Source organism: Peromyscus californicus, unplaced genomic scaffold (genome assembly GCF_007827085.1).
Source record: "Peromyscus californicus insignis strain IS unplaced genomic scaffold, ASM782708v3 Scaffold_5__1_contigs__length_169319896, whole genome shotgun sequence".
NCBI classification, from domain to species: domain Eukaryota; kingdom Metazoa; phylum Chordata; class Mammalia; order Rodentia; family Cricetidae; genus Peromyscus; species Peromyscus californicus.
In genome coordinates this window covers 119,368,542-119,440,630 of record NW_026294573.1, presented here as the reverse complement: position 1 = coordinate 119,440,630, position 72,089 = coordinate 119,368,542, and positions in this window count along the sequence as shown.

Genomic DNA, 72,089 nt, shown 5'->3' with positions numbered 1-72,089 from the left:
TCTAATTTTAATTCTTGTTTCTTGAATTTAAAGAATTTCATGCAAGCTGCTATGCTAACATATTGTACTTAAATCATTAATTTAATCAAGCCTTATTTATAGGTCTACATTCCTGTATCTTATTTTTCCATAGCTTATGACAAATAAAATCAAGTGTGAATTCATTTCCTCGAATAAACTTTTCATATTACATATACAATATATTTGGTGAGATACAACTTTTTGTGATAAAATTTATTGAGGAATTAGATACTCAAGCAAAGAAGAGAACTTTCACCCAAATTTAAAGATTTAGCTTCTCTGTAATTAAAAAAAAAACAATTGAGCATTAAGAATATGTATGTTATATTGGAAATCAAAGCAAATATGAGGAACCCCCATATCTATAACATTATCACAATGAACAAACTGTAACAAAGCTTCAGACTTTTAACTTGCAGGTTATATTCCCAGGTGCCAGTAATAAGTTGTAGTAGTGATATCATCATTAGAGACACAAAACATCAAAATAGGTTTTAAAGCTCTAAGTACGGCCGGTCTTTGATTTACTAATCCTCCTCTTGAGAATCTATCATATTTAAAAGTCTTCAATTTAAGGATGTTTAGAAAAGTTAATGTAGAATTATCTGTTTCATCAGAAAACTTAAAAGCACCCCAAATAACCCTTAAATGATAGATGGCCATGCACTGACATTGCCATAATGAACAGGAATGAATGGATGGTTTAAACATCATTCTACAAAATGTTCTTCCACCCTGTCACCTGATATGCATACATTTGTACAGAATGAGAAGGTCAATGTCAAAATGTTGGTCAATTTTTTTGCCATGGGAAGCTTTTTTTCTGCTCTTGCAAATGGCTGCATTCATACTGTATTTGTCATGAAAAGCTGAGAGTAAGTACAAGATAATGTTCAACAAGGAGAGCACACCATGAACAGGTTCACTGGTGTATTTTATTGATAGGATACTAAATCTAAGGGATAGAGCTCTGCTCTTACAAGTTCACTTGACCCTCAGCCACCAGACAAATCCTGCTGCTAAGTAAATTCTCATTGAGACTCAAGGTCTGTATTAGTCAGGGTTCTCTCAAGAAACAGGACAGATAGAACACCCCCACACACACACACAGACACACACATCATTTATTAGAGTAGGTTAAAGGCTGAGGTCTGACTAGTACAGCAATGGCCGTCACCCAAAGAAAGTCAAAGAATCCAGTAGCTGTTCAGTCAAGGAAGCTGGCTTTCTCAGGTGGTCTTCAGTATATGTCAGAATCCTGAAGAAGTAGGCTCTAGTACCAGGCTGGGGGAGGAAAAGGATGCGGAAAATTGATGTAATTCTATTTCAATGAAAAACATGAAAAAAATAAAAATGAAAAAGTAGGAAATTTATTTAAAATTTTTTCACATGAAGGTTTTGAAAGATACAATTAAAAGTTCTCAAGCTTATCATTCAGTTATGTTACTTAGGTTGTATTATTTGTAGATTAAAACACAATAATCTGATTATGAAACCACTGTCATTTTGACAAAAATACATAAATAGACAACATTTTCTTATGAGGAAATTTATATACTCTGACCTCAAATCTTATACAACTACCAGTTCTAGGAAGATTAAGGATGTAATATAAATCACAAATTCACAAACTGAAAAAATAATCCTCCTCATGTTAAGGTAAGGAAGAGTATCTTAATTAGAGATATTACATAAAATGTAAGGGGAAGGCTTAATACTTTATTGCACATTAAGATATGTCTACTATTTTTAAACTCATAACTTTACAAGAATTAAAAAGAAAAACTGTACTTGCAATACACACTGAGTATTTTTAAGACAAAAGAGAAAGGGAAATTGGGGAGGCCCAAAGGAAGTACAAGGAGTCTAAATATTTAGTGTATTAGCACTCTCTGCTTCCTGCCCATCATGGAATAGTAACCAATGGCACAGGTTCTTACTTTCTTGATGCTTTTCTTCACCACAGACACAGAATTACCAAAGCAAACACTGGTCCTCTGAAAATGTAAGCCCAACTGTCCTCTCTTTGAGTGTTTTTCAAAAGTAGTTGCCACAACACAGAAAACCTAAGAACCACAATTTTATATTATCCATATTTTAGCTCCTTTATTTAATCTCCAAAGTAACTGCAGTTGGACAATACTGAAATGGTTAGGATACAACATTACTTCAAACTTTACTATCCTGTTGCTTCAATATATGGAACTTCACGACATGTTTCTATATTTACTGTAATCAGACACATTTCTGCATCAATCTTATTAAGTACAAGTGTTATAGTTTTTACCTGAAGGAATGAGATACTGAAAACAAGAAACATTTAATAACAGTTTGGATATTTTTCACAGGAAAAACCTTATATACCTTATGTGCACATCTGTCTTCTGACTTGTGTGTCCTCGGCAATCATTACATTTCTATGGATCATAAACACTCAGAAAATGAGAGGAAATCATGCTTTAAATGGAGTGACTTGAACTCATATGCCAAATACTTCCCCTGAAACCATGCAAAAAGAAACAAAACAAAACACAAGACATATTGTAGCCATTGGAACGGGAGCATGGACTGCTCAATGCAATCAGGGCCTTCCACTGGCTTCTAAATTTGCTACTTCAGCATTTTAGGTACCATTGTACACTACAGACTCATTTTTGTACTGGAATTTGATCTTTCTCTTGTTATTTGGCAGTCCCACTGTCTCCAGAAGCATTACTTCATCTTCTACCAACCCTAAGATCAATGTTGTCTCAGTCCTGGGACTTTATCATCCGTGGAAATCACAGTAGCTGTTTGAATCCTTCGCAATAATACACTAAAACTGACTGCTGTGTTGGACATTAAAGGACACTATTTTTAACTTTAAAAGACATATGTGCTTTCTTAAATATTTAGTCTCTACAGTGAAAATAGTTTTAAAAATTAATTACTATTTACTTGATATTTTAACTAGAAAATATATATTTTTAACTAAAAAAAGATGCAAAAGCTTTAAAAATTCACAAGCAAAAGCACTTCCTTTTATTATTATTTTATGTATCTTATTTCTATTTCCATGGAAACAGAATAGAAGTTGCAGCTAGAGGCCAGAAGTAGATTAGAAATCTTTCTTCTGACTTTGTTCGCTGTCTCCTGAGGTGATAGACTTTGCTAGTATTTTATGAGTGGAAGGGAAAAGACCTCCACAATTCAATGCTGTTTGTCATATTCTCAATAAATGAACAAGTGCAAAGATTTATTCCATTCTAGCAGAGATGTTTGAATATGTGGGTATGTTTTCACATGAAATGAAGATAGTACATAGAAATAACTTTTAATTTAACTGTTGGACTTTACATTTAATTGATATTAAATATGAACAAGTTCAAGATATACAGAAAATAAGAAAAAAGACAAACAGTTAATCCTAGACTTGTGACCTTCTTGCTTCCCAATATCAGCATGAATATATGCAGAAAACTAAATGTAATGTTGCAAGTGTGTCTTCTGAGATAATACACACAGTCTTTAAATTCAAGCTCAGAATTTAGCCTCAGTGATGACCTCACATCTTGTCCATAACATTATGATGTCACAGTTCTCTTGTAAGTGTAATGAAATCATTCAAGGATGGCCTCAGTGTATCATTAGTTCTCGTATTAACTGAATTAGACATCTGACACTCAATATTGAAACTAAAAATTTCAATTTATTTCAATAATCTGTGATTTAATAGCAAAAATAAGTATATTAGAATAGAGTCAATTTTTACTATTCGTGGGAATAACAGTTCACTTGAATATGCTTAATATTTTTCATATCTCACTATATAACAATGAATTTATTCCTAATGAAAATTCTCCATACAAACAATATTAACTATCTTATTCTTTTTGAATTGCATTCTAAGAATATGCTAAAGTTACAACATGATACTCTGGAATGCTTTTAGAATTGTGAGAAACAACTTTTTTTTTTTTCGGTTTTTTGAGACAGAGTTTCTCTGTGTAGTTTTGGTACCTGTCCTGGATCTCGCTCTGTAGACCAGGCTGGCCTCAAACTCAGAGATCTGCTTGGCTCTGCCTTTCAAGTGCTGGGATTAAAGATGTGTGCCACCGGTTGGTGTGAGAAACAATTTTAACTTGATTTTAAATTATGGAAATAATTCTGGTACTGGTATTTAGTTTATGCAATAGACGTTTGGATACAGGTCTTCAGATACTGATGTGGCAAACTAGAAATGTGTCTAATGGAGCATGGAGATATATATATATATATTTGTTAGCTCTACAAATCTTCAATTTTTGCTTCAAGCTACTTTATTCCAATACATTCATCCTTCAAGTTTCATGTTTTGATTTTAACCATGTTGGACTCGTACAATTAATATTATATAACTACCTAGTGCATTAGTTTAATAATACAAATGTTCTCAGTCAAAACAAGAAAAGGAGCAGGAAGAGAGGGATTATTTGAGATTTACCTCCGTGATGTATGTGTGTGTGTGTGTGTGTGTGTGTGTGTGTGTGTGTGTGTGTGTGAGAGAGAGAGAGAGAGAGAGAGAGAGAGAGAGAGAGAGTTGCAATGCTATGAAACTTAATTTGAGCAGAGACTTAAAGCAGTAACCATTAGGAGCCCCTGCATATCGTAAAGAACAGCCCACAGAATGTGAAGTCAAATTAAAAGTTGTGAAGGAGAGGAGAGCTGAGTTTCTGTTTGAGAAACACAGATTCAGGTTAGCATGGAAAATGCAGCAAAAGTTAGTGCTGCTTCAGGAAAGGTGCCCTGTGGCCAGATTGGGCTAGAAAGTTGTATTAAGAATGTAGTGACATTCTAATTGATTAGTAGCCCTTTGTGGGTATTAAGCACCATTGGTTCCCATGAGGTATTAATTTCTATTTTAAATGGACACTCTTGTAAAATGAACTCTGTTTGGGCATGAAGTCATTATCAGGAAATTTTTTTTTTTTTTTTTTTTTTTTTGGTTTTTTGAGACAGGGTTTCTCTGTGTAGCCACTAACTACAGCCTGGCCTAATTATCAGTAAAAATTTTAAATCTACAAAGAATTAAAGGATAAAATCCTGGTAGAATTATGATCTTATATGGTAGAAATAGTGAAAAGTAAACTGAGTCTAACAATACCATTGATGGTGTATAGTTGTTTTTTTGTTTTGATTTTTAATCTTTACTCTTTGGGGGACCACCAACAAACTCCCAAATAAATACACAGAGACTTATTCTTACCTAGAAATGCTCAGCTTTATCTTGGCTTGTTTCTAGCCAGCTTTTCTTACGTTAAATTATCCCCTTTACCTTTTGCCTCTGGTATAGAATACTTTTCTCTATTCTATATGTCTTTCTTTACTTATTACTCTGTTGCTGGCTGTGTGGCTGGCCCTGACATTCTCCTCTCCTTCTCATTTTCTCCTCCTCTCTCTTCTATTTATTCTCTCTGCCTACCAGCTCCTCCTGTTTCTCTCTTCTGCCTAGCTCTTTATCAGACTGATCAGATGTTTTAGACAGTCAAAGTACCACAGACTTACAGGGTTAAACAAATGGAACAAAAAAGAACGCAGCACATCTTTGCATCATTAAACAAACATTCCACAGCATAAACGAATGTTACACATATTCAACTAATATTCCTCAACAAAGGTGGATATACTTACAAGGAAGATATAAATTAAAGAAGAAAACAAAATATTAGGGTTAAGAAAAAGTATATAAATTATCCTGGAATTGGTGGTTTAGGCCTTTAATCCCAGCACCCAAGATTCAGAGGCAGGTAGATCTCTGTGAATGAGTGTGAGGCCAGTCTGGTATACCAAGCAATTTCCCAGACAGCCAGAGCTACAATGAGAAACCCTGTTTTGAAAAACCAAAAACCCAAAGGATGTAATTTTGTTGCACTAAGGGAGAAGGGAGACCAAGATTAATGTGTGGAAGAGAGATTAGGACAGTAATAAAAGTACTACAGTGAAGAAAATTGAGTAATTATTTATGTCTTCTGTGGATGCCTAAAAGATAAATGTTTCTAATACACAGACACACATGCACACACACACACACATATACACACACAGTAGTTGGGCAAGGAAGTAAACACAGAGTTCTCAACAGATGATATAGAAATGTATGAGAAAAAAATTCAAAAATTCAACATAATTAGCCATCAGGGAAATGGAAACTAAAATTACTTTGAGATTTCATCATAGAAAAGTCAAAATGATTAATATTAGATTAATAAAATGATAACAAGAGTTAGTGTGAATTCAGGAAAAGAAGAAAACTTTATTCATTGCTAGTAGTTGTGCAAACTGCAAAACCCTCTAGAGTTGCTTCAAAAAGCTAAAAATAGAATTATTGCAAAACCAGCTGTACACTTTCAATCATTGTGGTAGTCTGAATGAGAGTGCCACCTCAGTGGTTTAATCCATGTCCCTCAGTTAATGGAACAATTTGGGAAGTAGTAGGAGGTTTGGTCAGAGTTTCAGTCACCATGAGCACACCAACTCTTACTAGAAAAGCATTTAATTGGGTCTTGCTTACACTTTCAGAGGCTTAGTTCATTATCATCATAAAGGAAAGCATCACAGTGGTTTTCTAGTGAGATCTGAACTTGTTTTTCACAGCAGGGCTGCATTAGGGGATGGCTTGACCACTTGCATGGTCACCAGGGGTCTTGGATAGTCTGCACTTGGCTGTGCTAGGGGGAGGTCTTTTGCTGCACCCCTTGGCATTCCTTTAAAAGCCCTTTACTAGAGACCGAAGGGGCTAGTGGGTTTTGACCCAGGCCCTCCCTAGGCTCTCTTGTGTTTTCTAACTGTCTCTCTCTTCTATATTTCTATCTATATATTCCTTATTTCTTTCTGCTCAAGAGTACCCTGGGGGATGGGGGAAGAGAGAGTTGCTCTCCTGTAGCTGGAGAGCTTTTCTCTATGGGTCCCACCAAGTCCTGCCATCCTGGAGCCCACTTACAAAATAAACACACAGATGCTTACATTATTTAAACTTCTTGGCCATTAGCTCAGGCCTAGCATTGTCTAGCTCTTACTCTTATATTTAGCCCATTTCTATTAATCTTTACTTTGCCACGTGGCTCATGGCTTATTGGTACTTTACATCTTCCTTGTCCTGGCGGAGGCTCCAGGCAGTGTTTCCCCTTCCTTCTTCCTGTTCCCTCAATTCTCCTCTCTCCTTGTCCTGCCTATACTTCCTGCCTGGTCACTGGCCAATCAGTGTTTTATTTATATAGAGCGATATCCACAGCACTTCTCCTTTTCTTCTTTTTTTTAAAAAGGAAGGTTATAACTTTAATATAGTAAAATTACATATAACAAAACAATTATTGAGCAAGAATTACAGTTACAATATTAAAGAAGATATCCTATCTATCTTATATTTGTGAGTTTAAGGTTTTATATCTAACTTATCTTTTATCATAACTGAGGAAATTGCAACTATCTAGTCTTTAACCACATCAAAGACCTCAGAAGGATATAATATTACCTGAGAAATCGGAGAAGGATGTAAGCAACTTTCGGGAGTCTTGCAGGGTAGACAGAGACAGCTGACAGCCTGGACAGTCACCTAATGTTCCTTTGTAAAGAATTTGTCTTCAGGTCACAGGGCTATAGTCTCTCCATCATTTTTTTTTTTTTTTTTGGTGTCCTGTAGAATGTCTGGCAGTTTTCTCTGCAAAGCAGGAATTTGAAGGACCATCTTGTCAAGCAAAGTTCAGTGGTCATCCTTCCATGGGTCTTCGCATGTCCAGTTGATCAAGCAGTCTAGACAAGAACAGTTTCTTGCCTGAATGGCTATTTTTGCCAAGGTGAAGATAAACTCCATACAGAGTGTCTTCGATGCCCATCCTCCTCTCCAAAGTAAATCCGGTGCTGCCAGGAATAGACATGTCTCACTGTCCAGAACGTCTAAATTTTTAAAACATTTTAAATGCCATATTCTGTAGGTCTTTGAAATGTTTGAAGACTACCTATCTATCTGAAATATATCTATGTATACCTAGAAGACTTAACTAACATGTCTACAAATGTGATTATCATAGATGACTAATTATTAATCTATTTTTTAATTATCCATTACAATTTTAAATGAGTTACATAAACATAATACCTCAAACAAGAATAGAAATATACACACAGTATAACAAAATCAACGTTAAGTTTGTATCAATAAACTAAAATTTATACCAATGTAAAACATTTTAAGCATAAACTAAAATCTATACCAATGTAAAACATTTTAAACAAGTTGTTGTTCTTTAAAAGCAGGTTCATTAACCTACCCTTTAATCCTATCATCTCTATATCCTATATATCTATAGCATATCCCCTTTTCTTTTTTTAGAAACAGATCGCATTTATAATCAACCTGTTTTAAATAAAAATATTGGTTTTTCTCTGTCCCACACCAGAGGGCTCTTCTGATTTGGGAAACAAGAATCTCTTAACCTTTTTTTTTTTAGCAATATGTCTGGGTTTAGAGAGAGAGAGTGAGCCAGTTCCATCTTCAAAGCCAGCTTGGTATATTTGGGAATTTGGGCGTAGCTTCTCTTACTACTTCCTGCTGGAAGAGGATGCTGTATCTTATGGGGACACAAGAAGATTTTAGGATTATGGAGTAGTCCATGAGGGTGAATCGTCTGAGCTAGTTGCCTGAAACCGTTCTGGATGTTGGATCATCTGGTCCACGGTGTCATTGGAGACCTTTCAGGGGGTCTTGGCTGGTCAAACCTGAAATATCTTAATCTGAAACAAATCCATAGCCTCTGGCTTTCTGTGGAAACAAAAGCAGAGACTCTTTTCCAAAGCAACATATCCTTATATCCAAATTTTGAAGTCAAGGTACCTTTAAAATATACATTTTGGCATAACTCAACAGCTTTTACAATCAAATATTTTTCTTCAGTTATGAATATCAAAGACAACATAATCCAGAGTCTCTGTGTGATAGCCATCTTTATGTGGCTTATTACCTTTATTGTTTCTTTAAAGACTTTATTTTTAAAAACTATCTATTTGTTTATATAGCTGTATATATTCCTTCTTTTCTCTCTTTTAAGCCTACGTACATTTTTACATACATTGTAAGTTATTCCATCTGAATCAGTCTTATTGTGAATCTATTGCTTTAAACTGCAGCATTCTAAGATTGCTGTGGCTGCTGGCTCTGCCCACTTCAGCTTCCCAAATGGCAGTAGTACATTTTCTGCCTGCTCTGGGAGCCATGAAGTCTCAGAAACTGTGGGTCTCTCTATGCTTTTATCAAAGTAGCATGTAGCCCAGAAACCTCTTTTGGTTTTGTACTAACAAAGGCTAAATCCACCACACAGCAGCAGCGTAATGTGCCGCTTGTAGATGTCTCATTCCCACCATACTGCAGGTCAAGCGCAAACGCCAGGAACCTGCCAGTAGCACAAACCCGCATTTTGCAGCGTCTAGCTGCCTATATGAGACATGAAGCTGGAACCTGGTTTTAGCTCTGTTTAGAATTGGTTATTAAAGCCTTCCCCGTGGACTGAGATCAACCTGGTAGACTCAGTCCAAGTAGGTCCAGTCCACTCCTCCCAGGCCGAGGCAAGCGACCCTGCATAGGCCCCAGGTTTCAAACAGCCAACTCATGCAATGAGCACAGAACCCGGTCCCACTGCCTGGATGCCTCCCAAACAGATCAAGTCAATCAACTGTCTCATCCATTCAGAGGGCCTGATCCAGTTGGTGACCCCTCAGCCATTGGTTCATAGTTCATGTGTTTCCATTCATTTGGCTATTTGTCCCTGTGCTTTATCCAACCTTGGTCTCAACTATTCTCGTTCATATAAACCCTCCTCATTCTCGATAAATGGACTCCCAGAGATCCACCCGGGGCCTAGTCATGGATCTCTGCATCCAGATCCCTCAGTAGTTGGATGGGGTTTCTAGCACGACAATTAGGGTGTTTGGCCATCCCATCACCAGAGTAGGTCAGGTCGGGGTGTATCTCGACCATTGCCAGCAGTCTGTTGTGGGGGTATCTTTGTGGATTTCTGTGGGCCTTTCTAGCACTTTGCTTCTTCCTACTCTCATGTGGTCTTCATTTACCATGGTCTCCTATTCCTTGTTCTCCCTCTCTGTTGTTGATCCAGCTGGGATCTCCCACTCCCCCAAGCTCTCTTTCCCTCAACCCTTGCCCTTCACTACCCCCACTCATGTCCAGGCTGTTCATGTAGATCTCATTCCATTTCTCTGTCATTGGGCGATCCCCGTGTCTTTCTTGGGGTCCTGTTTTCCAGGTAGCCTCCCTGGTGATGTGAGTAGCAGACAAGTCATCCTTGTTTCATGTCTAGTATCCTGCTATGAGTGAGTACATACCATGTTTGTCTTTCTGAGTCTGGGTTACCTTACTCAGGATGATTTTTTCTAGATCCATCCATTTGTCTGCAAACCTCATGATGCCATTGTTTTTCTCTGCTGAGTAGTATTCCATTGCGTATATGTACCACATTTTGTTTATCCATTCTTCCCTGGAGGAGGTGGGAATGGGGGGTGGACTGGGGGGAAGGTGAGGAGGGTGGGAGGGGCGAGAACAAGGGAATCCATGGCTGATATGTAGAACTGAATTGTATTGCAAAATTTAAAAAAAAAGATGTACAACAAATGAAAAAAAAATAAAAAAGAAGAAAAAAGAAAAAAAAAGAATTGATTATTAAATATTCTCAGGTTTAAGGTGGAAACTCGAGCTGTTGGGCACCATTTGTAGCTGGAGAGCTTTTCTCTCCAGGTCCCACCAAGTCCTGCCATCCTGGAGCCCACTTATAAAATAAACACACAGATGCTTACATTATTTAAACTTCTTGGCCATTAGCTCAGGCCTAGCATTGTCTAGCTCTAACTCTTTTTTTTTTTTTTTTTTTTTTTTTTTTTAATTTATTTTAATTTATTTTGCAATACAATTCAGTTCTACATATCGGTCACGGATTCCCTTGTTCTCCCCCCTCCCGTCCCCCTCACCTTCCCCCCAACGCCCCCCCCCATTCCCATCTCCTCCAGGGCAAAGCCTTCCCCACAGACTGAGGTCAACCTGGTAGACTCAGTTCAGGTAGGTCTAGTCCCCTCCTCCCAGGCCAAGCCAAACAATCCTGCATAGGCCCCAGGTTTCAAACAGCCAACTCATGCAATGAGCACAAGATCTGGTCCCACTGCCTGGATGCCGCCCAAAAAGATCAAGCCAATCAACTGTCTCACCCATTCGGAGGGCCTGATCCAGTGTGGACCCCTCAGCCATTGGTTCATAGTTCATGTGTTTCCATTCATTTGGCTATTTGTCCCTGTGCTTTATCCAACCTTGGTCTCAACAATTCTCACTCATATAAATAGCTCTAACTCTTACATTTAGCCCATTTCTATTAATCTTTACTTTGCCACGTGGCTCGTGCCTTACTGGTACTTAACATCTTCCTTGTCCTGGCGGAGGCTCCAGGCAGTGTCTCCCCCTCCTTCTTCCTATTCCCTCAATTCTCCCCTCTCCTTGTCCTGCCTATACTTCCTGCCTGGTCACTGGCCAATCAGTGTTTTATTTATATAGAGCAATATCCACAGCACTCTCCCTCTACCACAGAAGGCAAGGTAGTCATGGTGCCTGAGAAGTAGTTGAGAGCTTCTTTGTGATCCACAGAAGAGAAAAAGACATAGGGCTTGGCATGGGCTTCTGAAGCCTCAAAATCCACCCACAGTGACACACTTCCTCCAGCAAGAACTCACATCCTAATCCTTCTAATCATTTCAAATAATTCCAGTCCCTGGTCACTAAGCATCCAAGTGTATGAGCATATGGGGACCACTCTTATTCAAACCCCCACAGCCAATTTGGAATAGGTATGAGCTCTTATCCATTTCTCCAGAACCAAGCCTACCTGTCTACTGCCACACCCACCACTGTGATGATAATGGACTAATGCTCTAAAACTATAAACAAGCCCCATATTAAATGTTTTACCTTGTAAGTTCTGTTGGCCATGATATCTCTTTGAAGGAAGAGAGTGGTGACTAAGAAATGAAAATACATGAATGAATATATACACTGCAGCTCTATTCACAATAAAAAGCAAATTGACTTGACCTAGATGTCTACATACTGATGGTTGCAAAAAAAATAAGGTATTTTTATAAAATTAAATATTGAACCATTAAGAAATGAATTTATGAAATCACAGATAAGTTGGTGGAGCTGACCACAGTCACACTGTGTGAGATAACTGAGACCCCAGAAAAGCAAGCACTTATATTTTCTTTCATTTGTGGATGTAAGCTGAGCATTTGGATGTGGATGTTTGAATCTTCAGACATGTGTATTTCATATGATATACAGACAGATGTCAAGAACTTAGTATGGGGTTAAGGAGGGAAATTTCAAGAAATAGAATGAAATGGTACACAGGCTTAAAGGAGAACATTTGGAGAAGAAAGGTTCAATGCTGAAGGGATAGGTAGACCAGGGTAGAGTAATGAATACAAGGAGGGTTAATTAACACTAAGCATCTTTCAAAAATGTCATGCGGAAACCTAGTATTGTGGAAGAATATAATATAATATTTTATATATATATGACAATAGAAACAAAAATTACATTGATACATAGATATACATAGGTACATATATGCCATGCTATTTCCTGCCTTCCAGAACTTGGTGATAAGACCCTAAGATAACACACTATAACTTCACATATGTAATCAATAATAGAACTTAGAAAATCAAACTGGTATTGACCTAGAATCATCACACTTGCTAGCTAGTTTTCTATAGTTCTGGAAAATTCTATGCGTACTACCATAAAAGAAAAGTAATCGTCAATATTACTCAACTATAGTAATAGCAACCTACAATAATAACTAGACAGGCAAGACATGCTCACTGGTCCAATACTGGAATGACTATCATGTGAGTGACCAATCTTCTTCTGCCTTTTTTTAAATTTTACACCACAAAATGAAGCATCATTATTTGCCTGAAAATTTGTGCTGGAGAAGTCTTATGCCTTATGGGAAAACCTAATGCTATTATATTGATATAGTATTAAATAAATGCTATTGACTTATTGTTTGTTCCATAGTTGCACCTCTAACAACTGTTATCAAAGTAACTCTTATTTTAAGAAGATGATAAACAACACAAAATCTCATAAAAGATCAAAGTGAAAAAATATAAGATGCTGTGTAAGCTCAGCCCTAAGTGAGACATCTATATTACAATCTCCCTTTCTAAGGCTCAAGCATCACTATTTAAGGTAGAGTGCATGGGCTAGAGGTAGTGGATGACTACAAAGTAACAATGTCCTCTGGATAAAACAGGGATATATATATATATATATATATATATATATATATATATATATATATATATATATAACAGTGGTTATAAAACTATGTACAAGTTCTGTACAAGCTGACTTTACATAAATCCCAAAATGGAGAGAAAAAGTGGTTATAAAGTTCCATGCCTAGCTGAGGAGCTTTGCTAAGTGACAGCTGGCACACTGACAGTCATGCTCCAGAAAAGAGAACACATTAAAAACTATATAGGCAGCACAAATTGGACTTATATGAGCATTTAAAAAGGACACATAATTGCTTGTGTAGGAAAGGGGCTGGATCTTGGAGGAGATGGATGTTAAATATCAAAACAGATTTTACAAAATTTTCAAAAAATATTAAAACAAAATAAAACAAACAAAGAAACCAAAAGATCTCCAAAAAGATAAATAAATAAAAAAGAAAAAGGCCAGATTTTCGTATGTTGAACCATCCCTGCATCTCTAAAATTAAGCCTACTTGATCATGATGGATGATCTTTTTGATGTATTCTTTGATTCAATTTGCATGTTTTTTGTTGAGTGTTTTTGTATCAGCATTCAGGAGGAAAGTTGGTCTGTAATACTCTTTCTTTGTTGAATCTTTGTGTGGTTTGGATATCAGAATGACCGTGGCCTCATAAAATGAATTTGGGAATGTTCCTTCTGCTTCTGTTTTGTGGAATAATTTGAGGAGTATTAATATTAGCTCTTCTTTGAGTGTATAATAGAATTCTATGCTAAAACTGTATGGCTTTGGACTTTTTTTTTGCTTGAAGAATTTTAATGACTGCCTCTATTTACTTAGAGATTAAAGGTCTATATAAATTGTTTATCTCATCATGATTTAAATTTGGTTAGTGGTATCTTGCAAGAATATTGTCCATTTCTTTTAGGTATTCCAATTTTATTGAGGACAGGTTTTTTTTAAAGCATGACCCAATGATTCTTTGAATTTCCTTGGTGTCTCTTAGTGAAATTTACCATATAAATAAACTGAAAAAAAAACTCATGATCATATCATTAGGTGTTGAATAATCATTTGACAAAATTCACACTCCTTCAAGAAAAAAGTCTTGGAGATATCAGGAATAAAAAGAACATATCTAAACATTAGGAAGACAATTTACAGCAAGACTATATCCAACATCAAATTAAATGGAGAGAAAGTCAAAACAATTCCACCAAATCAGGAACAAGCCTCAAGGCTGTGCAAGGTGTCCCATCATAGGCAATGAACTCAAAAAAGTCTGAGATATCATCTTATACCTGTCAGAATGGCTAAGATCAAAAACACTGAAGACAGTTTATGTTGGAGAGGATGTAGAGCAAGGGGAACACTCCTCCACTTTTGGAGGGAGTATAAACTGATACAGGCACTTCAGAAATCAGTATGGCAGTTCCTCAGAAAATTGGGAATCAGTCTTCCTCAAGACTCAGCTATATCACTCTTGGGCATATACCCAAGGAATGCTCAATCATACCACAAGGACACATGCTCAACTATGTTCATAGCAGCATTATTTGCAATAGCTAGAACCTGGAAACAACCTAGATACCCCTCAACTGAAGAATGGATAAAGAAAATGTTGTACATATACACAATAGAGTACTACTCAGCAGTAAAAAGCAATGACATCATGAGGTTTGCAGGCAAATGGATGGAACTAGAAAATATCATTCTGAGTGAGGTAACCCAGACTCAGGAGGATAAACTTGGTATGTACTCACTCATAAGTGGATACTAGATGTAAAGCAAAAGATAGCCAAGCTACAACCCACAGCTCCAGAGAAGTTAGCTAACAAACAGGACCCAAAGAAGGATGCATGGATCACCCTGGGAAGAGGAAATAGATGAGATTCCCCATGAGTAAACTAGGGATAAGGGGTGGGCAATGGAGGGTAGGGAATGAGGGATGAGAACATGAGGGAATGGGATGGTTGAGTTGGAAAACCTTCTATAAGTCAAAGTACCCTGTCAATATGATAAAAAAAAAGCAGCCTGCATAATGGGAAAGACCTTCACCAATTTCACTTCTGACAGAGGGTTAATATCCAAATTATTTTAAGAACTCAAGAAACTAGATATCAACAAACCAAATAATCCAATTAAAAATAGGGTATAGATCCAAACAGAGAATTGTCTGTAGAGGACTCTCAAATGACTAAAAAACACAAAGAAATGTATTTAGTCATTAAAGAAATGCAAACCAAAATGACTCCAAGATTCCATTTTATACCTGTAGGAATGGCTAAGATTTTTTAAAATAAAAGTATGACAGCTCGTGCTGGCAAGGGGAGCACTCCTCCCTCTCTGCTGGGAGTACAGACTTATACAGCCTCTATTGAAATCAATAGGATGGTTTCTCAGCAAATTAGAATCAATCTACCTCAAGACCCAGTTATACAAATCTTGGGCACATACCCGGAGGATGTTGAATCATACCACAAGGACACTTGGATAATAAATAAAGCTGTTCTGTTCTATGACAAGAAAACTTACATCAAGGCAAGAAATTCAAACAGGGATACAGAGAAGAGGGGCAGAATCAGGAGAGACGCTAGCGGCAAGGAGCAACAAATGCCAGTAGACCAGTAATGCCATGGCCACATGGTAACATAGAGATTAATAGGAATGAGTACATTTAAGATGAATTAGCTAGCCAGAAGCTGAAGCCATAGACCATGCAGTTTGCAATTAATGTAAGCCTCTGAGTGAGTATTTTATAAATGGCTGCGGGACCACAGGGCTTGGTGGAACTGAGAAACTTCCAGATACAAAATATCACAATAGTAGTTTTAACAATACTGAATAGAAAAAAAAAAATCTTTCCCTGAGTGTGGTGACAAATGTGTAGAATCCTAGCATTTATGAGGGTGAAGAAGGAGGATAACAACTGTGGTGTTAGCCTGGGCTACACAGTGTAATTCTCTGTAAAAAGAGACAATGAAACTAAAGTGGAAAAAATAACAAATACATGCTTTTTAAAAATTACCTTTGTACCATAATCTCAATTGCACTTGCATGTAGAATAACTTTGTAAAAGGTATATGATTTTACTAATGTCCTTTTAGGATAATATTAATGCTTATTTTTATTTTTTTCTATTTTATACACATTCTATGCTATTAATCTCAACTACCTCAATGTGTTATAGAATTTTAAAACTAGATATAAAATATTAAATAAGGATAATAATTCTAAGAGTGATAATTTATATTTTCTTTGTAGTATCAATTGAATAGATACTGATAATACAAGAAGCTGTGCTAAAAAACAAATAATACTAAATTCAGTTGGTATAGCCTCCACTGAAAAGTAGCTGCAGAGTTTTTCCTTCTGGCTCTTTGAAGGAGACAGAAACACATTGCTTTGTTGTATAAAATGGTGCTTGCAGGTTACTGAGAAGTTATCAGTATCAAGCGATATATGCAAAATGTTGATATGCATGGAAACTTCCTAATTCATTAAATATTCCTTCTGATTCTCTACATGGGAATGAATTCTTTGCATTTTTCTCAAGCTATCAGGGATCCCCATGCTTTCATGCATGGAACATGCTTGAGAAACATCAGAGTACAGGATGAAGTTGTGGAGATTAGAATACCTCAGTAGGTTGCAGTGGTTGGTGAAGACCAGATGAATCTGCCATGAGTCAGAATTGAAAATCATTAATTAACAAGTCTAGACATAATAAATTATATCTTAGATTTGTAATTCACATTTTAGACATTTATATATAAATATTTATTTTCATGTTTCTAAATATAAATATATAAATATTAATATAAATATATTTTTGAAATGGTTAAGAAGCACATTATCTAAAATAAGGAGTATCTACAGCTACTCCAGACAATTCCAAAATGATATTTTTATTTGGGAAACAAGAATTTGGTCAATATTTACTTCTATGTCAATGAATCCTTGTATCTGCTTGACAGAAGGGGACAATGGCCCCCACAGTTGCCCTCTGACCTTCACATACATACAATAGTATTCATGTGCCCATCATGCAACAAAGTAAAAATAAAGTTTAAATTAAAAGCTGCCATCCTCTGTAGCCTTGCCCCCATCCTATTTGTCACAGTTAATTGAAACTCTTATCATTATGTCTAGTCATCAGCAGTCTTTTGAAAAATAATTATTTTGAATGATACATAAAAGGATGAAATGATAGGGTGACATTTTGTGATGTATGTGAATGTTGGATACCATTAAAATTATGATTCTACTTCTGTTATTTAAATATTTTTGTTTTGTTACAATGACATGTTCCAAAATCTCTTTGTCTAGATATTCAAGTTGTAAATTGTTATTTGTAATTATATGATGCTAATACCAAAATTTCTTATTCCTATATGAATATAATACAGAATTCACTCATCAAACTTTCAATACTCCAATACCTACTTCTGATAGTCCAAGCTTTTAGTATTCCACCAATTAGTAAGAGCAGTTGGTATTTTTTTTTGTTTATACTTGGTTTGTTCTGCTTAATTTAATGATCTATATTTCCATTGATAATGCCACAAACAACAGAATTTTATTACTTTTTACAAGTTATTAATAGCAACTTAGGTCCAGAGTATGTGTACTTATGATCTATATGCATCCAACTACTTGCTTTGTTTTATTGGTTACTATGAGTATTGGTGCCATGAACAAAGGAACACTGTCCTCTCTCTTACAGACTATTTACTTCACATACACAGTAGTTAAATTGTTAGACATACAGCTTTTTTTTTTGATTTTGAGAAATTCCACAATGATTTCTGCAATGTTTGAAATGCCTTTTATTGCCATCAGCAGTGTTCAAAGGTTTACTATTCTCTGTCTTTGACAGCACTTATTATCTCAAATCTCATGTATTATATCTATTTTTACTGGGGTGAGATAATGTATTATCATGGATTTGAATTGCATTTGTGTGACAATTAGAGATATGGAATATCTTTTCATACCTTTGCCATTCGCATGTATTAATTTGAGAAATCTCTAATTAGGTTTATTGTCCACTTCCAATTTGATTTACTTGAATTTTCTTTGATACTGAAACTTTTGTTTCTGTAATAGCCTAGGCATTAACCCTTTGTCCTATATGTAGTTTCTCAGTATTTCTTTAATTCTTAGGCTGTCTTTCACTCTAGGTTGATGAGAGAAAGAAACAATAGCTAAGTGTAAAATAAATGCTCTAAGAAAAGGAGTCTAGTTTGTCAACTTGACAGAGACTAGAGCCACCTTACAAGAGATAACTGAGCTCCATCAATTGAGGAATTGCATTCATCAGATTGGCTATGGGCATTTTCTTGACTCATGATTGATGTAGAAGGGCATACTCCTGAAAACATGGTTCTGGGTTGTATAAGAAAGCCATGCTGAGCAAGTCAATAAAAAGTTTTGCTCCATGAAGCCTGCTTCAGTTCCTGCCTCTGGGTTCCTCCTTGATTCCTTTCTCTTCTTGATTAGCTATAACCTACAAACTGAAATTATCCATTTCTTTTCCCATGTTGCCTTTGGTCAAGATGTTCATTCAAGCAACAGTGATGCAAACTAGGGCATGATGCCAGGAACCCATAGTAGAGACAATTTTCTTTCATCTTGGCTCAAATCGTAGGGGTTAGGCTGAAATTACCCACTTTAAGAACATAGTTTCTTAAATTGATTAATAATTTGGTTGCTATATCTTGTTCAGTATTTCTAATTATTTTTCTCATAGGAAGTCTTAAAGTATGTTTTTTTCAATCTTTCAGTACTTCAGGTATCTGTGCTTATGACCTTCCTTCTTCTGTGCATAAGATTTAGTTCCTTAGGCATCATCTTTTCTTAGTGTGACATTGCCACACACTTTTGGTATTGGTGGTCTTAGCATCATGCTTCCTTTCTCCCTTTAATTATTAATCCATTTTGGCATGTTTTATGAAATTAACTGTAATCTTTTTCTGTTAATTCATTGTGATGCACTATCTTCTAGGTGATGAAACTCTGAAATGTAAATAACCATGTTTACCACTTCAGGTAAAAGAAGAAAAGCTATAAAAACAGCCACACTCTTCTTCAATAATGAATTTTATGTTTCCCTAAATCCCACCCTGTGCTTCTCATATTTTGCCTGTCTTCTGAGCATAAAATCAATATGAATTAACATTCCATATTAGATTTGAGGAACTCTTTTTTTAAAGATCATAGTTTCCTACTTCTCATTTTAAAATAAGTTTGTGGTAGTACTGGGTCAAAATTAATTCCCCAGGATGCATGAGTTGTTTAGTATATTTTATCCCTGTTTCCTGAAATGCTAGACCATGCATTCTTTGGAAGGAGAGTGGGTGAAGAATTGGACATGAAAACATTAAGCAATGCTAAACATTGAATGTTTTAAGATTATAGCTCAAATTTCTGGTTCTTGGTGTGGGGTAGGTATTGAGAACCAGGCACTGAGTTTATCATTGCTCTAAGTAAGAGGTCTTCAGGTATTGCCTTTACCATTGCTATAAGTGGAAGGCCTTGTTCCTGTTGATACTAGGACAAGTGTTATGGTCATATTCCAGGGAGTTATGTTCCTACTTGCACAGCCCCATGGGACTAAGAAAATGTTGAGGGATTAGAGTCAGTATTGGTGTTAGTGGGGCAGATTTGTAATAAAACTGCTGTCATTGAAGTGAACAGAAAAATATCTTTTAGAGTTAAAGTAAATGAATCAAAATGCTGAGAAATTTATACAGCGATATTTATGTACAAGTTTAAATGTGCCATCATTTTTATTTTACAGTTATATGACCAAGTTGCCCTGGGCAAGACAAGCCATTTGACTTTCTAAGAGTGAAGATAAATTGGGTAAATTCCTCATTTTCTTACACTGACTCTCTTTTACCCACATGGCACCATAAATAAGATTTACTGGCTCTTCTTGTTGCAATGATGTTGGCAGCAAACTGAAAGAAACTTGAAATGAAGAAAACTGTGGCTTAATGAGTGAATCCTTAGAAAAAAATTAATGAGTAGGTGTCCAATTAGTCCACAAAACAGGAGTAAATCCCCCAAGAATGCCCACTGAACCACTTTGGAAATTATCTGTGACTAAAGTATAAGTGAGGCTCTGGAAGAGAGGAAGACCACCATTGAAGTGACACAGATTCATTTGTTTGCTTTTTTTTTTTTTTTAACAAGACACAGGTAATATTCTGCTTTATTTGTAGTACTACTGTATCAGCTATAAACACTAGATGTTGAATACACATGACTAGTTTATTGTTAAGTAGAATGTATGCTGGCTTTTGAAATGATATGGAGAGATATAAGCACCAGCTTCTTTCAGTTATTATTAGGTATTTCACTCTTGTGATGAACCATTCTTGTGAGAAAGAAACCCAGAAGATAGGAGGAAATGGTTTAAATGATCAAGGGCAGACTTTCAAGAGTGCCCTGCAAAAGGGCAAGAAGGAAGTTTCTGACTAAAGAGGGTTAGGAGATAGGTGGAAACTCTTTCAAATAAGAGTATATTTTAAATGATTTTTCATAAGCAACATGCTTGAGTTAAGCTTAAATATAAATAAATTCATTTCTTTCATGAATTCCCAAAGACTTCTAAATAGATGCATAAAATACAAATGACTTCCATTTGTATAAATCACTATATTTTCACAATATCATCTGGCAGTCTTAGTGAAATAAAAAAAAATGTAGTCTACAACCTAATGGAAATTGTTGCCATGTTTTCCTCATAAACAATGCTTTCATAAGGAGAAACAGGGAAATAAAAAAGAATTGCATCAGGGTGGTGGTGACACACATCTTTAATCCCACAACTTGGGAGCCAAAGGCAGGTGGATCTCTGAGTTCTAGGCCAGCCTGCTCTACAGAGTGAGTTCCAGGTCAGCTAGAGCTACACAGAGAAACCCTATCTTGAAAAACCCACCAAAAAAAAAAAAAAGAAAAAAGAAAAAGAAAAGAGTTTCAAATTGAAAATATCTGTAAAAAGCAAAATGTACTAAGATCTTGGGCCAGTAGGGATTAACATCAGAGACATCTAAGAGGATCCTAGTAGCTACATGAATGGCTTTAGGGAAGAGAAAATCCTGACTGCCAGAGGCTAAGACAGCTGGCATCTGGGGAGAAAGGGTAGGAGAGACACAGAGACAATCAAAAGACAGCCACATGAATAGTCTTTGGCTTCAACAAATTTGAATGTAGCCAAAAAGTCAAGGAACAGGGAGGCTTTGTTTTGTGTGGAGTATGTGCACATGCCGTCTGCCGAAGAGCAGTGTTACAAGTGTTACTCACTCCACTTCCCAGTCTCAAATCAAGGTAACAAATAAGCAACTAAATCCCATACATTTTCCTTGAATAGAAGATGCTTGAAAATGATCACCAGCAAGTAGGCATGTCCCAGCAGAATTTTTTAAATGCAAATCAACCTCAAGGTGTTATAATGATTAACCTGCTAAGAACATTAAGAGCTTTTCAGAAGTCCTATTTTAGACATTTTGTACTGAATCACATGGATTTTATCTATGGATACCTTGAAGATGTCAAAATGAGACTCTTGTCAGAGCCATGGATTCAGCCTAGAGTAAAGCAGAATTGTACAAGGTAGATATAAAGAGTTACTATAAACACATAGACATGATAAGATAAAAAGGTAGATTATTAAATCTACTTTTAAAAAGCAACTACTAGTTTTAAATATTTTACATTGAATTGGATTTTTGTTTTATACAAATTTTGTATATTGACACAAATTTGAGATTAATTTTGTTAGAACATACTGTACATACACTTCTTTTTTAAATAATAATATATTTTTATTTCTAATTTTGTACAAAAAGCACTGTTTTATAATAAGAAAGAACTTCAGGAAAATCTGTTTTTTTAATATTAACATCACATTTATTTTAATTTTTTTTTTTTTCTTACAAACTGTATGGCCATACCAGGCTTCTTGCTAACTGTTCTTATATCTTTTTTTTTAATTTGTACTTTTATTTTGCAATACAATTCAGTTCTACATATCAGCCACGGATTCCCTTGTTCTCCCCCCCTCCTGCCCCTCTCCCCTTCCCCCCAGCCCACCCTCCATTCCCACCTCCTCCAGGGCAAAGCCTCCCCCGTGGACTGAGATCAACCTGGTAGACTCAGTCCAGGTAGGTCCAGTCCCCTCCTCCCAGGCCGAGCCAAGTGATCCTGCATAGGCCCCAGGTTTCAAACAGCCAACTCATGCAATGAGCACAGAACCTGGTCCCACTGCCTGGATGCCTCCCAAACAGATCAAGCCAATCACCTGTTTCACCCATTCAGAGACCAAGGTTGGATAAAGCACAGGGACAAATAGCCAAACAAATGGAAACACATGAACTATGAAACAACAGCTGAGGGGTCACCAACTGTACATATACTTCTAATCTTGTTCAAGATATTGAGCCTATACAGCTCATTTAACAATGTAATGCAAATTACTAGTCCTCAAAAGTTATTATTACCAACTAATTAGGATAAAGTAATGCAAGTTAGTAGTTAATCATTACAATCAAATTTATAACTCATATTAGATATGTTTTCAAGGTCAAACAGATGTATTTTAGATAGGCAAGTCATTTTTAACACTTCAGAGATCTACAGAATATGATATTTAAGATGCTTTAATAACATAGATTCTTATTTTTTTAATGACTTTGAGACATGTCTCCTCTTGGCAGTACCAATCTACTTCAGAAAAGATGATGGGCATTGAAGAGTCTCCATATGGAGTTTACTTTATTTGTGACAAAGGTTACCAGGGGGCAAGAAAATGCCCTTGCCTCCACTGCTGACAATATGCTGTCCAAATGCGACAAGCAGGGCACGAAAGAAAGGACTGCCAAACTTTGCCAAGACAAAGTAGGACAACACTTCAGAATATGCTGCTTCACGGATGAGTCTGTCAGATATGCTAAGCCTATAGACCAAAGGTGGATGCCCCAACATTGCAGAGGAACTTTAGGTGATTGTTCAGGCAGCCAGCTGTTTCTGTCATTCCTCACATTTTTTGGATGTCACTTGTTCTCACTTCCTGCTTACTCAGTAAATGTTGTTTTCTTCTCAGGTCTCTGAGGGAGTTGAAGATTAGATAGTTATAGTTACACTTTTTGTTGTTAACAAACTCAGAAAATAAACTCACTAAAGAGGTGTAAAGTGTATAAGTTTGAAGGATCATTTTAACACTCAAGCTACAATAAAAACCATTTGCTGAACTTGTTTTCTATAATATTAATATTGAATGAAGGAGGAAACAAATGACTGCTGTATGTTATTAAATTTTTCTCTGATAGCTCAATAAGAAAACCAGAGGAAATATAGAAATATTTTATAAAATTAAAATAAACTATTATAACTGCAAATGACAGATGTGTTTCAAAAACGAGAAGAAGGAATAGGTGGACAAATTTTCTCTCTCTGTGCTTTCCATTATAATATTTCAATACTATGTGTACGATCATACCAAAGAACTCAGTGATAATTCACAGTGTATTGTCAACTTACACTTTATGAAACACAAACATTTATGACAAAAAGAAAATTATCAGATTAGTATGTCATTGCTAATGTTCATCATCATTTCCTTATCTGAAAACTGATGAAAATTATAGGAGACTGAGAAAACATCAGTATTTGTGTGTCAGTATATAGGCAGTCTTGTCTGTACACACACACACACACACACACACACACACACGCACACGCATGCATGCACACACACACACACACACACACTTCATATATTATACATTGTGTATATGTTTTGTGAGTGTGTGTGTGTGTGTGTGTGTGTGTGTGTGTGTGTGAGTGTGTGTGTGTGTGTGTGTGTGTGTGTATGTGTGTGTGTGTGTGTTTGTGTGTGTATGTGTGGGTAACCAATATAGGCCTTATGGCTACAACATAAATCCTCATAATGAAGGAAAAAATCCATATTGTAAAATAATTTGATCATACTGACAAATGTACTGAAAACTATTTGTTAGCTAAAGTAATATTTTTTAAACAAGAAGAGGCCTAGTGTTATGGTAGAGTATTTAAAAATATTTTATTACATCTAGTTACTGCATTATTAATGTGAGCATTTAGGGTGACACCAACTTTTCAACTTTTCACGCAATTAAGAAATACTTCATTGGTCATTTCAAGATATTAACATATTTAGGACAAAAAGATAATATTAAAATGATGTTTAAGAATATGATAAATTGTCCAGTCAGAGAAGCTGAGCCAACTGCAGCTCTTCACTTCTCCCTCCTCTCCTACATTTCCAATCATAAGTCTCATGCCTAGTTCTGTAGCAGGCTACCTGTTGTATCTCTCTTCACTTTCTGCCCCAATTCCAAGGGGACTAAGCATATATTGGTGGAAAACCAGCTTTTCTTCTTCTCTCTCTATTTCAAAGCGTCAGCTTCCTGTATGTAGAAACAATTTCTATCCAGAATCCCCAACTAACTGTATGCTAAAAGAATTTCCTACTAGACAACACATAAACACCACACTCTCGAAAAGTCTAGAAAAGGTACAGAAGCAAGGTACAAAACACCTACCCAGCAAACATAGACCAGCTGTCAGCACTTAGAATTACAATCATCCTAAACCTAAATGACTAGATGCTAGTGGAAAAACACAATCAATAACACCAGGACAATGTGTCTCCACTAGAAACCCTAATACAGTAGGACCTGAGAAATGCAACATAGATGAAATGACAGGGGCCTTCAAATAACTTTTTATGAATATAATAGTGATCCCTAAAAGAAAATGAGTGAGTTCCTTACAGTAACCTATGAAAATACAAACAAGTTGTAGAATGAAATGAATACAACACTTCAAAATCTCATAGTGGAAACAATCAATAAAGAAAACCCAAACTGAAGGATATCTGGAAATGAAAGATTTAGGAACACAAACAGGAACCTCAGGCCCAACACTCACCAAGAGTATACAAAAATGGAAGAGAGGATGTCAGATATTTGGAACAAGATAGAAGAAATAGATAACTCAATCAATGAAAATGTTAAATCTCCTAGAACAAAACATTCAGGAAATATGGGACACTAGGAAAAGAATAGTAAGAATAAAAGGAGAAGAAACCTACGTAAAAGGCACAGAAAGCATGTTCAATAAAACTATATAAAAATTTTCATGACCTAAAGCAGGTGATACCTATCAAAGAGGTGTGAAGAGCATAGAGAAGAGCAAATAGACTGGACCAGATAATAAATTCCCCTTGGCACATAATGATCTAAACACCAAATGTGCAGAACAAAGAAAGAATATTAAAAGCTAAAATGGAAAAGGATAAAGTAACATATAAAGGCAGATCTATTAGGATAAGACCTGTCTTCTCAGTGGAGATTATAAAAGCCAGAATGGCCTAGACAGATGTTCTACAAAATCTAAGAGACAAAGGATGCCAGCACAGACAACTATACCCAATAAAACTTTCAATTACAGTAGATGGAGAAAAAAAAAGATATTCAATATTAAAACCAAATTTAAGCATTATCTACCTACAAAATTAGACCTACAAAGTCAATAGAAGGGAAACTTCACCTGAAGAAGTTACTCACACCCCAAAAAATGGGGAATAAATAACACCAGACTAGCAAATCAAAAGAGGGCAAAAAAGAAAAACACATAATAACATGCATTAACAAACACTGCTCATTAAAAAACTGTCAACAACAATGGTTTCAACTCACAATAAAAAAGACACAGAATAATAGAATGATGAGAAAACAGGATACATCCTCTGTTGCAACCAAAATGACAACATAACACCAAGGATAGACAACACCTTGGGTAAAATGTTGAAAAAATAATCCAACTAAATGGATATATATAACAAACTAATGTAATCATTTTAATACCTGACAAAATAGACTCCAAACCAAAACCAATCATAAGATATAGGGAAGGACACAACAAACTCATCAAAGAAAGGTCCAGTAAGAGGGCATTGCAAATCTTAACATCTGTCCTCCAAACAGGAGAGCACCCTAGTTCATAAAAGACACACAACTAAAGCTTAAAATACATATCGACTTCTACATATCTACCCACCTCCTATACTCTCCTCTGAAAAAGCAAGGTCTCCATGGGGAGTCAGCAGGGCCCCATACACTCAGCTGAAGCAGGTCCAAGGTCCTGTCCCTGCATCAAGGCTGTGCAAGTTATCCCACCATAGATAATGGGCTCCAAAAAGCTAGCTCATACATCAAGAATGAATCCTGATCCCACTACCATGAGGGTCCCCAAGCAGATCAATCCACATAACTGTCTCACTCATGCAGATTTCCCAGTCCAGTCCCATGGAAGCCCCACAGCTGATGGTCCAAAGTTTGTGAGTTTCCACTAGCCCTGTCTGACTGTCTCCATAGGTTTTCTCATCATAACCTTGATGCCCCTTGCTCATGGAATACCTCCTCGCTCTCTTCGACTGGGCTCCAGGAGCTCAGCCCAGTATTTGGCTGTGGATCTCTTCACTTGCCTATTAGCTACTGGATGAAGGTGCTATGAGGACAGCCAGGGCACTCACCAATCTGATCACCGGGGTAGGCCAGCTCAGGCACCCTCTCCACAATTGCCAGTAGTCTAAGCTGGAGTCATCCTTGTGAATTTCTGGGAATTTCCCTCACACCAGGTTTCTCCCTATCCCCATGTCTCCCTCTATCATGGTATCCCTTTCCTTGATCTCCCACACTGTCCGTATTCCAGCTCAACCGTCCCATTCCCTTATAGTCTCATCTCCCATCCACTACTCTCTATTGCCTCCCTCACCCTCAGTTTACTCATAGAGATCTCTATTTCCTCTTCCCAGGGTGATTCATGCATCCCTCTTAGAGTCCTCCTTGTTACCTAGCATCTCTGGAGCTGTGGGTTGTAGTCTGACTATCCTTTGCTTTACATCTAGTATCCACTTATGAGTGAGGACATACCATGTTTGTCTTTCTGAGTCTGGGTCACCTCACTCAGGATGATATTTTCTAGTTCCATCCATTTGCCTGCAAATTTCATGCTGTCATTGTTTTTCAGTGCTGAGTAGTACTTCACTGTGTATATGCACCACATTTTCTTAATCCATTCTTCAGTTGAGGGGCATCTAGGTTGCTTCCAGGTTCTGGCTATTATGAATAATGCTGCTATGAGTATAATTGAGCAAGTATCCTTGTGGTATGATTGAGCATTCTTTGGGTATATGCCCAAGAGTGGTATCATTGGGTCTTGAGGTAGACTGTGACTCATACTTTATTGAAATCAACAGGAGAAAACTATGAAGTTGTGTAGCCAGAAGTTTTCTCTGGTGTTGTCCTGCCCTATGGTCCCTTAGTCACTTATAAAATAATCACTCAGAGGCTTATATTAATTATAACTTCTCAGCCATTCACTCAAGCTTATTATTGACTAGCTCTTGTACCCAAATTAACCCATAATTCTTATCTATATTTATTCACATGGCTTAGTACCTTTTCTCAGTTCTGCCTTGTCATCTTGCTTCCTCTGTGTCTGGCTGGCGACTCCTCACTCTGCCCTTCCTCTTCCCAGCATTCTCTTAGTCTGCTTGCCCTGCTTATACCTCCTGCCTGGCTAATGGACAATCAGCATTTTATTAAACCAGCATACAAGACCATTATCCCACAGCAAAGTTGTTTACAAATTAGATTTAATTGCAATATTGGAGATTAAGCACATAATTATTAATAAATACATACATAGTATTCATTTTTATTAACCATAAATAAGAATAATGATATAAATAGCCATATTATATATACATATAATGTCTCCATATTCTTTTATGGACATTGTTGGAAATTCAATAAAGATTCAAAGAAATAACTATAATATAGTATATACAAAAAAATTCCTAGAGGTAACTTAATTAGTAAACTTTCCAAGTCAAATTGAAATAAATTGTATTGAAAAATGGTCCAACCCACTGTAAAAAAAAGTATTCATTTTACATTTTACAAATACATAGAGAACTTAATTGTTACATTGTGATATGGTAAAATGAAAAAAAAGAATTATAAAATAAATGATACACAAATGAATCTCCATATATCAAATAATATGTAAATGATATGAGGCTAGTCATGCCATCAAAACTTAAACCACATTAAATCAAATAAAGCCTGACAAAACTCATAACAATATGTAGGCATTAATCCCTTAGCAATCCCAGAAAAGGCAAACTCCTGGTGTAAATTGTGCAATCCCAACACCTCTGGCACTTTGGCATGAAATTCTCTGTTTGTTTTAGACAGGCTGACTGGAGACAAGGCAAGCATTATCACTCCTCTGAGCTGAGGGAGGGAAAATAGATTATAAAACACCTGAAGTGCTGGCATAGAAGATCTATGATGTCAATGCCCAGACAGAGGGAGTGAAGAAACAATTAGACTGTGATCAATTTAGTTCTGAGTCTTTAACTGAAAGCTGGTCTGCACATGTTCCAATAGAAACTAAAATAGTGTGTGTTGAAAAGGGAAGAGAAATGTTTGGGCCATGTAAGAAATCTGAGAGTTCTGACCCAGTGAGAGTAGAAACTGATGTCATAGACTTTCGGCTAAGATAGCAAGAACATTATGTATTGAAGGAAGGGGCACTTCTTACAGTAAGGTTTACCTTAAATAGCAATGAAAAATTAATAATTAAGAAAATACATAAATACATAAAATAAGATTCAGAGAGGAGGCAGATATGGAAAGGGATCCTATAAAGTCAGAGGAATTTAATAACCACTTTATGGTTTCAGCAGCTCCATCTTCTCTGTGAAAAATAAACCCAAATAAGATTAAAATGATTAACCAATAATAATTACCTCTGTGGAAATGGATTCAATACATTTTTTTAAAAAATAGAATAATTATGATATTTACAACAGAGATTTGCAATGTGAAGCATACTGCCAAAATTCCTACAGCACCAATAAGTAAATAAAATAAACTACATGACATGTGCATAAGGTGAACAAAAGAAAACAGTCTCTGAGGGGAGCAAAATTTAAAACTAGCAAATTTCCCAGCAACCAGCAAAATACATAAAGAAGTAAATATGTTGAAAATTCAATGAGATATGAAAACAATTAGAAAATATGTCAATTTATCAAATATGTATAACTAACAAAAATACCCCAGTAAAAATTTTTCATAATTGATAAAAAATATTCACTAGATAAATTGAAAACTAGAATAGGTGTGGTAGATCAGTGAACTTACAAAGACTAGCAGAGTTACTTCACTTGCAAGAAACAGAAACTCTTAAGCACAAAATGAAATTAATTGAGGGACTAGAAGGACACTATTAAACAGTTGGAAGTATGCGTAATTAAAATCTTCCTGAGGAGAAAGTAGTAACGGTACAAAAAATATGGTTGAAAATGAACAAAATGCTTTCTAAACTTGATGAAGAATTTTAATTTACTTACTCAAGATATTGAATGAACTCAAAAGTCAGAAACTTCTAATAAATCACATAGAAGCATCACATTTTCCTGTTAAAAATGTAAGAAATGTTAAAGCACATGAAACACAAAAAGTATGTCATGGTAACACAACATATAATGGACACAGTAGAAGATAAAAGGAATGTATTTTTAAAAATAATGAAAATGTATACATTATTAAACTTGCTTATAATGTGTGTTTATAGTAAAATACTCAAGAATTGGTCATATGATGGGGTGAATATAAGGTGAGTTTTGCACTCAATGTGGAGCACCTTGGGTCAGCTTACTTCTGTTATAGTTCACAGGGCCACACTAAACAATGGGAAGGAAAGTTCCAATAGCTCACATGCCCAGCCTCACAACATTAGAAACAACAACGTTTGTATGGTACATTTACTGAGCATAATAAAATTCAATTAAAAGGCAACCTAAATTTTGGTGAGTAATTGATATCTGCATATGTCAAGTAAAAAATAGCAAAGGAACCAGATTAATTAAAATAAGGCAAACAAAAGTAAAAAAATTCCTATTTGTTGAATATTCCCACAGTAGTAGTTTCATTGAAATTATTGACATTATCCAATTATATTGGGTAGTATAAAAGGGCTAAATAATTATGATTATTCTATAATCTAAAAGACTTGAAGAAAATGAATTCAAAATGTATTTAAATGTAAAATATAGAAAAGAAAAAACACAATGCACAACTTTGAGGTAAGGCCAGAATTACAGAAAATATTAAGAATATGTTCTATCTACAAGATATGCTAGTGCAATGGTAGTACAGAAATTGTGGTATTATCCAAACAAGCCAGAGACAGAAACTTTGGAACAAAAAACTTCTAAATGGGATGTCTCCATAAACCTCCTTTCCCTCCAATCAAAGCTCATGGTACCCTGCAGAAGAGGAGGCAGAAAGAGTGTAAGATCCAGAGGGGATGAGGACACCACCTGAACACGGCCCTCTGAATCAACTAGTCAAGGCTCACATAAACTCATAAAGATGGAAGCAGCAAGAACAGAGTCTACATGGGTCTATACCAGATCTTCTGTATATACATTATAGTTTTCAGATTAATGTTTTGAAGGGACTTGTGGGTGTATGAACTAGTCAGTTTCTGATTCTTGTGACTACTCTTGGGTCTTTTTTCACTCTGTTGAGCTGCCTTGTCTACCATTGATATAATAGTTTTATCGTACTATATTTTATTTTGCCATGATTAGTTGTTATCTTCTGGAAAACCTGCTCTTTGCAAATGAGACAAAAAAGGAGTAGATCCGGAGGGAAAGGAGGTTGAGGGGGTGGGAAGATACTGGGAGTACTAGAGGGCTGGGAAACTGTAATTAAGGTATATTGTATGAGAAAAGAGTCTATTTCCGATAAATAGAAAAAAATATTAAATAAGAATATGATAACAAAATTTGGTAAACTTTTCTCCCAAGTATTTAGACCTTTGATTATTCAGAAAAAATTTATAAGATGTTGGGAAGTTATATATAAACACATGAATATAATCCCAATAGCCTTATATCCCAGAGAACAGATATCTAACTTGAAGAGATAATATCACCATTCCCACCACTAGAAGACAAAGCAAAGAAAAAAACAGGCACGTTGAAGCATGTCATGCAGAGGATGAAGCAGTTTCCTCTGGAACAAGATGGAGCTCCTCTTCACTGTTGCCCTGACCTTTTGAAAGAGGCCCCCACTGGCTCACCAGAACTTTTCACTGGACCTAAGGCTGGGAAGTGTGGAGTGCTCCAGTGGATAGTCCTCTAATAGGTCGAGTAAGTCTTCTTCATTCCATGCTCCATCAGACAGCCACTCAGTTTCAGCTACCTACTTCTCTTTCCCCACACTACTTCTCTTTCCCCACACTACTTCTCTTTCTCCACACTACTTCTCTTTCTCCACACTACTGGCTGTACTAACACCCCGCCTATAATCAGTGCTCTTTCTCTACTCTCTTTAGGGTATTTTTTTTCTGTCTTCATTATGTCACATGGAGACAATTTTTAATATACCATCTTACATGGAATTCCTCTGGCTGCTCCTTTATTTACCCAAGATAATTTGGGGCATTCCTATGATAAGTTACTTTCTACATGAGACACTTCACTCATAACTATACAGTGTGCATAAATATGTGCAATATAAATGCATATATATTATATATATAAAATGATTTAAGTATACATCAAATATAATTATGCATATATGTCAAGTTGAGTTTTTAATCAAATGCTTATTCACTTGTATTATATACTAAATATTTTATATTATATACATATGCTCTATATTTTATATAGTATTATTTATTTGTATATATTATATAGTATATAAAAACTGTAAATTCAGCAATGTTAACAAATTTACCCAAGGCTGAAAATGTGTTGACTCCAAGGTACAACTTTAAAATTTAGATTTATGTTGTGATATTTTGTTTGTGTTCTGACAAATAAAGCTTACCTGAAGTTTAGAGGGTGTAGCTAGTCATTAGTTAACCATAGAGGTCTGGAGGTCTGTACAGACAGACAGGAAGTGATATGGCTGGGCAGAGAGAGGAAGTGATAAGGTGGGTCTGAGACAAGAGCTTGGCCCCCTTTTGGGTCTGAGAAATCATGGAGGTAAGAGGTGACTATGGCTCCTTTACTTCTCTGATCTTCAGCATTTACCCTGATATCGGACTCCAGGTTTTTATTATTTAGACCAATGATAATGTGTGCTACAGTTTACTTAATATGTCATGAACAAAGAATTAATCTGGTGATAGACAGAAAACATGTAAGAAAGTAGATACAACCCAGATAGTCTATGCTTGTTGAATTTACACCAGGTATGGAAGCAACGTGTAAACCGTCAAATGCTTGGGAAGAATTTAGGAGAATTTTGTGATTAATGAGAAGCTTAGGCTTCATATATACAGCACCTGACTCTACCACCAATGCTGTATCCCTAGTACACTTACATGTATGCACATCCACACACAGAATATGTCATATTTATCACAGAGTGATTCAATTAGAAGAATGGGAAAATAACAGGAGGACAGGTGTTATTTTTAAAAATTCAGAGATAATCTTTTCCCATTTGGATACAAAGTCAAACTCTGAGACTGAACAAAAATTTTTTGCCCATGTTTATCATATAAAACAGTTGCTTTATAGGTGTTTCACTAAAAGTGGGAGAATGTTTTTATTGTTCTTATGTATCTGAACTTTAAAAGATATGCCAACAAATGTAGGCATTGTACTAAGCTACTATACAGAATGAAATGTTTTCTGTGTGAAACATAACATTCCTAAAATAAAAGAGATTTCTTTAATTGAAATTAATGTGCTGGTCAGGACTAGGGAATTCCACCCAGTGACTTGGAAGTGACACTTAAAAGGTCAGAGAAGTTTTGAGACACAAAGACAAAGTGCAGTCTAAGAAAATGATGCTGATAATGAGTAGAAGAGAATGGAAGCTGTAGTGATTATGATCTATGCTGTATTCTAAACTCTTTGTATCAGTTAACACAGTATCTTTAATTCCTAATAAATGAGAAGACATAATCTCCAACAATGTCAGGACTGGTTTGGGAGCTTGGGTTGTTAACCAGTGTGAATGTAGCATAATGAAATTTTACCTCTAGAAAGGCATACTGGTAGAATAAACAACTGTAAGGAATATGGAACTTTCAAATGTCCAAAAGGTATTGAATATAAAAATTGTGGTATTATTGGAAGAGTTTGCTACATGTATATAGTATAAATATGTTATAATTAAATTGCATATATTTTTAAGTAGTTTGTAGATGGAGTTTTCTCCAGTCTTGCCTGGCTCACAGTCAAGACAAATATTTCTCATCCGTCAGTCCTGCAGTGGCTCAGACCCAACCGAGTAAACACACAGAGACTTATATTGCTTACAAACTGTATGGCTGTGGCAGGTTTCTTGTGATCTAGTTCTTCTATCTTAAATTAACCCATTTCTATTAGTCTATAAGTTGTCATGTGGCTCGTGGCTTACCGGTACCTTTCATCTCACTTGTCATGGCGGCAGCTGGCAGCATCTCTCTGCCTCAGCCTTCCACTCCCCAGAATTCTCTTCTCTGCTTGTCCTGCCTATCCTTCCTGCCTGGCTACTGGCCAATCAGCATTTTATTTATACAGAGCGATATCCACAGCACTTCCCCTTTTCTTTTTTTTTAAAGGAAGGTTTTCACTTTTACTTAGTAAAATTACGGATAACAAAACAATTATCAAGCAGGAATTACAGTTACAATATCTAGTCTATTTATAATAACTAGTCTATTTGTATTTGGCAAAATTAAAGAAGATATCCTATCTATCCTATATTTGTGAGTCTAAGGTTTCATATCTAACTTATCTTTTATCAAAACTGAGGAAATTATAACAATCTAGTCTTCAACTATGTCAAAGATCTCAGAAGGATATAATACTACCTGAGAAATGCAAAAAGGATGCAAGCAACTTTCGGGAGTCTTGCAAGAGTAGACAGAGACAGCTGGCAGCCTGGACAGTCATCCAAAGTTCTTTTGTAAAGTTAGTGCATCTGTCTTCAGTCCACAGGCCTAGAGTCTCTTGGTCACTTCTCTCTGTATCCTGTAGAATGTCTGGCAGTTTCCTCTGTGAAGTAGGAACCTGAAGGACCATTTATGTCAAGCAAAGTTTAGTGGTCACCTTCCTATGGGTCCTGCATATCCAGTTGATCAAGCAGTCGAGGCAAGAACAGTTTCTTGCCCAAATGTCTATTTTTGTCAAGAAGATAAAGTCCATATAGAGTGTCTTCAATGCCCATCCTCCTCTCTGAAGTAAATTGGTGCTGTCAGGAGCAGATATGTCTCACTGTCCAGAAAGTCTAAATTTTTAAAACATTTTAAATACCATATTCTGTAGGTCTTTGAAGTGTTTGAAGATTACTTACCTAATTGAATTATATCTATGTATACCTAGAAAACTTAACTAACATGGCTGCAAGTTTGACTATCATAGAAGACTAATTATTAATCTATATTTTTAACTATCCATTACAATTTAAATGAGTTACATAAACATAATACCTCAAACAAGAGTAGAAATATATATACAGCATAACAAAATTAAGTTTAAACTTATATCAATAAACTAAAATCTATAGCAATGTAAAACATTTTAAACAAGTTGTTCTTTAAAAGCAGATTCAATAATCTACCCTTTTATCCTATCATATCTATATCAGTAGTTATATATTTGGTGGTACCCAACTTTGCACAAAAGGACTGTAGATTTTCTATAAAGGAATTAAGAGAGAAGATGTGGCAAGAATACCAGGTGGTCTGCCCCCAGACCTTCTCCACTCTCTCTGTTCCCCTACACTTAACACCTCAGTCACATCCCTAGAGTTGGAACAAAGCACCAGGTGCAGCCTCCCTTCCCTCCCTATCCACATCTCCTATGGATTCCACACACCACACCCTCCTGAACTCCCTACTCCATTCATTTCTGTATCGCAGTCCCCAACTAAAACAAGTTCCCTCTGCTCAACCACAGGTCATGCCTGACAGAAAAACAGATGAGCTGCCTGCAGACTTTCTTGACTATCACTGTTCCCATAGACTTAATCGCTCAGTCTCTTCTTTAGCACTGCAACAGATCATCACCTACAGCTTCCCTTCCCCACTGCCCAGGTCTCCTGTGGATCTCATAGACCATTTCCTCATGACCTTCCTCCCCCAACTCACCCCTGCATCCCAGCCTTCAACACCAGCAGCAATTTCCTGCAAACACACCAGCCAAGAATGTCAATAAAGCGGGCAACATTTGGTCATCATACTCTTTAAAAACTCAGAGAGGAAACACACCAAGGAACAGAACACCTACCCAACAACAACAAACAAAACCACAGAAATCAACACCTAGGCCTATAATCATCTCAAGCTCAGATGCCTTTATACTCCAGCATAAGAACACAATCGGTTACAGACAATATATCTCTCTGACATCTTTATTCCTCAGGGTCTGTTGGCCACCAGTCCAGGAGGACAAAGGGTCAGAAGCAGTGACAGAAAGCTTTGTACAAGGGCTATGAACAAGGCAGCGATAGCTCTCTGGGAGACAGCTTCAGTGAGTCAGCTTAACTTTATTCCAGAGTATAGGGAATATATAGGTTTGGGTGGTGGCTGGGGTAAACCCTAATTTGCATTAAGTGGCCTGCTCCTATCATATAGCTTGATTAATGGCAGCACTGCCCTACATAGCTAGAGCATGTCATTTAATTACTATGTTACCATGTGGGCAGTAGGGGAACAGCATTTGCAAGGAACTGTGTCAAGGGTCATCCTTGAGATAAGTGAGGCATCTAGCCAAGAGACTTCTTCCAGATAAGGCTAAATAGAGAGCAAGAACACCCCACTGGGGCAGGGAAGGAAGTCCTCCATATTGTTCCAAGACTGGTAAAAGCTGCTAAGCTACAGTAGAGTGCAACCTCTGACTAATGTGGTTTCCCAACACCTCCCTCTGTTTTATTTTGTAATGGAAAGGTGTCATTGTGAACTTTGACAAGCCTGTAGTCTGTGCTGACATCAAAAACAGACAATATGTCTCCACTAGAGCATAGCTATCCTACCAGAGCAGGCCCTGAGTATTCCAACATAGCAAAAGCACAATAAAAAGATTTTAAAACTAACTATATGGAGATGATAGAGGTACAGAAAGTTCACTGGAATTTGGGAGCATTGTAGGGGCAGTGTGGAAGTATAATGCACTGAAAACCTCCTGGATTCTGTGAGGGTGGTCATAGTGAGGACTTCTAGCAATGGGGGATGTGGAGTCTTAACTGGCCATCTCTTATATCCAGGCAAAGTTTCCAGTGGTGGTACTGGGTTACATTCATTTGAGTTGTTCAAAGAGGCTATCCTGTGGGGATTCCCAAACAACTCAAGCTGATGCTATGATAGAAGGTTTCTCTTCATAAAGTTACAGTTAGGGCCCCATTGTCAAGCTCATTAAATAGGGAAAAGTTGAGCTGGTATCTTCACTGACCCTTCAACCCTACATTCTTGTACTCTCTGGCTACCAAAGAGACCATAGAAAGAAACACAACCACAAAACCTTTGACCAAAAATTAGTCAGGCCTACAAGGTGACCTGGGACAATGGTGGCACAGAAATTATGGAAATTACCAACCAATATTAGATTTAACTTGAGAACCACTCCATGAGAGGAAATCCATGCTCAACATTACTTGGATGGTCAGGAACCAGAGACTAGATAGCCCAGAAGCCTAGGTTAGAACCAAACATGACTGGTCTTTAAAAAAAAAAAGCCAATGAAATGAATCCTAATGATATTCTGCTTTACTCATACATCAATGTCTTATCTAGTCATCATTAGATAGGTTTCCTATGACAATAGAAGGGAGCAAATGCAGAGAACCACAGCCAGACATTATTCTGAAAGAGTCTAAATTGAAGGTCTCCATCAGGTCCCTCCCCATGGTGCTTGGGGAATCCTGTAAAGAAGGATGGTAGAAAGATTGGCAGAATCAGAGGGGATGGAGGTCACCACGAGTACATAAGTAACTGAATCAACTAATAAGGGTGTAGGTGGACTTACAGAGACCGAAAAGGTAAGCACAGAATTTGCATGGGTCTGTGCCAAGTCCTCTACATATAAGTTGTGGCTATTAGCTTGGTGATTTTCTGGGATTTCTATCTGTGAGAGCAAGTCTTTCTCTGACTCCTTTGCCTGCTCTGGGACTCTTTCCTTCTAGTGGGTTACCTGGTCCAGCTTCAATGAAGACTTTTGCCTTGTCTTATTTTAATTTGGGGGGAGGGGTGTCCTGTTTAGTTTCTGTGTCTTGGCAGCCTACTCTCTTCTGATGGGAGACAAGGGTGGAGTAAATGCAGGGGAAATGGAAGCTGGAGGGAGAGCTGGAAGGTTTGGAGGGAGGGAAAACCATGGTATGAATGTATTGCATGAGAAGAACCTATTTTCAATAAACAAATAAATAAAAATATTGTGGAATAATTTTTTTATACCATGTAAAGATTTGTTACTCTGATTGGTTTAATAAAAAGCTGAGCAGCCAATAGCTAGGTAGGATTTGGGAGACAGAGAAACCACTGAAAAGAAGAAGGGCCAAGCCACAAGGAGTTGCTTGCAAGACACAGAGGAAAAAGGAAAGCAGCATGGGCAGAATAAAGGTAATAAAGCCACAAGGCAGAAAGTAAATTATTAGAAATGGATTAATTTAAGTTATAAGAGCTAGTTAAACACAAGCCTAAGATATCAACCATGCTTTCAAAATTAATAAGAAGTCTCCATGTCATGATTTGGGAGCTGGCAGGAGGGACAGACAGAAAAATCTGCATACACAAATGAATTTTAAACTATTCTTTTTTTTTTTTTTTCTTTTTTTGGTTGTTCGAGACAGGGTTTCTCTGTGTAGCTTTGCGCCTTTCCTGGAACTCACTTTGTAGAACAGGCTAGCCTCGAACTCACAGAGATCCGCCTGCCTCTGCCTCCCAAGTGTTGGGATTAAAGGCATACGCTGCCCCCACCTGGCTTAAACTATACATTTTTGTGTTTTTTTGGGTTTTTTTGTTTGTTTGTTTTTGTTTTTTCGAGACAGGGTTTCTCTGTGTAGTTTTGCGCCTTTCCTGGGACTCACTTGGTAGCCCAGGCTGGCCTCGAACTCACAGAGATCCGCCTGGCTCTGCCTCCCGAGTGCTGGGATTAAAGGCGTGCGCCACCACCGCCCGGCTAAACATTTTTGAGCAACACTTTTCCCAGCTGCAGAGTCCTGTCTCTAGGATCTAGGCCCTGGGGCACAATCCATGCTGCCACCACTCCATTGCTGCCCCAGTTGCAGGCCAGCAGGGAAAACACTTGTAGGCAGGCCTCCCCACAAACACCCCCATCAGACCCTTCAATTTATAAAACGCACTCTCTTTCACAAACCCACCCATCCCCCCGCAACACCAGGTGCAACCTGAGACAGAATTTGCCAGCTCTGATTGAACCAAGAGCTCTGATTGGACCAAGAGTGCTGATTGAACCAAGAGTGCTGATTGGATCAAGAGAGGCCCACTGAAACACAAACACAGCAAACATAGATTGGAACAAGAGCAGCTTCCTCAGACACAGACACCTCTTGCACCAATTGGAGGAAGAGATGGGTAGATGCAAGTGCAAGAATGCACACAACAACATAAAGAGCAATATGGCACCACCAGAACCTAGTGGTTCTACAACAGCAAGACCTGAACATCACAACGCAGAAGAAATCAACCTCAAAAATAACTTTATGAATATGATAGAGGACTTTAAAGAGGAAATGAAAAATTCCCTTAAAGAAATTGAGGAAAAGACAAGCAAAAAATTGGGAGAAATCTATAAATCCCATAAAGAAAACAAAGAAAACCAAGAAAAAGCAACCAAATAGGTGAAGGAAATAGTTCAAGACCTGAAAATTGGTATTGAAGCAATGAAGAAGACGAAAAACCAAGAAAATGCTGGAAATGAAAAATACAGGAACTACAAATGCAAGCATATCCAACAGAATACAAGAGATGGAAGAGAGAATCTCTGGCATAGAGGATATGATAGAGGAAATAGATTCAACATTCAAAGAAAACACTAAGGCTAAAAAAGTCATAATAGAAAAACATCCAGAAAATCTGGGACACAATGAAAAAGCCAAACTTAAGAATAATAGGGATAGATGAAAGAGAAGAATATCAGCTCAAAGGCACAGAAAATATACTCAACAAAATCAAAGAAAACTTTCCCAATCTAAAGAAAGAAATGCCTATGAAGATACAAGAAATTTACAGATCACTAAATAGACTAGACCCACCGCAAAAAAAGTATACTCTCTGCATAGTAATCAAATAACTAAACATAGAGAATAAAGAAAGAATATTAAGATCTGCAGAGGAAAACAGCCAAGAGACTTATAAAGGTAGACCCATCAGAATAACACCTGACTTCTCAATGGAGACTCTGAAAGCCAGAAGGTCCTGGACAAACGTTATGCAGACACTAAGGGACCATGACTACTATACCCAGCAAAACTTTCAATCAACAAAGACAGAGTACACAAGATATTCTAAGACAAAACCAGATTTAAACAATACCTATCCACAAATCCAGGCCTATAGAAAGCACTAGAAGGAAAACTCCAACCTAAGGAGGTTAGATGCACCCACGAAAACACAGGCAATAGATAATTCCAAAGCAGTAAATACCAAAGAAGAGAAATATACACACACTACCACCAAAATATAACAGGAATTAAAAACACTGTTCATCAATATCCCTTACTATCAATGGACTCAATTTGCCTATAAAAAGACACAGGCTAACAGAATGGAGATGAAAACCAGGTCCACCCTTCTGCAGCACATAAGAAACACACCTCAACTTCAAAGATAGTACTACCTCAGAGTAAAAGGTTGGGAAAAGACTTTCCAATAAAATATACTTAAGAAGCAAGCTGGTATAGCTATCCTAATATCTAACAAAATAGACTTCAATCTAAAATCAATCAAAAGAGATCAGGAAGGACATTATACATTCATCACAGGAAATATCCATCAAGATGAAGTCTCAATTCTGAACAGTTATACCCCAAATGCAAGGGCACACACAAATGTAAAAGAAACATTACTAAAGCTTAAATTGCAATCAAACCCCACACACTAATAGAAGGCAACTTTAAAACCCCACTTTTACCAATGAAAATGTCTGCCAGACAGAAACTTAACAGAGAAATAAGGAATCTAACAAATATTATGACTCAATTGGACTTAATACAAGTCTACAGAACATTCCACCCTAACACAAAAGAATATACCTTTTTCTCGGCATCCAATGGAACATTCTCTAAAATTGACCACATACTCAATCACAAAGCAAAGAGAATAACCTCCTATATTTTATCAGACCATCATTTGCTTAAAGTTAGAATTAAAGAACAACATAAATTACAGAAAGCCTATAAACTCATGGAAGCTGAATAATGCTCAATTGAACCATCAATGGGTCAAGGAAGAAATAAAGAAAGAAATTAAAGACTTTTTAGAATTCAATGAAAATGAATGGACAACAGATCCAAGCTTGTGGGACACTATGAAAGCTATGTGAAGAAAAAAGTTCATAGCATTAAATGCCTGCATAAAAAGTTGGAGAAATCTCTTACAAATGACTTAATCACACATGTGAAAGCTCTAGAACAAAAAGAAGCAAACTCACTCAGGAAGAATAGATGTGAGAAAATAATCAAATTGTAGGCTGAAATCAATAAATTAGAAACAAATAGAAGAATACAAAGAATCGATGAAACAAAGAGTTGATTCTTTGAGAAAATCAACAATATAGGCAAACCTTTATCCAAACTAACCATGAGTCAGGAAGAGAATAAATATCCAAATAAAAAAATATGAAATGAAAAGGGAGACTTAACAACAGACAACAAGGAAATCCAGAGAATCATCAGATCATACTTCAAAAACCTGTACTCAACAAAATTGGCAAATCTAAAGGAAATGGACAATTTTCTGGATAGGTATCACATACCAAAATTAAATCAAGATCAGATAAATAATTTAAACAAACCTATAACCCCTAAGGAAATAGAAACTGCTATGGGATGTTGTTCTGTATGGTGTGAATATATGTTGCACTGATTGGTTGATAAATAAAACACTGATTGGCCAATAGCCAGGCAGAAGTTATAGACAGGATGAGCAGATGAGGAGAATTCTGGGAAGAGGAGGGGCTGAGTCAGGAGTCGCTGGCCAGACACAGAGTAAGTAAGATGACAAGGCAGATCTAAGAAAAGGTATCAAGCCATGTGGCTAAGCATAAATAAGAATTATGGGTTAACTCAAGTGTAAGAGCTAGTTAGTAATAACCCTGAGCTGATGGCCAAGTAGTTATAAATAATACAAGCCTCTGAATCACTATTTTATAAAAGGCTGTGGGACTGTGGGTGAGAGATTTGTCCCTACTGCAGGCCAGGCAGGACACAGGAAAACTTCCAACTATAAGAAACAGTCATTAAAGTGTTCCAACCAAAAATAAATAAATAAAAGCCCAGGACCTGATGGTTTCAGTGCAGAATTCTGCCAGAATTTCAAAGAAGAGTTAATACCAATACTCTTCAAATTGTTCCACACAATGGAAATAGAAGGGACAATACCAAACTCTTTCTATGAGGCTGCAGTTACCCTGATACCCAAACCACACAAAGATGCAACAAAGAAAGAGAATTACAGACCAATCCCCCTAATGAACACTGATGTAAAAATACTAAATAAAATACTGGCAATCTGAATCTCAGAACACATCAAAAAGTTTATCCAACATGATGAAGTAAGGTTCATCCCAGAGAGGCAAGGATAGTTCAACATACAAAAATCTGTCAATGTAATATACCGTATAAGCAACCTGAAAGAAGAAAGCAGGTGATCATCTCATTAGATGCTGAAAAAGCCTTCAACAAAATTCAACATCCCTTCATGATAAAGGTCATGGAGGGATCAGGAGTACAAGAAAGATTCCTAAACACAATAAAGGCAATTTACAGCAAGCTGACAGCTAAAACAGAAAATCAAAGCAATTCCAAGTCTGCTGATTCTCCCCATATTTTTCAATATAGTACTTGAAGTTCTAGGTAGAGCAATAAGATGACAAAAGGAGATAAAGGGGATATAAATTGGAGGGAAGAAATCAAACTTTCGCTATTTGCAGATGTTATGATAGTATACACAACTGACCCCCAAAATTCTACCGGGGAACTCCTACAGCTATTAAACACCTTCAGTAATGTAGCAGGGTACAAGATTAATTAAAAAAATCAGTAGCTCTCCTATACACAATTGATAAATGGGCCAAGAAAGAAATCAGAGAAGCATTACCTTTTACATTAGCCACAAAAAAATAAGATATCTTGGGGTAACTCTAACTAAGCAAGTGAAAAACCTGTATGACAAGAATGTAAAGTCTTTGAAGAGAGAAATTGAAGAAGATATCAGAAAATGGAAAGATTTCCCATTCTCATGGGCAGTTAGAACCAACATAATGAAAATAGTGGTCTTACCAAAAGCAATCCACAAATTCATTGCACTCCCCACCCAAATCCCAACACAATTCTTCACAGACCTCAAAAGAACAATACTCAATTTCATATGGAAAAACAAAAAATCCAACATAGCTAAAACAATAATTAATAATAAAGCAACTCCTGGAGGCATCACCATCCCTGACCTCAAAAACAGCTTGGTATTTGCATCAAAACAAACATGTGGACCAACGGAATTGAATTGAAGTCCCTAACATTAATCCATACACCTCGGAACACCTGATATTTGACAAAGAAGCCAAAATTGTACAATGGAGAAAAGAAAGCATCTTCAACAAACAGTGCTTGCATAACTGGTTGTCAACATGTAGAAGATTGCAAATAGATCCATAGCTATAGCCATGCACAAAATTCATGTCCAAGTGGATCAAAGAGCTCAGCATAAATCCAGCTACACTGAACCTGACAGAACAGAAAGTAGGAAGTAGCCTAGAACACATTGGCACAGGAGACCACTTCCTAAATATAACACCAGTAGAATAGACACTGAGAGAGACAATTAATAAATAGGACATCCTGAAACTGAGCAGCTTCTGTAAGGCAAAAGACATGGTAAATAAGACAAAATGACAGCCTAGAGAATGGGAAAAGATCTTCACCAACCCCACATCTGAGAGAGGGCTGATCTCCAAAATATATAAAGAACTCAAGAAATTAGACAACCAATACCAAACAATCCAACTAAAAATGGGCTACAGAGCAAAACAGAGAATTATCAACAGAAGAATCTCAAATGGCCAAAAAAAAAAAAAATTAAGGAATTGCTCAACATCCTTAGTCCTCAGGGAAATTCAAATGAAAGTGAATCTGAGATACCATCTTACACCTGTCAGAATGGCTAAGATCAAAAACACAGATGACGCCGGGCGGTGGTGGCGCACACCTTTAATCCCAGCACTGGGGAGGCAGAGCCAGGCGGATCTCTGTGAGTTCGAGGCCAGCCTGGGCTACCAAGTGAGTTCCAGGAAAGGCACAAAGCTACACAGAGAAACCCTGTCTCGAAAAAAACAAAAAAAAAAAACAAAAAAACAAAAAAAAAACACAGACGGCAACATATGTTGGAGAGGATGTAGAGCAAAGAGAACACTCCTCCACTGTTGGAGAGAGTACAAACTCATACAGCCACTGTGGAAATCAGGATGGCAGTTTCTCAGGAAATTGGGAATCAATCTACCTCAAGACCCAATTATGCCACTCTTTGGCATATACCCAAGAGATGCTCAATCATACCACATGGACACTTACTCAACTATGTTCATAGCAGCATTATTCATAATAGCCAGAACCTGGAAACAACCTAGAAGCCCCTGAACTGAAGAACGGGTAAAGAAAATGCAGTACACATACACAATGGAGTATTATACAGTTGTAAAAAACAATGACATCATGAAATTTGCAGGCAGATGGATAGAACTAGAAAATGTCAACTTGAATGAGATAACCCAGACTCAGAAAGACAAACATGGTATGTACTTAACTCATAAGTGTATACTAGATGTAAATTAAAGGACAAACAGTGCCAGGGAAACTAGCTAACAAGTAGAACTGTAAGAGAATGCATGAATCACCCTGCAAAGGGGAAATAGAGGAGATCTCCATGAATAAACTGGGGGTGAGGGAGGCAATAGAGTAGGGGATGGGGGATGAGAATATAAGGTCTGGGATGGTCGAGCTGGAATAGGGTTGAGTGGGAGAGCAAAGAAATATATCTTGATAGAGGGAGACATTATGGTGCTAGCAAAATTCCCAGGAGTCCACAATGATGACCCTATCTTAGACTTCTAGAAATAATTGAGAGTGTGACTGAGCTGATTTATCCCAGTAATCAGAATGGTGAATACCCTATGTCTCATCATAGAGCCTTCACCCAGTAACTGATGAAAGCAAATGCAGAGCTCCACAGCTGAGCACCAGGCCGAGCTCCAGGAATCCAGTCAAAGAGAAGGAAAAGGGATTCTTTGAGCTAGGAGCATCAAGATCATGATGAGGAAATCTACAGAGACAACTGAACCAAGCTAGTGGGAACTCAAGAACATTAGACCAATAACTGTGGAGCCTGCATGGGACTGGATTATACCCTCTGCATAAGTGAGACAGTTGTGTAGCTTGGTCTGTTTAAGGGAACCCTGGCAATGGGATCAGTATCTATCCCTGGTGCCTGAGCTGGCTTTTTTGAGTCCATTACCTATGGTAGGACACCTTGCACAGCCTTGATGCTTCAGGGAGGGGCTTGGTCCTGCCTCAGCTGACTGTACCAGGCTCTGCTGACTCACCTTGGGATGCCTTATCTGTTCAGAAGAGGGGATGGAGTGTGGGTTGGGGAGGGAAGGTTTGGGGGGAGCAGAAGGAAGGAGAGGGGGATCTGTGGTTGATATGTGAAATGAATCAAAATTTCTCAATAAAGAAAAAAGTGTAAATATTTTAATGATAATTCAATTACATCACTTTTCCCTTCCCTTTCCTCACTCCAGAACCTTCCATGTCCCTTTTCTCCAACTCCTTCTATCTTTCCGCACTCTGAAACTGATACTTTCTTTTATTTTGACAATGAAGTTTATACATATGTAAAAATAAGTAGAAATACTTAAACACCACTCCTTGCTAAATCCACCCCCCAAAAAAATAAAAAAAATAAAAAAAAACTAAGAGTAAAGAAGTGATGACCACTAGAGCATCAATGAGAATGGTGAAATGATTTTGTAAAAAGACATAGACAGGCAAAATGAGAAACTATCTTATGCATTTCCAAAGTCCTAATGAAACTCTTTTTAATTTCTTGTATGAAAATGGTTATGAGAATGCTTGTCATATGCTTGTGTTTGTGACTGTTCTTACCTGCTGCATTTGAAAAATAAAATATAATCATGAGTTCAGTACTGTGATCCTTGATTCCACTTCTGCTTTGTTTGTGTCACAGAACTGTTTTGGCTGAAATAACATGACTAGAGTCATGTTATTTAAATACTATGTGCAAAATCATGACAATAGTAAGTTTGTTTATAAACATCTGCACTTTGCCACAGGAGCAAAGCCCGTTTTTAATGTAGTTTGGTAGGTTATTTTCACTCTACAATATTATTTCTAATGTTGGGGATGAGTAGACATTTCTGAGTAGACATGTTACCATTAGGTCTGAGTAAGAAGCTCTGTGCTTTCTGTGGGCCTCTCTAGCACTTTGCTTCTTCCTATTCTCATGTGGTCTTCATTTACCATGGTCTCCTATTCCTTGTTCTCCCTCTCTGTTGTTGATCCAGCTGGGATCTCCCGCTCCCCCAAGCTCTCTTTCCCTCAACCCAACAGACTGCTGGCAATGGTCAAGAGACAGCCTGAACTGACCTACTCTGGTGATGGGATGGCCAAACACCCTAATTGTTGTGCTAGAAACCTCATCCAACTACTGAGGGATCTGGATGCAGAGATCCATGACGAGGCCCCGGGTGGATCTCTGGGAGTCCAATTAGTGAGAATGAGGAGGGTTTATATGAGCGAGAATAGTTGAGACCAAGGTTGGATAAAGCACAGGGACAAATAGCCAAATGAATGGAAACACATGAACTATGAACCAATGGCTGAGGGGTCCCCACTGGATCAGGCCCTCCGAATGGGTGAGACAGTTGATTGGCTTGATCTGTTTGGGAGGCATCCAGGCAGTGGGACCAGATCTTGTGCTCATTGCATGAGTTGGCTGTTTGAAACCTGGGGCCTATGCAGGATTGTTTGGCTCGGCCTGGGAGGAGCGGACTAGACCTACCTGGACTGAGTCTACCAGGTTGACCTCAGTCTGTGGGGAAGGCTTTACCCTGGAGGAGATGGGAATGGGGGGGGGGGGGGGTTGGGGGGAAGGTGAGGGGGACGGGAGGGGGGAGAACAAGGGAATCCGTGGCTGATATGTAGAACTGAATTGTATTGCAAAATAAATTAAAAAAAAAAAGAAGCTCTGTGCTACCGAGTAGTTTGTTGTTATAGAAAACAACACATTTTCAAAAGCAAAAGAAAAAAAATTGAGTATGTTTACTCAGTGAAATGATAAATATAGCAATGAATTCAGCCATCGTTATTGGACACACATCTGCTCAGCACTGTAAATGGTCTGGGATTGTTAAAGTGAACGTGCCTGCTGCAGAGTTCTGTGCTCCACCTGGATACCAGGCTTTCAGGTGATGAAAAGGAAAACGCTATAATGAGCAGAGCTATTACTTCCCTTTGCCTGCGGGTGGAACCAAAACATTTGTTTTGAATTTGTACATGTGAGCATTTGTTTCCGTAGTCTTTTGTTTTCAAATCACTTTTGCAAGTTTTTATTGAAATGCCAGATCTCGTTATACTGGAACAATACCCTCATATGTCTTCATGACTACACTTGAGTATGAAATATTCAGAAAATTATGTAAATTAAAGTGCATTTATTTTTGCTTTTAGTTCCCCATAATTGATAGATATTGGTCTTCTCTTATGGATCTTGAAATTCTGAGCTAAACAGTAGCTTTTTTCTCACTTCTTACTCATATCTATTGCGCAGACTCTCATGGTGGCCATTGAGTGACATGAACTTCTTTAAGAGAAAGTCATCAAAGAGTATAGAAAAATCTATTTTTTAGTATGTCTAAACATAAAACTGAAAACAAGATATTGTTCCATTGTAGAACATTACATGTGGCCTTTACACTCAGGAGGAATACTACAAATCCAGTTGCCCCAAGACATCATTTCCTTTCCAAAAAACACTTTAAATTCATGGTCTTTGTGAGTTTGATAGAAATAAATTAGAAAAAAAAAGTGTGGCTTTTGGGGAAGAACTTTCAGATACCACTCGGACCAAAGTAGGAACAGTGCAACAATCTAGTAGTCACTCAAAAATATTTGGTAGATAGTTATAAAATCTTTCAATCACAGCAAAATGAATATATAATCATAAGATATGTTGCAAAAGCTATTTTAAGGAAAGCCTTTGGAAAAGTAATTTCCACTAAATGCTAAACATGCTTCTGAATTTTAATCTTTTCAGAAATGTATGCAATAGCATTGAAACAGGGAATTAAATAGTTCACTGGGGTAAAAGAGTTAATGGAATGTCTGTGTGAAGCATAAAATTGATGTTACTTTAAGACTAAATTCAAAATGAGTCTGAATAGATTAAAAGGGCACTGTGATGGCAATTGACATTATAAATAAAGTGTCTTATACAATGTAACAAGTCTAGGTGTGGCATGGTATTGGAAATTATGGAATAAATGAACAGAAAATATCATGGATCCCTAGGAAAAGGAGACTCTTGGTCATTTGATTGGCCTCAACCAAGGATGAAGACTCAACTCATAGCCAGCATGATTCAGGACACTGCACAAATAATTTATCAACATTGAGCTCCTCCCTCAAAGTACAGGCAAACCAGCCTTGGCTTCTTCATGAAATCATCTCCCATATAATCAACACAATCAGATCGAAGTCAGTAATCAACCCATTTTAGCTCGGCATGCAAGTTTTTCTGGTTAATTACGATTTGTGTGTGTTTGTGTGTGCGTATCTTTATGCTTCAGAGGCAGAGTCCACAGTATATAAGTTCTGTTCTTTCAGGAATAATATTCATCAAAAATAATTGAAAGAATAAAAGCAAAAGTAATGAATTTAAGTGAATATGATCAGTAAATTATTACTTTAGGTGTAAAACTTTTTTGAAGATAACAAAGCTAACAGTTTACAAATACTAATATAATTGTTAATAATATTTTATTTTTAACTCATGTGACCTTTTTAAAAGAGATGCCATATTAGCCCCTTAAACAAGAGAAGGTAGATTATTAAGCATTAAGCAACACATTAGCTTGAAAACAAATTTCTGAAAACAGACAGTTTTCTAAATGATGTAACTCCCAGATAATATGCTATAAACCCAGTCTGAAAAATATAGATTATTTCTCTTAAAGAAAGTGGAGTTTATATTCTTCTATAAGACTACTCTGACATAAGAAAGATAGAAAGGGTTGGGCGGTGGTGGCTCATGCCTTTAATCCCAGCACTTGAGAGGCAGAAGCAGGCAGATCTCTGAGTTCGAGGTCAAAGCTGGTGTACATAGTGAATTCTAGGACAGCCAGACCTACACAGTGTAACCTTGTCTCAAAGAAACAAACAGAAATCAAATAAAAAATTAAGAAAGATCGGAAGAAATATAATATGCATGTTTTATGACAATAGCGATAGAGACCAAACATTTGAAGTGAGAAAAGTTGCCCATCACTCAAACTTTCTGTATTCAGTAACTACTATTAAAGAAAGGAAGTAACTTGAAAAACACACATTTTTTTAAAATTCATTTTACATACCAACCATAGGTCCCCTTCTCATCCCTCCTCTAGCTACTGCCTTCCCTCCCCCAGACCCACCTCTCATTCTCTCCTCCAAAAGAGTATGTTCTCCCATGGAGGCTGGGGGACAGCTAAGCCTGGTACATTCAGTTGAGGCAGGACCAATCCCCTCCCTGCTGCATCAAGGGTGAGCAAGGTGTCCGACCACAGGTAATGGGATCCAGAAAGCTAGCTCATGCACCCGGGATAGATCCTGATCACAATACCAGGGGACCCTCAAACAAACCCAGCTATACAACTGTCTCTCCTGTATGCAGAGGGGCTAGTCTAGTTCCATGCAGGTTTCACTGCTGTCGGTCTAATGTTCATGAGTTCCTATGAACTTGCTTAAGTTGTCTCTGTAGATTTCTCCATCATGATCTGCGCCCCCCTTGCTCATATAATCCCACTTTTTGAAGTCTACCTTTGAAAGGTACTATAGAGATTCTCTTCCCATTTGTAACCCAAGAGGAGATTCACAAAGTGTTGTGGCAAAGGGTTTCATAATCATTCTTCCTGGATTCATATCATCACACAGATAGGGACATTGAGCATCCTGTCCTCAGTTTCATTTGCTACTGTGCTCTATATTTTATGTCAATGTGACATAAGCTGAAGTCATCTAAGAGTGAACATCAATTAAGAAGACTGCCTCCATAAGATGGGGCTGTAGATAAACCTGTAGGGCATTTTCTTAATTAATGATTTGATGTGGGAAGACCCAGCTTATTGTGGGTTGTACTATCCCTGGGATGATGGTCCTGAATTCAATAAGAAAGCAGGCTGAGCAACCCAGCTGGAACAAACTATTAAGCAGCTTCCGTCTGTATCAGCTTCTGCCTCCTCCAGCTTCCTGCCCTGTTTGAGTTCATGTCCTGACACCCTTCAATGATGAATAGTGATATGAAAGCATAAGCTAAATAAACTCTTTCCTCCCCGAGTTGCTTTGGCCGTGGTGTTTCATCATAGCAATAGTAACCCTAACTAAGATAGATGTCAAGGTGGCCAGAAGTTCTCATGTACTTGAACATGAGTAGAGACAGAAATACAGGAAGATTGGGAGATTCTCTTAGTAAGATCTCTGGCAGAGAGAGTGATTGCAGAGTTGGAAACTCCTGGGTGGATTCTACTAGAGTATTAATCATAAAATCAAAGAGACAGAACAGGATAGAAGATGGACCCTGCTCTTTATGTAATCTTTGGGGTTTAAAAACATGATAGCTGGGCGGCAGTGGTACATGCTTTAATCCCAGCACTCGGAAGGCAGAGGCAGGTGGATCTCTGTGAGTTCAAGGCCAGCCCAGGCTACAGAGTGAGTTCCAGGAAAGGTGCAAAGCTACACAGAGAAACTCTGTCTTGAAAAGATCAAACAAACAAACAAACAACCCCCCCAAAAATACAAAAAACAAAACAGATTTTAGTTCAATTATCTTAAAATGTATATGTTTATGCATGTGTGTTTGTGCATGTTGTATGTGTGTCCATGTTTGGAGACATGAGGCAATATCAAGTGACATCCTCATGAACACAATATCCTTCCTTTGAAACAAGGTTTCTGGTTGGCCTTGAATTCACCAATTAGAATAGACTGAGGTCAAGCCAGAACAACAGATCATTTTGTCTCTGTTTCTGCCAAGTGCAGATTTCAAATGTAAACCATTGTACCTGGCATTTTTGTGTGTGTCCTTAATCTCAAACTCCCATCTTGGTGTTTGCAATGCAAGTGCTTTACCCCCGAGCCATCTCCTAAACTCTGCCCCCAAAGTAGCAGAGATTTATCATAAGTCCATGACTGACTGATACTCTGTGCTAATTTTTTGGAAATCATCCTGACTTTGCTTCCTAAAGGAAGAGAGTACATGCATGTGGTCCTGGCTAGTTCAATTCTTCATTTATGTCAACCATGTATGATACATAAGATAACCTAAACACTTCCTGTAATTACTTTACAGTACACCATCTCCTCTGCAATTCAGATAGACTCTCACTGCATGCAGAAAGAACAAAAGCCCATTTGTAAAATGGAAACAAACATTTCCTGACAAGGTGTAGAATATATGTTAACAAGTACCAAAGATAAAATATTTTAATAAGGTACTGTGCATAGTATCAATTAACATATCAGAACAATGAGTTTGTTTTTCTTTGATGAAATTTCACGTATTTGGAGAAAGTAATTTACTTAAAAATTAAAAAGAAAAACATTTTAACCCATGCATAAAACCTGGAGCATCTTTAAAGGTACCCCATATAAAAATTTTATTATTGCTCACCTTGTATTCAATTTCAAAAGTATTATTAATGTACACTTTGTATCAGATTTCAGTTGAGCTCAATGCATCATGCATTTCAGACATTCATTCTTTCCTTGTCTTAAACATTCCCAGGACTTGATCATTCAGTTTTCTGGAATGCACAAACTCACTCTGTTTGCAGGAGTAACTCTACTGTGTAGGAGACTCCCGCAGCGTACTCTTTTTATCTAAGTAAGCACCCATTGATTGACCTTAACTTATCCTGGCTAAGAAAATCACTTCAGGGGTTTATAAATAAAGAGGGGTTTGGCTGGGAGAAATTGCAGACAGCAAACAGAATGAATGGTTTTCAAGTCAAATTTAAGAGAGTTTTGCAATCTATGTCTCAAAAATGATTTAGTTGTAGAGTACGAAAGAAAAGTTTATTACTGTTCTGAGTAAGTAACCAATTTTAAAATTTGAGAAGAGCTTACTGAATTAGAATCTAATACAATCAGGTTTAAAAATAATGAAAAATTTAAATACCATTTGGACATGATTTTTTATTTGTGCATAAGAAAGGCATAATATTGATTATCTAATGAATGTTCAGTCCTACCTAATAGGGACATTGAGCATCCTGTCCTCAGTTTCATTTGCTACTGTGCTCTATATTTTATGTCAATGTGACATAAGCTGAAGTCATCTAAGAGTGAACATCAATTAAGAAGACTGCCTCCATAAGATGGGGCTGTAGATAAACCTGTAGGGCATTTTCTTAATTAATGAATACAACATGTCAGTATTACCTAATTAATTTCAGTATAGAAAATGATGATTTAAATATAAATTTTAAAGTGTATTAATATTTGATACATATATTTTGTATTAACACATAACATTTCTCCAAACTTCTATGGACAGAAAAAAAACTCATTGTTTTTTTTATAAATGTTCCAATCTTTGTTACATAAAATGATTGTTACCAATCATTTCTTGTAAGATTTTTAAATAATTCATACAACTGCTTAGCTGAATAGCTAATGCTTTCTACTGTATATTTATTTATTTATTATTTACTGAATTATTTTTCTGATCACAGGCAAGTAAGCCAATATTTGAACATACATTCTAAATAATGTAACTCCTTTATGAATGAGATAATAAAACAGATTTATTTAATACAGGATGGCCAAGGCAAAAATAGTTTGTGTCATTTCTTTGTAGCCCACAACTAGGACTTCATTCAGCCTCCATCATCTGTTCCTTTAAGCATAAATCATGCTTTTTCAGTAAGCAAATCCAAAGTGGGATTTAATCAGGAACAGCAGATTACTCCTGTGTTAGTGTGTATAAGCATTAAACTTCCAAATTCTTTAGTGTAATTCAGCTTGAAAATTTGAGCTGAATTAGTTTCCATTTCATTTTTTCAGTGTTGTCATTTGGAAAAGATTCTGAAGAAACTCTCTTATCCAGGAAGACTTCATGCTATGACTTGGAAACAGTCATTCTCAGTATTACTTTATGATGAGGCTATCTTGACAGCTCGACTGGACAGAATAGGGAGGATAATACTCCTTTGAGTGAGTGGCTGTGCAGAACTTCAGTTAAAAATAGAGCTCCTGAGAATATCCTACTCAAGAGCAAAGTGAACACACGTGTGCTGAGACTGTCACTTTTCAAATGTAATGTTTTGCAAATCACCTCTGTTCTCCTACTTATTCTTCTTTACCCAATCAACGACTGAGATTTGCTTTGCCAGAGGCTAAATTGAGGTGAGGGAAATTGGAGAAAGGGTCAGTTTCTGCTGTGGTCTTGAACTTGTGCCATGTGCCTACATAACTCTGCAGGATAGATGCAGCCTCTGTCGGGGCAGGTGGTGCTGAGGTCATGACTCAGTCTGGCCATGTTCCTTTCCTGCTGGTGTGTGTTAGAGTAACTAAAATCACTACAACCAAGGGAAGAGGGAAACTTTTAAGCACACACACGCTAATAGATGTCTTAAATATTGTGACTGATTTAGTTATTCTCAAAACAATAGGGTCTAAATAATCTTAAAATATGATAGACTGAATAGTGTCTCAGAGCATAGAGAAAATGATTAAAATGAAGAGGATAAAATTACATTCATAACGAATTTTATCTTAATAAACAAGCACAATATTTCTAAGAAACTTTTTTATTCATTTTACATACCAACCACAGATCCCCCTCTCATCCTTCCTCATGCCCCCCCGACCCCGTGAGTCTTCCCCCACCCTGCCCCACCACCCATCCCCTCCTCCTGAAGGGTAAGGCTTCCCACAGGGAGTCAGCAAAGCCTGCTACATTCAGTTGAAGCAGAGCCAAGCCCCCCACCCCCCCACCCCATCAAGGCTGAGCAAGGACTCCCACCATAGGTAATGGGCTCCAAAAAGCTAACTCATACACCAGGGCTAAATCCTGATCCCACTGCCAGGGGCTCCTCAAACAAACCAAGCTACACAGCTGTCTCCCTTATGCAGAGGGCCTAGTCCAGTCCCATGCAGGCTCCATAGCTGTTCATCTAAATTTCATGAGTTCCCACTAGCTCGGTTCGGTTGTCTCTGTAGATTTTCCCATGGTGACTTTGATGCCCACAGTTCATAGAATCCCTTTTACCTCTGTTCGACTGGACTCCTGGAGCCTGGCCTGGTGCTTGGCTGTGGAGCTCTGCATCTGCTCCCGCTTCCATCAGTTACAGGATGAAGGCTCTATGATGACAGTTAGGGTATTCACCAACCTGATTACCAGGGTAGGCCAGTTCAGGGTCCCTCTTCACTATTGCTAGCAATCTAAACTGAGGCCATCCTTATGGATTCCTGGGAATTTCCCTAGCACATGGTTTTTCCCTATCCCCATGATATCCCTCTATCATAGTATCTCTTTCATTGCTCTCCCACTCCATCCCTCTCCCAGCTTGACCATTCCCATTCCCTCCCCTGTATTGCCCCTCTTCCCCCCAGTTTACTTCAGAGATCTGATCTATTTCCCCTTCCCAGGGCGATCCATGCATCCCTCTTGGGTCCTCCTTGTTAGCTAGCTTCTCTAGAGGTGTGGATTATAGTCTGATTATCCTTTGTCAAGCACAATTTTTATAATTGATTCTCATCCATGTTAATACTTACACATGATAGGTCATGTTTTCCTTTATGAAATTATTAAACAAATATGACACTTATCTCTTGAAAAATGCTTTTCTACATTTTACTTTACCATTGGTGGGGAAAAAAGAGTCAAAGAATAAGAGTCTTCTGATAGCCCCCCAGTTAATACATGCTGGATTCAGATTTAATTACTCAGGTAGTCTTGCCTAGTATCTACACATTTAACAACTTCACTGACAAGTTAACCGCTCAGAATTCCAGGAGTGGCATGAAAACAAAACAACAACAACAAAAAAAACTGAAAACATATATAGACACAGTTAAAGTTAAAGATCATTGAATTTGGAGAGGAAATAAGTCGGACTGCAAAGGTATAGCAGAAGACTGTTATTTGAGAGCATATTTTAGATGTGTGAATCCCTAAGAAGGAGAAGGTGTTACCTGTGTCTGTGGACTGCGTTGCCATAGAGATGCTGTGCTTTATGTTTGATATGTTTTGATACCTACTGCATATATATTTGAATTTATACTTTAACAAATACTGGATATAAATATAATCTTTTAAATTCATAAATGACCTAGATTGCCCCAAACAGAATTTCTTTTGGATCGAAAAGCTGTGAAAATTGGCATGCAAATTAAAGCAAAAATTGAAAGGAAAAAAAAAAAAAACCTTCCAGTTTTTAACTTTAACCTCTAATACACATCCTCAGTGGTATAGCTGTGAAAAAATAAAGATAATGGCAGTATGTTCACTGTGGTGACGGTAAGCACCCAAGCCTATCCTCAAATTAATGCTTTTGCCACAGTTCTCCACCTCTGTAATCAAGATACACTTATGGAATTGATCGAAATAAACAGTCATGCTCTCAAATGTGTCCCCAAATTATCTTTAGTGGTAAATGTAACAACAAAGCGGCAAGAAAATTGCCTTGTTCAAGAACTATATGGTATTTACAGATAAATCTTGGATGTAAAAAGATATTGTGAGGTCTGATGTCTTCTCTTCCTTCTAATATTGTGTTCTTAAAAAGGAGAAAACACATGTACTTTTTATCTGCTTCAGGGAACACTCACAGTTTTATTATCTTTATTTTTATCTGTGCTCCCTGACTGCTCACACTGCTGGAGTGCCTGGCATTGGGGACAAAAATGCACTGTACCGTGGTCAAGAGTAACTATCATCACAGTCTCACTCTGAGCAGGCTCTTTGCCCAAAGTCCTAATTCAAGTGATAGGGAAGAGCTCTCCAGAGGTTGTAAGGGAAGGCGATTGCAAATGTGCAGCCCACAGAATCATTTCCACTCACTTTGAAGAATACTTAGGGAAGGTTTTCATTCCACTGTTCTTTTTTCTTAGGTGCTTCGGTTCTACAAAGAGTGTGAAGCAAAACACTGCAGTGTTTGCCCAAGAGGCCAATTGAAAGAATGATAGATAATTGTGCTCTATTCTTAACAATAGTCTCCAAGGAAAAGGAGCCACACAGTGCTCAGAGGGGGGGAAAAAAGCTTTTTTCCCTCTCTCAATTGAAATAGATAAATTAAAGTTCACCCTGCTTATGGCTCTATGTAGAAATCATTTTGCATGGTAAAGGTGATGTTAGATTTTTTTTTCCTGCTTTAGGCTGTACTTTATATAATGTTTGTATCTTTAATATAATATTAATTTATGATATATAATATTATTATATAATCCATAAATTATATTTTGTATATGTATTATATATTATATTTTTAATATGTAACAGATACATATTATGCTTTATATTATATATATATACATGTATATATATTGATAGATCGATAGATAGATAGTGAGACAGATAGATACTTATCCCCATTTTCCTTCAAATTCTCAAACTTATGGCTTCTTGTTTCACTAATTGTTATTGCATGTATATATGTATATGTATCGACATGTACATATTCCTAATTTAATGTCTTAATTGACATTTTTCATGATTTTTATTTTATCATTGTGTGGATATGTTAGAGGTAGGCATGTACATTGTTCCAGCATACATGCTGAGGTCAAAGGATAATTTGTGGACTTCAATTCTCTTATTCCATTGTGTAATTCCTTGGATTTGAACTCAGGTTTTCAGATTTGATAGCAAGCAGTTAACCTGGTGAGCCATCCAACAGGCTCATTGTTTTTCATTTGGATGTACAATAAAATTTGAATGTATAAAAGTAAAAAAATAATGTGCTTTAAGGCAATCATGTATTCTTCTCATGATGTTTCATAGCCTGTTCTTATTCCTAATTTCTGACTGTGTTCAGTATATTCATGTGTGTATTGTAGACAGACTTCCAAACTTTCCCAGATGATTCCTCCAGTTTTAATCACTGTACAATATGAACATTTATTTATGCCCACTATAATTATAAAATATCATACTATCAGATAGGCACACACAATTTTAGTTCTATTTATGAGGTTTAAATATTTTTAATAAATTAAATGACAAAGTGTTTTAAAGTTAATGATGTAATAGTAACTCAATATTTTCTTCTGTTATCTATGTTACTCTGAAATATTTCTCATAAACACAAAATTAGAATAGAATGAATCCAAAGCGAAGAGTCCATGACTCAGACATGTTTTGTTATGTTCTAGTTTCCAAGTCTATTCTTGGAATATTTTCATCAATATTATTCTATAGTTAATTAATTATTTTCTTGTTTGATTTTTAATTAATTTGAAACTTTTTAATTTAAAAATATCCTTTAACTAAAAAATATTGAAATATTATCAATATATTTGACTTGAGGTCTGAATTCCTTTAAATTCATTATTCCTTTCTAACCAGTTCAAGTGCTCTAAAATCCTTCAGTTCTCATATTGCTTTCCCGGTCTTCCATATGATTTAATTCTAATGTCTTAACTCTATTTGATTTCTTAGCGCTATGTACCATTCACCCTTCCTTAATCTGTTTTATCCTACAATTTTCCTGTCTTTTTGTCTTCTTGGTAAAGGGACTTAATGTGAGCCTTTGCAGTGTGCCCTGAGAAACTGTAAAATCTCTGCCTCTTTCTGAAAGCACACTTGTTTTTCATTCCTCTTGAGTGATGATGTGAATAAACACAGTTTCCTGTTCTCTACTGTCCTTTGGGGATTTCGATGATACCTCAAATGGTCAATGTATGAAGCAGAACCTGAGATTTTATGCTTTCTTATCTCCTTGCTCAGTGGAGTTTTCTTCTCCCTTGATTCCATCTTTACCCACTTGTCTCCTTTATAAGATACTTTCTCACAGGCTTGCCTGACTTTGCTTACCACCCCCAACCATCAGTTCATGTATTCCAGGCATCCACAATTTCTTGTCTTCTCAGTTGAATAACAAAGTCCTAATGTAGGCAGAATTTTCTCTCCTGAAATTAGCTCCCAAATAAACACACTGAAGCTTATATTAATTACAAATGCTCAGTCAACAGCTCAGGCTTATTACTAACTAGCTCTTACAACTTAAATTAACCCATCTCTATTAATCTATGTAATGCCACATGGCTTGTGGCTTTACCTGTCCTTCAGCATGTCTTGTTCCCTCTGTCTCTCCTGGAGACTCCTGTTGACTCTGCCCTTCGTCATCCCAGCATCTTTAGTTTGGTCACCCTGCCTATAGACTCCCAGCCTTGCTACCAGCCAATCAGCATTTTATTATACTCATTCAAGTGACAAATCTTTATAGTGTACAAGAGGTGATATATATATATATATAGATATATATATCTATATATATCTATATATATATAGATATATCTATATATCTATATAGATATATATATAGATATATATATCTATATATATATCTATATAGATATATCTATATATATATATATATTCTAAAACAGTAATTATCACCCGAGGAACATTATACCTGCACCTGACTCCCAGCATTAGTATTTGGTTGCAGTTCAGAATACTTGTACTTTTTAAAAGCAACCAAAGCTGGTAGAGTATTTGCCTACTAATAAAGCATGCTAAGCCCTGGGTTTGATTCATAGCACCACATAAGTCAAATTTCATGGCCTATGCCTATAATCCTTAGTCAGGCAGCAGATTCAGGAGGATGATAAATTCAGGGTCATCTGTGGCTACATAGTAAGTTTAAGGCTAGCCTGGAATACGTCTTATAAAACAATGCCACCTAGGTAATTACAATTTCCAGTTAGAGCAAAGGATTCTCATTCAAATTGCTTTCAAAGCACAGTGGTATAATCAATGAGATTTAAATTTAGGGAGTCTGAAGAACATTCTCCTACAGCTTGTCCAGTTTGTACCAGTGTATAGCAATTGTTTTGAGCAAGAGAATCGGCTAGTTATATCACCATGACACTTAATAGTCACTGTTTTTTCTCTCCAAGTACCCTACCTTCTGCAGCAGTGTCATTCTCTTCTCACCTCCACACAAATGACACTGGAGACCCACACAGCGTTATGCTTTGCTTTGTAATTCTGTAATTCTACAGTCTCTCTAACACTCTTCATTTGTGGGGACTACTTATAACTTATTAAACGCTAAACTGTACAAATAGGTAATGTGAGACACACTTTCAAGTCTTTATTCAACTGCAGCTGAGCAGCCTTGATTTATTGCTAATACTCTTCAGAGGTGTTTCTATACCTGTTTCTTTTTTCTCTACATTTTTTAATTTTCATGTGTACTCTCCTCAATCTACCTTTTAAGACTCAAATTCCTAATGAATTTTGTTCATTAGCATTAGATATAGAACTTATTTTCTTTCCTTATTTTTCAGTTTTTAATTTGATTAAAAGTTCTGAAAGTCGCAATATTAAAATTAATATTTTACTGATCTCCTTGAACACTTCAGATTAGAATTATTTTTTGTCCTTCTTTGGTAGCATTTTAGCATGCCCTGTTCACTCCATCACAAATCTTCTGAAGACACCCACATACTAAAAGAGGCCCAATATTGGAAAAGTCTTTTGCCCTTTTAGCTTGGAAAACTCTACCCAGACTCAATACAGGGGCTATACATAGTCAGAACTACTAAATCCCCTGTACCCTTGTCCTTGTACCCTAAAGACTACCCAAATAGTTCCATTATCATTATCTGTGGATTATCTGCAATAGATATGCACTATCTTAGAGTAAAAGAACGGGGGGAAATCATCACAAGCAAATTGAACTAGAGTAAAAGAACGGGGGGAAATCATCACAAACAAATTGAACAGGAAACTGGTAGGTGTTGCTGTCATCTGTCCAAACAGACCACATGTGAAAACTATCCAGAAGAGTTAAGAAATGTCCCTTCATTCTGATAAAAGCAACAATCCACCAAGAAGATAATGCAAGTTTAAACATACATGCACCAAACACAAATCAACTAAGTTTTATAAAACAAATTATTAGTCATGAATCCACATATTAAACCCATCAAAGTAGCAGTAAGTAATTTTAATACTCCACTTACAATAATGGGCATGTCATCTAGACAAACATATAAACAGGTGAAAATATAAACAGGTAAAAATATAAATGCTACTACACACCAAATAGACATAGTAAGGGTCCATATTATGTTCCACCCAAACAGTATGGAACAGACGTTTTTCTCAGCAGTTTATGGAAGTTTCTCTAAAATTAAAAATTATGCTGTAATACAAGCAAATTTCAACTAATTTAGGAAAATTAAACTAGCTTGATATGTTTTCTCTGGCCACAATGGAAAAAAAACTGAAAATTAATCACCAAAATGAAACTACATTCTTATTTTTCACTCTGTCCAAAAATCAACTGCATATGTATCAAGGACTGTAAAGTCAAACTTGAAAATCTGAAACTCCTAGAAGTGAAGGTAGAGTATACACTACAAGATATTAGGTATGGTTTTTCTAAATAAGATTCCAATCTCTCTAGAAATGAATCCAACATTTGACAGATGTGACTTCATGACAAATCAGTCTTCTCTAGGTCTTAGCCGAACAGTGAAGATGCAGCAATGAAAAATATCTGCAAATTACATGGCCAATCCACTGAGTAGGTAGGGTAGGGTTTTTCTAAATAAGATTCCAATCTCTCTAGAAATGAATCCAACATTTGACAGATGTGACTTCATGACAAATCAGTCTTCTCTAGGTCTTAGCCAAACAGTGAAGATGCAGCAATGAAAAATATCTGCAAATTACATGGCCAATCCACTGAAGTGGGAGCCTAGAGAATGGAGAAAATCCTCTAACAGAGAATTAATATTTAAAATATACAAAAAAACTGAACAAAAAACCTCATTATAATCCAGAAATGGAATATAGCTATAAAGGGAGTTCTCAAAAGAAGAAATACAAATGACTAGTAAACATTTTCTAAAGTTCTTAAAATCATTAACCTTCAAGAAAACTTAAAACTACTTTGGGGTTCTGTGTCATCCCTGAATTACTGTAATCAAGAAATCAAATGCCAATAAATGTTGCTGATGATGTGACAAAGAAGGACCCTGATTCATGGTTGGTGGGAGTACAAGCTAGTATAGAGGCTATGAAAATAATGGTATATTTATATATTAAAAAACCAAGCGACACAGATACTGTTATTGCATAGCTATTCTACTCCTAAGCATACTTAAAGTTCTTCATATCCTACTAGAGACATGTTTGCTCAGCCATGTTCCTTAGTGTTCTATTCCTAGCTATAGTAAGAAGACAAAAAACTAGAAAGTGGCCACGTACTGTTGCTATAATATAGTGGAGATAGTGTTGGTTTTAAAAATAAGCGGTGCTGGTTACCAACGCTGTTACCTACAGGAAAGGCATGAGGTGAGACAAAACCCAGTGTCAGAACTTTATTAGGAGGAAGTGGGGGTGGACAGATAAGAGGAACCAGGCCTTGGAATGTGCAGAAAGAGAGAGAGTAGCGGGGGAGCAGAAGGGAGGAGTATGTATCTGACTTTTTAAGGATTCCCCTACACAGACGCAGGTGGGCTTCCGAAGCTACACCATGCATGAACACATTACATAATCATGCAGCACACATTACATAATCACGCAGCACACGGATAACTGTAAGATGCAAGACCCCTTGCTAAGCTACTGGACTGCAGTCATGCAGCTGGAGGAGTGGCAGAATCCTAACAGATAGTAGAACATAATATATGAAATGAAAGTAGAAAAGAGTATGGAAATGCTTATGCATGACCAGGGTAGGAGATAAGATGAGGGGGTGGGGAGTAAATAAAAATTAAGATGTAACAAAATCTATACAGCAATATTGTAGCTTAGAGTTTTCCTGCCTGGCCCACAGTCAGGACAAATCTCGGACACCCGCCAGTCCCACAGCCACTCAGACCCAACCAAGTAAACACAGAGACTTATATTGGCTACAAACTGTATGGTCGTGGCAGGTTTCTTGCTAACTGTTCTTACAGCTTAAATTAATCCATTTTCATAAATCTATACCTTGCCACATGGCTTGTGGCTTACCAGCATCTTCAGGTGCTGTTTGTCATCATGGCGGCTGGCAGGTCTCTCTCTCTCCCAGGTTCCTGTTCTCTTAGTGCTCCTCTCTGTTAGCCCCACCTATACTTCCTGCCTGGCCACGGGCCAATCAGTGATTTATTCATTGACCAATCAGCAACACATTTGACATACAGACCATCCCACAGCACTTCCCCTTTTCTTTTCTTAAAAAGGAAGGTTTTAACCTTTACACATCTCCAAAGTCAGCTTGGTATATTTGGGAATTTGGGAGTAGCTTCTCTTACTACTTCCTGCTGGAGGGGGGCGCTGTATTTTATGGGGACACAAAGAATCTTTTAGGATTATGGAGTAGTCCATGAGGGTGTATCGACTGAGCCAGTTGCCTGAAACCGTTCCAGATGTTGGATCATCTGGGCCATGGTGTCATCAGAGACCTTTCAGGGGGTCTTGGCTGGTCAAACCTGATGTATCTTAATCTGGAACAAATCCATAGCCTCTGGCTTTCTGTAGAAACAAAAGCAGAGCCTCCTTTCCAAAACAACATATCCTTACATCCAAATTTTGAAGTCAAGGTACCTTTAAAATATACATTTTGGCAAAACTCAACAGCTTTTGTAATCAAATGTTTTTCTTTAGTTACGAATATCAAAGAGAACATAATCCAGAGTCTCTGTGTGGTAGCCATCTTTACATGGCTTATTTTTTTATATTAGCTTGAGCCTATTGCTTTGAACTGTAGCCTTCTAAGCCTGAAATGGCGCTGGCGCTGCTGGCTCCGCCCACTTTAGCTTTTCAACACTGTGGTGATACGTTTTCTGCCAGCTCTGGGAGCCATCAACTCTCAGAAATAGTGGGTCTATGCTTCTATCAAAGCAGCGTGTAGCCCAGAAACCTCTTTTTTTTTTTTTTTTTTTTTGTTTTGTACTAGCAAAGGTTAAATCCACCACACAGCTTAATGTGCCACTTGCAGAGGCCTCATTCCCACCATACTGCAGGTCGAGCATGCACGCACGCTAGGAACCTGCCAGTAGCTCAAACACGCAGGCTGCCGCTAACTTGAAAGAGACAACTAGGAACTGTTTTTAGCTCTGTTTTAGAATCTTTTTTCTCAGGTTTTAGGTGGAAACTCTTGCCACCACGTTGGACGCCATTTGTAGGTAGAGTTTTCCTGCCTGGCCCACAGTCAGGACAAATCTCTCTCACCCGCCAGTCCCACAACCGCTCAGACCCGACCAAGTAAACACAGAGACTTATATTGGTTACAAACTGTATGGCCATGGCAGGCTTCTTGCTAACTGTTCTTACAGCTTAAATTAATCCATTTCCATTAATCTATACCTTGCCACATGGCTCATGGCTTACCGGCATCTTCACATGCTGTTCCTCATCATGGCGGCTGTCAGTGTCTCTCTGTCTCAGCCTTCCACTTCCCAGCTCTATTCTCCTCCTTGTCCTGCCTATACTTCCTGCCTGGCCACGGGCCAATCAGTGATTTATTTATTGACCAATCAGCAACATATTTGACATACAGACCATCCCACAGCACAATATAATATTTGTAAGTTAACAAAAAATATACGTAAGTTTTAAAAGTATTGGAAGGTAGGAAACATGCAAACCACATATTGCTCTTCCATTTTTTTAAAAAAAATTTATTCATTTTACATACCAACCACAGAGCCCATTCTCACCCTTCCTCCCACTCTCCCTCAGCTTTACCCTACCCCCAATCATTCCCCATCCCCTCCTTCAAAAAGGTAAGGCCTCCCATGGAGAGTCAGCAAAGCCTGGTAGATTCAGTTGAGGCAGGACTAAGCCCCTCTTCGCTGCATCAAGGCTGAATATTGCTCTTCATAAAAATGTAAGGGTTATTAAAAAAAAATCATTGTCAGCTTTGGAACATCTCCTTATGAATAACTGGCCAGAGAGGACTTAGAGGCCCTGCAAAAATGGCTGTCTCTTGTCACCCTTCTTGTTGTTTACCAGATCTAGTTGATGAGATCCTATTTCTGAAGACACCACACATTTTCGTTACAAGAGAAATGCAAATCAGACTTGGACTTGAACTGGAGTTGAACGAAGTCTTCTGGCTTCTCCGGTCCTGAAAGGTGCTATACAAGCTGATGGAACGTGTATGTCAGCAAAGTTCTTGACAAGGTATGGACAGTGAAACTACAATGCTAACTTTCCAGATAAGCTATACCTGCTTGTGTAATTATGGCAGGCTGTTGTGGTATTTATTATCTAACCTTAGTCTGATTGTATTTGAGCCCTACTCTATGGGAGGGAATTCAGGCCTGGTTATTGCAATCCTAGTCAAAAGTTCATGGCTGATGAGATCCTAAGGCACAAGTGGAAATTTACTACTTTGGAGTTACATGGCCCTAAACTTCCTTATAAATAATTGTGCTTATATCTGTAGACAAATGTTTTTCTTGGTGTTAATTAAAGAAGATTTTTTTATGTAGTGAACAGTAATGAATACAGACACTCACAAGTGCAGCGGGTGCTGAGAATATTTGATGGTTGAATGTTCAACCTTAAACACAGTACTTTCATCAATATTTCTAAGGCTTAGGGAATCTTGCATAAGTGAAGTCTAAAAGCAATATAAAAAAAGGTGAAGGGATATGAAATGCTACCTTCAGGGCATGACTCAGATATTATAGTCATGATCCCACAGCTGCTAAGATTACCTCCATTGGGCCTGCACAAGCCTGGGCTTGACATCAATCTGTCAATAACTCAGGGAAGGGGATCCTGGGATCCCTACCTCTCTCTTTTGAAATATTGGCCAAATATTGATTCTGTGAGAAGGACATTTATTGTCTTCAAATATGAACCCATGTATGAGACGAATGCAGAGATCCTTGGTTAAACCTAGCAGGTCACAAAACAAAAGCAAGAGACGTGAATGTTCATGAAAGTGATTTTTTTTTAAAGGGTAGGTTGAAATTGATTGTTGGGAACATATATATATATATATATATGAAATTGTGAGAAAAAACATTTCGGAAAAGGATTTTTTTTAGTTTGTTTTGGTGTTTTGAACCTGCTTCCTAATACACTTATATTTCATTGCATGACAAATAATGACAAGTCAAAGAGTTTCTCCCCTAAGCAATAATGGGAGTCCTCCCCTGCTCAACACTCACCAGGCACAAGAAGTACTCCTCTCCCATCTTTGGAGCTCAGACAAAAATAGCAAATCCAAGAAAGAGTCATGAGCAGAGGGCAGGTTAATCCCCCAAAGTAAAACTGGTTTTCCCGGGCTGGGATTCTTGCACAGTTTTTATTTAATTAAATAACCCCTTGATTACTGCTTCTGTTCTTAGACTGCTTGTTTTCTTTTTTTTATTATTTAAAACAATTTTTAAGTTTAAATATATTTTGATCATATTCTTCCCCTCCACAAGTCCTCCCAGATCCTGTCACCTTCCCTACCCACTAAACGTTAAGTTCTTTCTCAAAAAAACAATACAACAACAAAACCTCCAAAACAAATAATAATATTAATAATATTATTATTATTAATTATTATAATAAAACACCTACCCCCAATAAAATACCAAACTGTAACTAAATAAAAGCCCATACAGAAAAAATGTAGAGTCCATTATATGTTGGTCAACTACTCCTGACCATGAGATTTGTCTTGCAATGATTGATATACCTAGCTTCATTTCATCAGAGAAAACTGATTTTCTCCCTCCTTGTAGGTATAAATGACAATTTAGCAGTTACCCTTTGCCCTAGTGGCTAGGTTTGCATTCATTTTTTAATATAACAAAATAAAAAAAATAAGGTAAAATAAAACTCATCACACTGGAGTTGGACAAGACAAACCAACAGAAGGAAAGGAGCCAAAGAAGAGGCGCAAGAATCAGACACCCACTCGTTCACACACTCAGGAATCCCATGAAACCACTAAACTGGAAGCCATAACATAAGCACAGAGGACCTTGTACAGACCCATGCAGGCCCCAAGCATGCTCCTTCAGTCTCTGTGAGCTCATATGAGCTAGGCTCGTGTTGATTTAGAGGGCCTTGTTTTCTTTTTTCTATTCCAAACCTTTTTTTTTTTTTTCTACAGTGTTGATTCCTTAGAAAACTCTTCGGAAACTTATTGTCCCAAAATGAAGACTCATTTTCTGTATTATTTCCTGGCAAATCATCAGCATACTCTACTGTTCACATGTTATTTGCTCTTTTTCTTAACTTTTAATTTTACCCTTTTAAAATTGAATTACTTTATTTTTGAGATTATAATATAATTGAATCAGTTTCTCCTTTTATTTCTTCCCTCCAATCTGTCCCACATCCCTCCAACTTTCTTTCAAATTCATAGCTTCTCTATTTTCATTCCTTTTCCAGTATTCATACAGAAAACACGTGAGAATTGGTCCTTATTGCTTACTTGGTAAATGGCCAGCTTTGCATGCTGAAGCAACATGCCTTGCTTGCCAGGATGCACTGTTAAGCAGCATTGCCCTTACCTCTGATGGTCTGTGATGAGTGATGTGCAGAGCAGATAAAAGCAAAGTAACTGCTATGTGGCATTTGCTTTTATTACTGTAAATGATATCATGTGTTTGCATTTACTTGAAAGTTGATCAAATGTAATAGGAGACAGTGTTGACAGATGCTGAAGAAGTGTTAACCTCTCCTTTCATCTTTCCTGCTTATGTGTCTCTTGTACCATACCCGGGCTTCTTAGATAGTTTTATTAGCTGATAGGTGAAATGTTGTACAAAATACTCACATAAAGAATTCCATTGTTATAAAGAATTGCCTGTAATTGCACAGATGTTATATACAAACTGTTGGTTCATATATGGTAACACTACACACATTAGTTCGACCAATTTTTTTTTTTACTGAAATGCATTGTTAAAAGAAAATTAATATGTTTTAATGCATATTGAATTAATATTAACTAATTGGTTGCAGCTATATATATACAACTGGTTTATATTGTGTACAAAATCCTTCAAAATATCTAAAATTTGCTCATGTGAATTTAGATTTCAAGGTGTTTTTAATTTTTTTTTTTTTTTTTTGGTTTTTCGAGACAGGGTTTCTCTGTGTAGCTTTGCGCCTTTCCTGGTACTCGCTTTGGAGACCAGGCTGGCCTCGAACTCACAGAGATCCACCTGGCTCTGCCTCCCGAGTGCTGGGATTAAAGGCGTGCGCCTTAACATTAAAGCTGCTTTAACAGAATGCACTATTTTTTGTTTCTTATATATTTATAAAACTAAATGGGTTTCGTACAGAACAAGTATTTGTAGGTCTGCTTTCAAAAACATCAAAGGATTGTGTTTTAACCCTACATGGCTAGTAAAGGGAGTCTTTTTACTGTATAAAGAATCACCTATCCCATGTATATTCTCTCACTGAGTAAAATGGGAAAAGCTTTGAATCTATTAAGCTAGTGTCCTACCATTGTTACCTTACTCTTACATTTCTGATGTCAAAGAATGTAAGACAGGAGAAATCAATTTGGCCATTTTTGGAAAAAAAAAAGCAGAAGAAATACCTGTCGTGGAGTATTTTGCCTTTTAATTTCACCATTTTCCCAAAATGCAGGTAAGGCTGAGGAGTCTGTTTTGGAACTTATCGTGAAAGAAGGAAGCAACTCCCTAAGAGAGATTAGAACTAAAATGGATGCCTTCCTTAGGGAAGAAAAGGGAGGTAGGACACTGGGATGGGAGCTGAAGGTATGTGGAAAGATTAAGTAGGACACACTGAAGGAAGCTGGTCAGCCACAATTAAACCAGCACCAACCAAGAAAATGAAAACAATAACAAAAATTCTAAGTTAAAACCAAAACTGAGAAGACAGACATATCTAGGAATTCTACCATCTCAGAATTATGTGAGGTTCTCTGCTTCATTTCCCTAGAAAACTATTTCTGATGAAAGAATACAGATTAAAGGGATAATGAGTAATTATGCAAAAATTTATCCCAAATACACTAAGAAATGAATCAGTTTTGTTTCCCCTCACTACTTTGTGGGGAAGAGGACTAGTTAGTAGGTTTAAAATTGTGAGCATTTATTAGTTGATGGTCGTGTTTGTGGTATTGTGTTCCCCCAAATATTGTGCATGCTAATAAACTTATCTGGGGTCAGAGACAGAGCAGCCACAATATTAAACATAAAGGATAGGCAGTGGTAGCACACGCCTTTAATCCTAGCATTCCAGAGGCATAAATCCATGTGTTCAAGGATACAGACAGGCATGGTGACTCATCACGCCTTTAATCACAGAAAGCGTACCTTTAATCCCAGGGAGTGGTGGTAGAAAGCAGAAAGGTATAAAAGGTGTGAGGACCAGAAACTAGAAGCATTTGGCTGGTTAAGCTTTCAGGCTTTCAAGAAGCACAGTTCAGCTGAGAGTCATTCGGATATGAGGACACGGAGGCCTCCAGTCTGAGGAAACAAGACCAGCTGAGGATCCAGCGAGGTGAGGTAGTTGTGGCTTGTTCTGGTTTTCTGATCTTCCAGTTCACCCCAATACCTGGCTCAGGTTTGATTTTATTAATAAGAACTTTTAGTATTCATGCTACACACGTTGGTGTAGAAGACAGTGGGACTTGCTGTTTTAACATCAGATTTGGGTTATTAGTAATGTCATTTAAAATTTCATTTGATATGCATTACAAATAAACATAGTTGTAAACAACTATGGAGGGGTCTTCTATGGTATCATGATACACACAATTCTTATTTCATCATAAAAAAATTAAATTCTTATATTATTTCCAGGAACCTTCTAACTAAACTTTACCTTTCAAGAAAAACAAAATGCAGTCTTTGCTGGTGAGTTAGTCTTCCGGGAGAGCTCTCCAATGACATGAGGTAATCATGGCAGGAACAACTGTCCATATTCTAGGTAGTATGTCCTTAGCACATGTGGGTTACATGTGGGCTCCCTGGGGAACCTGAGAAATTCACAGACTTGCAAATCTTCCCAAGGTGTGAGTGGGAAATAGGGTGCTGCAGTTTATGAGCATGCAGGACATGTAGGGCATATTCTGATTTACCTATCAGTAGAGGGAGAAGTTGTTTTTCGAACACGTGGGCCTAGTTTAAGTGCTAAAGTCCTTCAGCAATCAGAACCAGAAAACTGCTTCCCTGTCATTAGAGTTTTGGAGTTATTGCTACCACACCACATTGTCTCTGAGGCAAGCTGATTTATAAAACAAGGTAGTCAGACAGATATGATACATTAACCTTCAGGGAAGAAACAATTCAGCAGACCACAGAAAGTCTGGCAGTAATGTTGTTCTTCCACATCATCCACACAGTCTTAATGCTTTTCTCTTTCCTCATTATGAGTGTTGATGAATAAGTTTGTGGGGCTTTTTTATCAGCAGACAGATGCATAATAAATGGCATGTAACTAACTGACAGCTAAGATTTTATTACACATGTAATTGACCTTTCAATTTGCTAACCATACAGGATTTTTATCCATAAGATATATAGCAAGATAAAAGGCCCTAAAGATCTTGTATGCTCTGTGGATATCATTTTAAGGATATATAAAAACAGACTACTGAAAGCTAAATTTAATTTTAAACCCTTCCTAAATTTTCTCCACACAGAGATTTTTTCTATTTACACACCTCAATCTTTTTATAGAGAGCTTGGTTATATAGAGAAACTGAGAATTTCAGTTCTAAAAGGAAACTTCACATAAAATAATCACATTTCAGCCACTACCCAGATAAGAAAAACAAAATATAAGAATTATTTACAAAGATCACATCCTCCCCACTTTTTGAGACTTTCTAAATTCAACATAGATTTTTTTTTCACACAATATGCTCTGATTGTGGTTCCCACTCCCCCATATTCTGCCAGATTCTCCCCATCTACCCAGCCACTAAAATACACATTCTTGAGTCTTTCTCATCCGAAAACAAGCAGACATCTAAAAAAGAAAGTAAGTAACAGTAAAATAGATAAAATAAAACCAAGGAACCCCGAATAGGGCAAAATAAATGTATAGAAATGCAAAGAGCCCGAGAAACACGTACAGATGCAGAGGCACACATATTAACAATCACAGAAACCACATAAATACACAATCAGAAGCCAAGACGCATGATCAAAAGACCTTTACACTTACAGTAAGGAAAAAGAAAAGGAGAAAAGAAAATGCTCAGGCAACCCATTACGTATGAGAGAGAAAAAACAAACTCCAAATACCATTAAGTTTGCTCTGTTTATGTCGTCTACTGCTGGGCATGGGGTCTTTTGTTAAGAGTGGCTTGTACACCCAGTGAGACTCCTTTGGAGAAAACCAGTGTTTCTTCTGTGAGTTGTTATTAATTGGACCTAGCTTCAGCTTTAAGGATGGGGGCTTGTGTCCACTTTCACTCTCAGCACTAGGATCCTACCAGGCCCAAATCTGCGAAGGTTTTGTATGCTCTGTCACAGGGTCTGCAAATTCACCTGTGCTTGAGTCCTGCAGTGCTCAGATTTATTTCCTTGGGTTCTCCATCCAGTCTGGCCCTTACTATACTTCTGCCGCCTCTTCTTCAGTTCTCTGAAGAGAGGGAATTAGTGGAGACATTGCATTTACGACCAAGAGTTCCAAAGTCTCTCACTCCCTGCACATTGTCCAGCTGTGGAGCTCTGCAGGAGGCAGCTTCTCTGATGATGACTGAGTAAAACACTACTCTACAAGTTTAAGAGAATGTCATCAGGAGTCATTTTGCTGCTACTCTCCTTTAGCAGGACAGTACTATTTGATTTTCCTGTGGATCCCTGGGATATCTCATCTCAGGATCTTGGCCAGTTAAGTGGTATTGAGTATAGATTACATCTCATACAGTGGGTCTTCAATCAGTCTGATACTGGTTGGTTACTTCTACAAGCTTTGTGCTAGTATTGTGTTGTTGCTTCCTGCATGCAGGTCATCATTTAGATACAAGATTTTGTGGTTGGGTTGGTGTTTATCTTTCTTCTTTCTTAGCATGCAGAGTCCTTTCCAGTAACCTGAACAGTAATAAGTAAGGGTGAAGGCTGTAGGTAGGCACCAGACCAACTTTGTGTTCAGTGAGCTGTGTAGGTGTTGTGTTCAGCAATATAACCTTACCATCAGTTTGTAGACAGTAACTAATAGCCATGGCAACAGTCTGGGTTGTTTGGGGGTGGGTTTCCATGAGACTCCTGTGGCTAACAGCTCTATTAGTTGTAATTATTACAATAATGACATTTCTAGATTCAGGATCTGACAGTTTGGAATCCCTGTCCACTATTGTTTTTATTTATTACACTTGATGTGCATTTGAATAGTTTCATTTACTGACTGTGTTGTAGATGAGCAAATCCATTATAAATTACTATACTCACTGTGAAGTAGATGATTACTTTCTGTGCCATTTGCCTGTGGATCTAGTTGAAATTTTGTTTGTTTGTTTCTTTTGTTTGTTTCCTTCAGAATTTTATCTGAGCTTTGACCGTAGGTGGAGAAGAGCTTACCTTTATCTAACTAGAGACAAATATTTTCTTCTATGTAAAGGTTTCCCTAACTATCTAAAGAATTGCCTACTGCATAGAGAATCACAATTCTCTGTCTAGAGAAGAGACTTTCTCTACCCACCAAAAAAGCCTTCTTCTATCCAAGTAGAGATGAACCTTCTTCTTCTACCTAGAGAAGAATCTTCCTATATCTGTCTAAAGGACTGTCCTCTTTTTGTCAAGAAATGAGCTTTCCTTTATCAAAGGTCTGGTGAAAACAAGTAAAGACTCTGTCACATAATTTTCAAACCACATAATTTTTACAAGTGTGTAAACCAAGTGGTCAACCTTGAAATCATATATGTACAGGTAACAATATATAGAATAAATATCATATACATATACACATTCACCTTATGCTCTATTAATTAGATTGTATATATATATATGTATATATATATATACATAAACAATTAAAGAAAATGAGGCAATGAATTAGAAAGCAAGATGGTTTTACTTGGGAGAACTG